The following is a 72,089-nucleotide window of genomic DNA, read 5'->3' as shown; positions in this document are numbered from 1 at the left end:
GAAGAAGCCACTGCTCCAAACCGCATAAAAAAGCCAGACTACGGTTTGCAACTGCCCATGAGGAGAAAGATCATACTTTTTGGAGAAATGTCCTCTGCTCTGATGAAACACAAATAGAACTGTTTGGCCGTAATGACCATCGTTATGTTTGGAGGAAAAAGGGGGAGGCTTGCAAGCCGAAAAACACCATCCCAACTGTGAAGCACGGGGGTGGCAGCATCATGCTGTGTGGGTGCTTTGCTGTAGGAGGGACTGGTGCACTTCACAAAATAGATGGCATCATGAGGCAAGGAAAATTATGTGGATATATTGGAGTAACATCAAGACATCAGTCAGGGAGTTAAAGCTTGGTTGCAAATGGGTCTTCCAAATGGACAATGACCCCAAGCATATTTCCAAAGTTGTGGCCAAATGGCTTAAGGACAGCAAAGTCAAGGTATTGGAGTGGCCATCACAAAGCCCTGACCTCAAGCCTATATAAAATGCGTGGGATGAACTGAAAAAGCATGTGCAAGCAAGGAGGCATAGAAATGGGCCAAAATTCACCCAACTTATTGTGGGAAGCTTGTGGAAGGCTACCTGAAACATTTGGCCCAAGTTAAACAATTTAAAGGCAATGCTACCAAATACTAATTGAGTGTATGTAAACTTCTGACCCACTGGGAATATGATGAAATAAATAAAAGCTGAAATAAATCATTATCTCTACTATTATTCTGACATTTCACATTCTTAAAAAAGTGGTGATCCTAATTTTTACTAGGATTAAATGTCAGGAATTGTGAAAATCTGAGTTTAAATGTAATTGGCTAAGGTGTATGTAAACTTCCGACTTCAACTGTATGTGTATGCTTGCACATGCTTCACCTATTACTTTGTGTAATGCTGATGGCCACCATTCATTCTTCCACATGGTAATCGAAATACATCAATACCTGGTGACACATACCATGCAGTACCCACCTGTCTATTTTTCATTATTTCAATTTATACAGTATGGAAGATCAATTTACAGTTTGAAAATACTTCACATGGACTCAACTTGTGTGTGTCAGAGAGAGAGAGAGAGAGAGAAAATTATTACTCCTCTCACAGTGGTGTCCAAACAAAACCCCTCAGATTCCTCCAGACTAACACCCCCCTGAGGAGAGAGGGGATCAGACAGTCTGCCAGAACCATGGATCACTGAGGGTGTGTGTGTGTGTGTTGGTGTGCCTGTGGTTGTTTCTAGTTGGTGGAGGAAGCTGTTTTCACACTTCTTTCTTCTTTCCAACTCATCCTGCTCTCTCTCTTCTCCTTCTTTCTTCTTTCCAACTCATCCTGCTCTCTCTCTTCTCCTTCTTTCTTCTTTCCAACTCTTCCGTCTTCTTCATCGACTTTCATCACTCCCTGTTTCCCTCCCCCTATTTTCTCCCTCCGTTAATGCAGTTAAAGTCGGAAGTTTACATACACCTTAACCAAATACATTTAAACTCAGTTTTTCATAATTCTTGACATTTTATCCTAGTAAGAATTCCCTGTCTTAGGTCAGTTAGGATCACCACTTTATTTTAAGAATGTGAAATGTCAGAATAATAGTAGCTTCCCACAATAAGCTTATAAGCTTCCCACAATACACCAGCTCCTGACAGAGCTGGTGTAACTGAGTCAGGTTTGTAGGCCTCCTTGCTCACACAAGCTTTTTAAGTTCTGCCCACAAATTATCTATAGGATTGAGGTCAGGGCTTTGTGATGGCCACTCCTGTCACGTCCTGACCGTAGTTCCTTTTTTATGTCTCTGTTTTAGTTTGGTCAGGGCGTGAGTTGGGGTGGGCATTCTATGTTTTGTAGTCTAGGTTTTGTATTTCTATGTGTTTGGCCTGGTATGGTTCCCAATCAGAGGCAGCTGGCAATCATTGTCTCTGATTGAGAACCATACTTAGGCAGCCTGTTTTCCCACTATGGGTGTGGGTAGTTGTTTCTGTCTTTGTGTGTCTGCACCAAACAGAACTGTTTTGTTTGTTCCGCTTTGTTGTTTTTTTGTTCTAGTGTTCAGTTTCTTTATTAAATCTACCATGAACACGTACCACGGTGCACCTTGGTCCTCTTCACCTTCTTCCACCTACGACAACCGTTACAACTCCAATACCTTGACTTTTTTGTCTTTAAGCCAGTTTGCCACAACTTTGGAAGTATGCTTGGGGTTATTGTCCATTTGGAAGAACCACTTTGCGACCAAGCTTGAACTTCCTAACTGATGTCTTGAGATGTTGCTTCAATATATCCACATCATTTTCCTTTCCTCATGATGCCATCTATTTTGTAAAGTGCACCAGTCCCTCCTGCAGCAAAGCACCCCCACAACATGATGCTGCCACCCCCGTGCTTCACGGTTGGGATGGTGTTCTTCGGCTTGCAAGCCTCCCCCTTTTTCCTCCAAACATAACGATTGTCATTACGGCCAAACAGTTCTATTTGTGTTTCATCAGACCAGAGGACATTTCTCCAAAATGTACAATATTTGTCCCCATGTGCAGTTGCAAACTGTAGTCTGTCTTTTTTATGGCGGTTTTGGAGCAATGGTTTCTTCTTTGCTGAGCTGCCTTTCAGATTATGTCGATATAGGACTCGTTTTACTGTGGATATAGATACTTTTGTACCTGTTTCCTCCAGCACAAGGTCCTTTGCTGTTGTTCTGGGATTGAATACGCGGATTCGGTGAGCGAGTTCATTAGAAAGTGCATTGAAGATGCCGTTCCCATAGCAACGATTAAAACATTGCCAAACCAGAAACCGTGGATTGATGGCAGCATTCGTGTGAAACTGAAAGCGCGAACCACTGCTTTTAACCAGGGCAAGGTGACCAGAAACCTGACCGAATACAAACAGTGTAGCTATTCCCTCCGCAAGGCAATCAAACAAGCTAAGCGTCAGTATAGAGACAAAGTAGAGTCGCAATTCAACGGCTCAGACACAAGAGATATGTGGCAGGGTCTACAGTCAATCACGGATTACAAAAAGAAAACCAGCCCCATCACGGATGGAGACCAGACCATGCAGACCAGCTGGCTGGTGTATTTACAGACATATTCAATCAATCCTTATCCCAGTCTGCTGTTCCAACATGCTTCAAGAGGGCCACCATTGTCCCTGTTCCCAAGAAAGCTAAGGTAACTGAGCTAAACGACTACCGCCCCGTAGCACTCACTTCCAACATCATGAAGTGCTTTGAGAGACTAGTCAAGGACCATATCACCTCCACCCTACCTGACACCCTAGACCCGCTCCAATTTGCTTACCGCCCAAATAGGTCCACAGATGATGAAATCTCAACCACACTGCACACTGCCCTAACCCATTTGGACAAGAGGAATACCTATGTGAGAATGCTGTTCATCACTACAGCTCAGCATTTAACACCATAGTACCCTCCAAACTCGTCATCAAGCTCGAGACCATGGGTCTCGACCCCGCCCTGTGCAACTGGGTACTGGACTTCCTGACGGGCCGCCCCCAGGTGGTGAGGGTAGGTAACAACATCTCCACCCCGCTGATCCTCACAACTGGGGCCCCACAAGGGTGCGTTCTGAGCCCTCTCCTGTACTCCCTGTTCACCCACGACTGCGTGGCCATGCACGCCTCCAACTCAATCATCAAGTTTGCGGACGACACTACTGTGGTAGGCTTTATTACCAACAACGACGAGACGGCCTACAGGGAGGAGGTGAGGGCCCTCGGAGTGTGGTGTTAGGAAAATAACTTCACACTCAACGTCAACAAAACTAAGGAGATGATTGTGGACTTCAGGAAACAGCAGAGGGAGCACCCCCCTATCCGCATCGATGGGACAGTAGTGGAGAGGGTAGTAAGGTTTAAGTTCCTCTGTGTACACGTCACAGACAAACTGAATTGGTCCACCCACACAGACAGCATTGTGAAGAAGGCGCAGCGGCGCCTCTTCAACCTCAGGAGGCTGAAGAAATTCAGCTTGTCACCAAAAGCACTCACAAACTTCTACAGATGCACAATCGAGAGCATCCTGTCGGGCTGTATCACCGCCTGGTACGGCAACTGCTCCGCCCACAACCGTAAGGCTCTCCAGAGGATAGTGAGGTCTGCACAACGTATCACCAGGGGCAAACTACCTGCCCTCCAGGACACCTACAACACCCGATGTCACAGGAAGGCCATAAAGATCATCAAGGACAACAACCACCCAAGCCACTGCCTGTTCCCCCCTGTTATCATCCAAAAGGCAAGGTCAGTACAGGTGCATCAAAGCAGGGACCGAGAGACTGAAAAACAGCTTCTATCTCAAGGCCATCAGACTGTTAAACATCCACCACTAACATTAAGTGGCTGCTGCCAACACACTGACTCAACTCCAGCCACTTTAATAATGGGAATTGATGGAAATTGATGTATAATATATCACTAGTCACTTTAAACAATGCTACTTAATATAATGTTTACATACCCTACATTACTCATCTCATATGTATATGTATATACTGTACTCTATATCATCTACTGCATCTTTATGTAATACATGTATCACTAGCCACTTTAAACTATGCCACTTTGTTTACATACCCTACATTACTCATCTCATATGTATATACTGTACTCGATACCATCTACTGCATCTTGCCTATGCCATTCTGTACCATCACTCATTCATATATCTTTATGTACATATTCTTTATCCCTTTACACCTGTGTGTTTAAGGTAGTAGTTTCGGAATTGTGAGGTTAGATTAGTTGTTGGTTATTACTGCATTGTCAGAACTAGAAGCACAAGCATTTCGCTACACTCGCATTAACATCTGCTAACCATGTGTATGTGACAAATACATTTGATTTGATTTTTGATTTTGATTTGCACTTTTCGCACCAAAGTATGTTAATTCTTAGGAGACGTGAGAACGTGTCTCCTTCCTGAGCGGTATGACTGCTGCGTGGTCCCATGGTGTTTATACTTGCTTACTATTGTTAATACAGATGAACGTGGTACCTTCAGGCGTTTTGAAATTGCTCTCAAGGATGAACCAGACTTGTGGAGGTCTACAATTTTTGAGGGCTGATTTCTTTTGATTTTCCCATGATGTCAAGCAAAGAGGCACTGAGTTTGAAGGTAGGCCTTGAAATACATCCACAGGTACACCTCCAATTGACTCAAATGATGTCAATTATTCTAACAGAAGCTTCTAAAGCCATGACATAATTTTCTGGAATTTTCCAAGCTGTTTAAAGGCACAGTCAACTTAGTGTATGTAAACTTCTGACCCACTGGAATTGTGAAACAGTGAATTATAAGTGAAATAGTCTGTTTGTAAACAATTGTTGGAAAAATGACTTGTCATGCACAAAGTAGATGTCCTAACCGATTTTCCGAAACTATAGGTTGTTAACAAGAAATTTGTGGAGTGGTTCAAAAACTAGTTTTAATGACTCCAACCTAAGTGTATGTAAACTTCCTACCTCAACTATAGGTCCTGTCATAAGCAACAATCCTCTCTCTCTGTCAGTTTATCATACTCTAGTTAAAGGTGAATGCTTTCAGGGATTTGCCTGTTGTCTATGTAGTCTTTTTTGACACTACCATCCCCACTGCTTCCTTCTTTTTCTCTCTTTATTAATTATCTTTACTCTCTCTACCTTCCTCTCTCTCTCATCCAGTCTTTCTGCCTGCCTTCCACATAGACTGGGACCAACCTCTGCAATCTTATTTGGAAAACAAACTGTATTTCTCCCTCCAGCCATTTAGCCTCTCTCTTTTCATGTCTCCTTTAATTTCTCTCCTTTTCCTCCCTCGTTCCTGTCCACCCTGAGAGAGGACGTGAGATGCATTTTGCCACTGGCCTGCTTAGTTGCTTATTTATTTGCGTTGCACAAAAGGTCTTACTGTGTTTTAGCATCCATCTCCCATGCTCAATCATTCTCTCTCTCCCTTCCTCTACTTCTCTCCTCTTCACTATCTGTCATGATTTGAGGTGTCTTTTCAAACTGTCTGTCACTTACAAAATCAAACTTTATTTGTTAAACCTGGCGAATACAACAAGTGTAGACTGATGGGGGTCACCTTGGGGTCATGATAGGCGCTGCACCAAATGATTGAAGTATGATAATAATTGATTATGCTTATGTTGTATTAATAGAAGGGGAAGGGCTATAAGACCCCTCCCCCACTACATTTATAGGGTCCTGAACTACAGATTAGCAATATATATATATGCATTATATGGTTTAATATTGTTCCACAGTTCTTTTCTAGTCTCTGCTTCTTATAAGAAACAGTCTGAGAGATGTGAGTTATTGCAGTCAAAACAGAGTGTCTGTGAGAAAGCACCTCAAGGCTAAAGAGATTCATAGACACAGAACCCTACAGGGGAGTGAAAGAGATAAGAGACAAGTCAGACATACCACTATAAAGCAACTTGGGGAGTGGAAAATAACTGCTGAGCCCTTAGAAAACACAAACTATTGTTCTCTCCTGTAAGTTTGTAGAGCTGTATATGCATGGGCTTGGTCTCATGAGTAGAAGGTGTTAATTTAGGCAGCTACATCACTAGGGGTTGACTGCAAGCATATTAAAGCAACTTGGACCTTTCCTATTTTTCAGAACTCAGGAGAGACATAAGTTGTATGTTTGATCTTTGACTTCTGTCTACAGCTGTATTCTAATTAAAATATCTTAAATTTTATATATGCACATTCAAAGTATCATTTTTTGTTAAGTAAATAACGGAGCCCAGTGTAATGGGTGCGTGCTGGTGGCAGGGAAGCCAGGCGCAGGAGAGTGAACTTGGTATAAAAGGAGCAGTTTAATAAATATTCAAAAACAACGGAAACCAACATATACAAAATAAAATAAGAGGGTGCAAAACCCATCGCACACCAGAACATAACTAGCACCAATACATACAACAAACAATCTCAGACAAGGACATGAGGGGAAACAGAGGGTTAAATACACAGCATGTAATTGATGAGATTGGAACCAGGTGTGATGGAAGACAAGACAAAACCAATGGAAAATGAAAAATGTATCAGTGATGGCTAGAAGGTTGGTGACGTCGACCGCCGAACACCGCCCGAACAAGGAGAGGACGTGACACCCAGAAAAAGAAACCCAACAAGACCTTACCCTGAAATGCGTACTTACAAGCCCTTAACCAACAGTGCAGTTCAAGAAGAGTTAAGAAAATATTTACCAAATAAACTAAAGTAAAAAATAATAAAAGGTAACACAATAACAAGGATATATACAGAGGGTACCTGTACCGAGTCAATGTGTGGGGGTACAGGTTAGTCGAGGTCATTTGCACATGTAGGTAGGGGTGAAACCAGGTTTTCATCCAACCCTTTTATGCCAGTAAAGTATGTCAGAGAAAAAAATGTAATGACAGGCATAATGGAAACGTTCCAAATGTCGACAAAACTAAATACGCTAGACAAGGTGGGATATTTTTGTTTGTGTTAAAATGAATTATGAGAGAAATGGTGGTGTAAACGGCTTTATGCGCAAATATTGATATAATAATGTCCAAGTAAACTTGCAGTCAATGATGATAGGGTGTGTGGTCCTCCCACTACAACTCGGGAAATCATGCAGTTTTTTAGGCTACAGATGAAATTAATTATGAACTTCACAGGGTGGTGGAAGTGCACTGTGCATTACGTGATGTTTTTTTCCCAATATATATCGAGGGGCTTATTCTGGTGACATGATAATCGATGCTTGGCTGCTGTTTGACAAATAAAAATGATCTCGCTCTTTTTCCATAATAATCTCATCATAGGCTATACATGCACTGTATCTACGAGTTCTTGGCTAGAGCCCACATGCCAAGACCAGAGTGGGCACATTCCCTTTATAAAGCAACATTTTACCATCATTAGAGTTAAAAATACAATGGAAACCCATTTAACTTGTATATTTTATTTGGGACATGGGAATTTAACCGCATATTATTATTTTTTTATGTGCACTACATCATCACACACAGCCTTTTATCCGCAACAAGCAAATTTGGTGAGAAAATGTGCATATTGTTTATTAATTACATGAAAATCTGTCCCAACTGGAAACCTAGCTACTGAAGCAAAACATATTTTTGGTGGGGGAAGGGGTGGCGGCGAATTTAACAGACACAATTAGGGTTAAGTGCCTTGCTCAAGGACACATCAACATATTTTTCACCTAGTTAGCTCTGGGATTTGAACTTTCTGGTTAATGGCCCAAAGCTCTTAACATCTAGGGTACCTGCCAGGCTAGGTTGAAGTGACATCCCGGACTCCCCTTCACCTTTGATTGTGTGTGGGTGTGTGTGTGTCTGTCACAATTGTGTTTTTGTTTGGTGCATCTCTGTATTTGTCTTTGTTGCATCTGACTATGTGTATTTGTCTTTGTTGCATCTTTCTGTTTGTATTAGTCTTTGTTGTGTCTGTCTCTGAGTGTTAGGCTCTGTCACAGCCTGGTGGAAGGAGGTGACCTGCTGGATACATGGTGGAGCCTGGAGGGCTTTTCCCTCTGTGCTCAACGCGATCCTCAGAAGAAAGTCTCTCCTCCAACCGCCCCCACTTAAACACACACTCACACAGAGCCACACAAACACACATACACACAGATGAGAGCTGAGTAGATCAGGTCAAATCAGATTGTGTCTATTCCTGTCTCGTCCCACCACCCCTCAGTATACCTCTACTCCACTGTCCTTCTTTGATGACACTGACGTCCCCGCTGGTGCATCGTCTGCCCCCCCCCCCCCCCCACTCTGGGCTTGTCAAATTGACTGACAGCTGTCAATCAAAGTCAAGCCTGAGGTGTAATGAGAAGGGCTGATGGATAGCCTGAACCCCCCTCCTGGTGTTTTTCTGTCTGAACTCTTGTTCTCATTGTTTCAATGTTCTTCTCTAGTTGTTTGTTAGGCTACTACTCATTCTATTGTGTGGCTCTGGTACATTTAACCCAAGAAAGCTGTATAATGTTAGAGTAATAAGGCATTCTATCATTTTACAGTATAGATGACCAATTTGTTATTTAGTCTGATGGACATTATTAACAGGTAAGTTGACAGTCACTTATTTAGCTGTTCCGTAACAATATTCTTGAGCAACAGTAAAACATATCGACATAATAGCTGTAAAATCAATTATTGTAAACCTTTACCCTCCTGAATACAGTACTGTTGCTTGTAACTATTATTATTTTAACCAGCATTTAATATTACCAGCTAACAAACATAAATATTGCATAACATCAATCTAAGCCTGATTGTGACATAAGGGATCTCATTCTTCTCATGACTGTCAGTGAACATCAAAGGTTCACTGCCAATGAACATTTTCATAAGCGTTGTAGGAAGTCATTAATTAGGCCTTAATTGGACCTGACTACCGTTAGTGTGTGGAGTGTGTTAACCACCTAGTCATTAACTATGGGAAACCCTGATTGGGATATTGTTGTGGTGTGTGCATATGCGTGTTTGTGTGTGTGTGTGTAATGTCAGATATGACACCAGGACCAGCACTGATCCACTGACTGGTTCTGCTTTGATCAATCAGGCCTGTGTGTGTGCATGTGTAGTTTGGTTGGAACCTCCTGCTGGTCCTGATGAAGACGAATGGGCTAACAAGACATGGCGGAATTGCTTTTTGGGAGGGGGGGGGGTGAGGGCATTGTGAAAGGAAGGGCCGATTTGTCATTGATTTATCGTTCTAGCTAGTGCATAGCCACCGTCATCTGTAATTATGAAGTGCTTTGAAAGGCTGGTCATGACACATATCAATACCATCATCCCAGATACCCTAGACCAACAAATTAGCATACCGCCCCAAAAGATCCATAGATGACTCAATCTCTATTGCACTTCACACTACACTCTCCCTCCTGCACAAGAGGGGAAATAACAATGTGAGAATGCTGTTCATAGACTACAGCTCAGCGTTCAACACCATACTCCCCTCCAAGTTTATCACCAAGTTAGGGACCCTGGGACTGAACCCCTCCCTCTGCAACTGGATCCTGGACATCCTGACGGGCCGGCCCCAGGTGATGAGGGTAGACAATAACACCTCCGCCATGCTGACCCTCAACACGGGGGCCCCTCGGGTGTGTGCTTAGTCCTCTCCTGTACACCCTGTTCACCCACGACTGCGTGGCCTTGCATGATTCCATCACCATCATCATAATTTTCTGATGACATGACGGTGGCGATGAGACAGCCTACAGGGAGGAGGTCAGAGACTTAGCAGTGTGGTGTCAAGACAACAACCTGTCCCTCAATGTCAGTAAGACCAAGGAGATGATCGTGGACTATAAGAGAAAGAGAGGAGAGCACGCCTCCATCCACATTGACAGGGCTGTTATGGAGCGGGTCGAGAGCTTCAAGTTCCTTGGCATCCACATCACTAAGGACTTAACATGGTCCACCCACACCGACACAGTTGTGAAGAGGGAACGGCAGCGCCTCTTCCCCCTCAGGAGGCTGATAAGATTTAGCATGGGAGCTCAGATCTCCAAGAAGTTCTACAGCTGTACCATCAAAAGCATCTTGAATTGCAGTGCCCTTGACCCGCAAAACGCTACAAAGGGTACGTCACTGGGGCCGAGCTCCCTGCCATCCAGGACCTCTATATCAGGTGGTGTTAGAGGAAGGCACGAAAAATTGGCAAAGACTCCAGCCACCCTAGCCATAGACTGTTCACTCTGCTACTGTAGCAGACTTTGCTACTGTAGCCGGAGCTTCGACTCTCGGACCAACAGGCTCCCGAGACAGCTTCTACCCCCATAAGACTGCTAAATAGCAAAAAAGTGAATTAATGGTACCTGAACTATCTGCACTGGCTATCTTGCACTTACCCTACAAACACTCACTAGACTTTATATACACAGCATATACAGTGCATTCGGAAAGTATTTAGACCCCTTGACTTTTTCCACATTTTCTTACGTTACAGCCTAACACGGAACCCAAACCGGCTGCGCGCGTGCACCATCGTGCACCACCGTGCATAAATGTATTTTGTTCCCCTACACCAAACGCGATCACAACACGCAGGTTAAAATATCAAAACAAACTGAACTAATTACATTAATTTGGGAACAGGTCGAAAAGCATTAAACATTTATGTAAATTTAGCTAGTTAGCTTGTACATGCTAGCTAATTTGTCCTATTTAGCTAGCTTGCTGTTGCTAGCTAATTTGTCCTGCGATATAAACATTAAGTGGTTATTTTACCTGAAATGCACAAGGTCCTCTACTCCGACAATTAATCCACACATAAAACGGTCAACCGAATCGTTTCTAGTCATCTCTCCTCCTTCCAGGCTTTTTAGTCTTTGAACTTATATGGTGATTGGCATCTAAACTTTCATAGTATTACTACACCGACCGGCAACACAGTTCGTCTTTCAATCACCCACGTGGGTATAACCAATGAGGAGATGGCACGTGGGTACCTGCTTCTATAAACCAATGAGGAGATGGGAGAGGCAGGACTTGCAGTGCAATCTGCATCAGAAATAGGAGTTCTATTTTAGCCCTTGGCAACCCAGACGCTCGTTGACGCGACGCGAGCGGTGTGGTCAGCCTATTATTCTAAAATGGATCCAGTTGTTTTTCCCCCTCATCAATCTACACACTACACATCATGATGAAAAGTTTTTCAGTAATTTTAGCAAATGTATTAAAAATAAAAAACCTACAAACAATTGATTAAGTATTCAGACCCTTTGCTATGAGACTCAAAATTGAGCTCAGGTGCATCTTGTTTCCATTGATCATCCTTGAGATGTTTCTACAACTTGAATGGAATCCACCTGTGGTAAATTCAATTGATTGGACATGATTTGGAAAGGCACACACCTGTCTATATAAGGTCCCACAGTTGAAGGTGCATGTCAGACAAAAAACCATGCCATGAGGTCGAAGGAATTGTCCGTAGAGCTCCGAGACAGGATTGTGTCGAGGCAAAGATCTGGGGAAATATACCAAAAAATGTATTCAGCATTGAAGGTCCCCAAGAACACAGTGGCCTCCAAAATTCTTAAATAAAGAAGTTTGCAACCACCAAAACTCTTCCTATAGCTGGCCGCACGGACAAACTGAGCAATCGGGAGAAGGGCCTTGGTGACCAAGAACCCGATGGTCACTCTGACAGAGCTCCAGAGTTCCTCTGTGGAGATGGGAGAACCTTCCAGAAGGACAACCATCTCTGCAGCACTCAACCAATGGCCAGACGGAAGCCACTCCTCAGTAAAAGGCACATGACAGCCCGCTTGAAGGTTGCCTAAAGGCACCTAAAGGAATCTCAGACCATAAGAAACAAGATTTTCTGGTCTGATGAAACCAAGTTTGAACTCTTTGGCCTGAATGCCAAGCGTCACCATCTGGAGGAAACATGGCACCATCCCTACAGTGAAGCATGGTGCTGGCAGCATCATGCTGTGGCGATGTTTTTTCAGCGGCAGGGACTGGGAGACTAGTCAGGATCGATGGAAATATGCACAGAGCAAAGTACAGAGAGGTCCTTGATGAAAACCTGCTCCAGAGGAACTCAGACTAGGGTGAAGGTTCACCTTCCAACAGGACAACGACCCTAAGCACACAGCCAAGACAATGCCCAGCCATGGCCCGGACTTGAACCCAATCGAACATCTCTGAAGATACCTGAAAATAGCTGTGCAGCGACGCACCCCATCCGATCTGATGGAGCTTGAGAGGATCTGCAGAGAATAATTGGAGAACCTCCCCAAATACAGGTTTGCCAAGCTTGTAGCGTCATACCCAAGAAGACTCAAGGCTTTAATTGCTGCCAAAGGTACTGAGTCAAGGGTCTCTGCAGGTCATTCACTAGGTCCCCCCGTGTGGTTCTGGGATTTTTGCTCTTGGGATCATTTTTTTGCTCTTGTGATCATGTGATCATTTTGACCCCACAGGGTGAGATCTTGCGTGGAGCCCCAGATCGAGGGAGATTATCAGTGGTCTTGTATGTCTTCCATTTCCTAATAATTGCTCCCACAGTTGATTTCTTCAAACCAAGCTGCTTACCTATTGCAGATTCAGTCTTCCCAGCCTGGTGCAGGTCTACAATTTTGTTTCTGGTGTCCTTTGACAGCTCGTTGGTCTTGGCCATAGTGGAGTTTGGAGTGTGACTGTTTGAGGTTGTGGACAGGTGTCTTTTATACTGATAACAAGTTCAAACAGGTGCCATTAATACAGGTAACGAGTGGAGGACAGAGGAGCCTCTTAAAGAAGAAGTTACAGGTCTGTGAGAGCCAGAAATCTTGCTTGTTTGTAGGTGACCAAATACTTATTTTCCACCATAATTTGCAAATAAATTCATAATAAATCCTACAATGTGATTTTCTGGATTTTTTTTCTAATTTTGTCTGTCATAGTTGTAGTGTACCTATGATGAAAATGTGATTTTCTGGATTTTTTTCTAATTTTGTCTGTCATAGTTGTAGTGTACCTATGATGAAAATTACAGGCCTCTCTCATCTTTTTAAGTGGGAGAACTTGCACAATTGGTGGCTGACTAAATACTTTTTTGCCCCACTGTACATACCGATACAACATAAACAAAAAGTACATGCACATACATACACACTTTTACACATTTGCTGCTGCTATTCAGTTCGTTATTTTACTCTTATTATCTATCTATCCGGATGCCTAGTTACTTTACCCTGCCTTTATGTACATATCTACCTCAAATACTTTGTACCTCTGCACATTGATCTGGTACTGATACTTCCTGTATATATGTATATTTTATTTTATTCCTCATGTTAGTTACTATTATTTTTGTATATATATTTTTTTAAACTGCATCGTTGGGAAAGGTTTGTAAGCAAGCATTTCATTATAAAGTCCACACCAGTTGAATTCGGCGCATGTGATAAATAAAATGTTATTTGATCTCCCTTCCCCAGTTCCTCCCAGGACCCTTGTTCTTTAATTACATCCCCCTACCACCCCCCACCCACCCCTTCACCCAAGTCCTTATTAGAATCGTCATGCCAACCATCATACATCATTGCTAATGGGGGGTGGGGGTGCAATGGTGGGGTCTAATGGGGGGAGGGGGAGGTGGGGGTCCCAAAATGTCACAGGAATGTTGATTTTTGCATTCTATTACTCCTTCACTCTGCCTGGGAGAGGGAGTATATGGGGGGGGGGGGGACAGACAAGGAGAGAGTGATGAAGAAGGGTGGGTGAAGGTCAGGAAAATTAGGAAAGAAAGCGGGTGACAGGGAGGAGAAGAGGGATAAGTAGGCGATTAAGGTGTGTAGATGATGGGAGCGAGGGATCAGGAATGTCAAATGGAGAAATGGAGAGATCCACAAAAACAGAGAGAAGGGGAGAGGGTAAAGAGACATTAAACGCTGTGGGAGACCCAGAGGTGGGGTGAGGTCCAGTGTTTAAACATGATGCAGGAGAAAGACTGGAGAAGAGCAGAGCAGACGAAGAAGAGAATACGAGAGGAGGGGAGAAAACGGTGACAAGAAAGGAGAAGGGACAAATGTATGTCTGCATGTCTGAGAATTAAGAAGGAGAAAATGATAAAGCTAAGGAGTGGAGTGTGAGAGAGGGATGACTGACTGTTATTATGCCGCAACATGTAGTTGGCCTGTTAACATTAAAAACACAATGACATTAAACCCCAGACCAGGTACACACATTAACTCTGAACTCTGCTCTGAGAGAAATAGAGACCAAGAGAAAAGGGGGCCACGCTCCTCTAACACGATTTATCACCACATTGCCATTCCCACTCTGAAATATTGGTCTATTAAAACATTAATTGAGCTGATTAAACTGCAATAAAATCTAACATAACTTGCACCGACAGTTTCAGCGCCTGATTTATTAGTACAGCGCTTTGCATCCTCAAGTATCCTCCTCCATCAGAGACCAGACAGACTGAGGATTGTAGTGGGGAAACAGCAGATGTTGCTGCCACCTATTGGTGGCTTTAGAGTGCTGCAGCTGCGTGCATTGGAACCCAAAAGAGAGCAATAGTTATGTTGTCTTCTTGTAGGCACTAACAGACTAATTGCGCCATGGCACGTTGGCCAAAGCCTATGGGGAATGTTTTAATGTTTTTTGGGATAATCGCCAAAAATAATATATATGGTAAACACAGGCTTATACATTTTGTTCTATAAGATCATCAGCAGCAGCTAACGTCACTTTTTGTGAATTTTGAAGCATTTATGTAAGCACATAAAAGCTTCATAATTCATGAAGGTCATGATAACTGACTGACTGATATTATCTCATAGAACCAAATGTAAGGTATCCTAAACCTGTGTTAACGTCAGACCTTATTTTTGTTGTTTTTCCTTTTAAAAAAAATAATAAAAAATCCCCCATAAATAAAGGTTAAATAAAAAAGAAAAATGAATGGCTGAACGAACCAGAGATTTCATTTCCGTTTTTTAGGACTACAAACTGGCGAACTCTATAGTTTGTATCATAAGCAACAGACATGCTAAATTCTGAAAACAACAATCTCTCATTGGAAAGGCGTACGTAATATAACTGGTATCGTAACGTCTGTCAACAGACTAGGATGCAACGACTCAAAAGGAATTTTTTGCCGGTGCGCAGATTTTCGTCACGGATTATTTGGACAAATCCCGATTTCGCAGGTGTCTTTCAAATTTCGGAAGGGGAGGAGACATTTGTACCATAGTCTTGCCCCTAACCAAAGATTGTCTATTATATTGACAAGATAGTCAAGTGACTGCTTTATCAATGGAAATCAAATCAAATACATGTCCTCATAGATGGAAGGCAGGCAGGAGGAGGCAAGACCAGGTGGGAACATTCTAGCCAATGAGATGGCAGATATGCATGTGGACAACAGCCATTGAGATGGATAAATGACTCATCTTTGTATCTATGCCATTATAGCATCTGTGACTGCATTTTATAGTACATTTTTTTTCTTCATTGGCTGGTTGCGCCTAACTCAGGAATCCCCACAATCAATCAATCATAATGTATTTATGAAGCCCTTTTCACATCAGCCCAATGTCACAAAGTGCTGTACAGAAACCCAGCCTAAACCCTAAACAGCAAGAAATGCAGATGTAGAAGCACAGTGGCTAGGAAAAACTCCCTAGAAAGGCCGGAACCTAGGAAGAAACCTAGAGAGGAACCAGGCTCTGAGCGGTGGCCAGTCCTCTTCCACACAGTTGACTACTTAAAATGGCGCAACAGTACCTTTTCAACCTCAGGAGGCTGTAGAAATTAGTCTTGACCCCTAAGACCCTCACAAACTTCTACAGATGCACCATTGAGAGCATCCCGTCAGACTTTATCAGCGCCTGGTATGGGAATTGCACTGTCCGCAACTACAAGGCTCTCCAGAGAGTGGTACGGTCAGCCCAACGCACCAACGGGGGCACACTGCCTCTGCCCTCCAGGATATCTACAGCTCTGTCAGAGACAGTACAGGTGCATCAAAGCTGGCACAGAGAGACTTAGCAGGCCACCAGACTGTTAAACTGTCACCACTAGCCGGCCTCTGTCCAGTACCCTGCCCTGAACCTTAGTTACTGTTACTAGCTGGCTACCACCCGGTACTCTACACTGCACCTTAGAGACTGCTGCCCTATGTACATAGTCATTGAACAATGGTCACTTTAATAGTGTTTACATACTGTTTTACACACTTTATAAGTATATACTGTATTCTAGTCAAGGCTCATCCTATATACAGTTGAAGTCGGAAGTTTACATACACCTTAGCCAACTACATTTAAACTCTGTTTTTCACAATTCCTGACATTTAATCCTAGTAAGTCCCTGTCAGTTAGGATCACCACTTTATTTTAAGAATGTGAAATGTCAGAATAATAGTAGACAGAATGATTTATTTAAGCTTTTATTCTTGGGGTCATTGTCCATTTGGAAGACCCACGTCTATTTTATGAAATGCACCAGTCCCTCCTGCAGCAAAGCACCCCCACAACATGATGCTGCCACCCCTGTGCTTCACGGTTGGGATGGTGTTCTTCGGCTTGCAAGCATCCCCCTTTTTCCTCCAAACATAACGATTGTCATTATGGCCAAACAGTTCTATTTTTGTTTCATCAGACCAGAGGACATTTCTCCAAAAAGTACGATCTTTGTCCCCATGTACAGTTGCAAACCGTAGTCTGGCTTTTTTAATGGCGGTTTTGGAGCAGTGGTTTCTTCCTTGCTGAGCAGCCTTTCAGGGTATGTCGATATAGGACTCGTTTTACTGTGGATCTAGATACTTTTGTACCTGTTTCCTCCAGAGTTTGAAGGTAGGCCTGGAAATGAGAGATTGAGATTGTGTGGCCTACCGCTTTGCGGCTGAGCCGTTGTTGCTCCAAGATGTTTCCACTTCACAATAACAGCACTTACAGTTGACCGGGGCAGCTCTAGCAGGGCAGAAATTTGACAAACTGACTTGTTGGAAAGGTGGCATCCTATGACGGTGCTATGTTGAAAGTCACTGAGCTCTTAAGTAAGACCATTCAACTGCCAATGTTTGTCTATGGAGATTGCATGGCGGTGTGCTCGATTTTACACACCTGTCATCAATGGGTGTTGCTGAAATAGCTGAATCCAGTCTTATGAAGGGGTGTTCACATACCTTTGTATATATATTGTATTTAAATATATTTATATTCCGGCCTCTGACATTGCTCGTTACGAAAGTTTGGACACACCTACTCATTCAAGGGGTTTTCTTAATGTTTGACTATTTTCTGCATTGTAGAATAATAAGGAAGACATCAAAACTATGAAATAACACATATGGAATCATGTAGTAACCAAAAGTGTTAAACAAATCTAAATGTGTTTTTAAATTTACGTCGTTTAGCAGATGCTCTTATCTAGAGCAATTAGGGTTAAGTGCCTTGTTCAATGGCACATCTACACATTTTTCACCTAATCTGCTTGGGGATTCGAACCAGAGACTTTCCAGTTACTGGCCAAATGCTCTTAAACCGCTAGGCCACCTGCTGCCATCATTGACCTATTCTCTATTCAGACACCATGATGTGATCTATTGGCTAATTAGTTGCCATAACAAGTGCCTCTGTGCCAATTACCGTAAGTCAAATGGCCTGTTTTATCATGGCATGTCTTGACATATTGTCATACATTTTGTAGTTAAGTTAGGGCCTGTATATTTCACATGGTGAAGTAATACCTGACAGCAGGGGCGCAACTTTCACCAGGGAAGGGGGGGACATGTCCTCCCCACATTCTGAAATTGCATTTTTGTTCCCCTTAGTTTATTCATGGGAATGTGATACAATCCTCCTGTGCGTTAGGACCATGTGGACGCCTCCAGTCAGTCGGGTTGGCTGTTTGGAGTGTTTATCCGACTGGATTCAAATGTGGTTTCCCCCATTTCTAAAACAAAAGTTGCGCCCCTGCCTGACAGCATGCAAAACATAGAAAAGCGCAAACAAAATCAGCATGCTGTATAACAAATCAAGACAGAATGTCACAGATGTGCAACATGATCCTTCTAACATGGTGTGGCGCTTGTAGAGGGTCAATTAAAACAAACTGAAGAAATGGACCGAAACAGGGAGGGATTACATAGACTTGTTCAATAGGAAGCAATTTAAAATATTTTAAAACCTGTTCTGTTCTGTGCCCTAGTGAATATGACCCCGTTTCTGTGGGGTCATGTGTGGAGGTTGGAAACCCTTGTAGACTGACAGCCTGGTTGACTGGCTGGCTGTTGTTATACTGCACTCTGCTGGGGGTGAGAGGACTAAACAATGTGAATTCTGTCTTAGTCTGCTCAACATAAATACATACACTATAGAATACTACAGTACTTACTATAGAATTATATAGTAAACTGTAGTATACTATACTCTGTAGAATCCCTTGATCATGTGTAGTACATACAATAGAACGTTGTAGAATAGTACATAAAATTAAATTAAATATGTATTATTATTCAATATTATAGTAAGTATTATCCTCCCAAAAACCACAAAGTAGTTGATGCAGGGTTTAATCTGTCACAAGGTAAGTCACACCTTGTGATTTCTGAGGTGGGCATGTCTGGGGTTATTATGTTTTATAATAGGTACATTTCACCTCGTGATTTTGGTGTTTTATAAAATGTTATAACTGTGGGATCGCCTTGATCTGGAAGGAGTGGTGTGTGTGTGTGTGTGGGTTGTTAATCTTTGATTAGTTTAGGCAAACAAGGCTGAGAGGATGTATCCATTTGAAAGAGTGTCCTGCTCTTGGTCAGGATTGATGGTTGTAACAGTAGCAAGGCAATTTGGTGCCCCAGAGTCTGGAGTGGAACTGTGGGGTGGGCATGTTGATTAGAATATTTTTTCCTATTTCCACAATATGTCATTTCCTAGACAAAGACGGGAATTTAAAATTATGACAATCATGTTTTATTTACAGCTCTGGAAAAAATGAAGAGACCACTGCAAAATGATCAGTTTCTCTGGTTTGACTGATTTATAGGTATGAGTTTGGATAAAATTTACATTTTTGTTTTATTCTATAAACTACTGACAAAATTTCTCCCAAATAAAAATGTAATTTAGAGCATTTATTTGCAGAAAATGACAACTGGTCAAAATAACAAAAAAAGATGCAGTGTTGTCAGACCTCAAATAATGCAAAGAAAATAAGTTCATATTCATTTTTAAACACTTTAAGAGTTCGGAAATATTTGGTGGAATAACCCTGATTTTCAATCACAGCTTTCATGCGCCTTGGTATGCCCTCCACCAGTCTTTCACATTGATGTTGGGTGACTTTATGTCACTCCTGGTGCAGAAATTCAAGCAGCTCGGCTTTGTTTGATGGCTTGTGACCATCCGTCTTCCTCTTGATCACATTCCAGAGGTTTTCAATGGGGTTCAGGTCTGGAGATTGGAATGGCCATGACAGGGTCTTGATCTGGTGGTCCTCCATCCACACCTTGATTGACCTGGCTGTGTGGCATGGAGCATTGTCCTGCTGGGAAAAAAAACAATCCTCAGAGTTGGGGAACATTGTCAGAGCAGAAGGAAGCAAGTTTTCTTCCAGGACAATCTTACACGTGGCTTGATTCATGCGTCCTTCACAAAGACAAATCGTCCCGATTCCAGCCTTGCTGAAGCACTCCCAGATCACCAATCCTCCACCAAATTTCACAGTGGGTGCGAGACCTGGAGAGGCCTACAAGCCACAGTGTCTCACTCCCACTATGAAATTTGGGGTGTATGTGTGTGGAGGCTTCCGTCACCCATGATGGAACATCTCATCCTACATCCAGGACAACACTCCTTGGTATCAGACACATGCAGCCACTGCAACACTGGAATGGCCTGAGACTGCAGGGGAAACCCACTGCTCTGAACTGTGCTGACCAGTCTCCCATTCCATGTAACAGAATTCTGCCATTGGCAAGGACATTCTCACCTTTACTGTGAAGGCACAGCTGCAACATAATCTAGCACTCTGCTACCTTGCAAACCATGACCCATTTTGTATTCTACATGAATCAAATGTAATGGAGTCCGTTGCCCATGTTGTGAATGGGATGCTGTTCATTAATAGACATGGCCACCTTGATGACCTGATAGCAAGTGGTCTCACCAACAGCACACATGTATAAACATTCTTGTATAAGGGGAAGCTGGTTTGATGTGTTTTCCGGTGTGCCAAATACACCAGATATTGATGTGGGGAGAAGCCAGGGTGAGGAGCTCATTTTGGAAGTGGGCTACTCATTGGACGGCTACATGGAGCAGGCCTTTGCCTAGAAGCCGCTTAAGTACCAGCCCCTTATGGCACGCTGGGACATCCTCGGGTGTAGGTGCAAGCTGGTAGCGCTGATATTCGGCAGTCTCGGCCACGTACATAGGCTTGCAGTGTGTGACCTCCAGATTGTGGGCCTGACAAAAATTAGGGCAAAGCAATTGGCTATACTGCTCTGTTTCTGCTGTCGTGGGCAGCCTAGCTGTTTGGAGGGAGGTGCTTTCTGATCCCTTGAGTGCCATGCATACAGAGCCTTTGAAATGTTGGGATGTTTTTTTTGTAAATTTGATTGGTGGATTCAAATAGTATTTGAAATGTGTGTGGGTGTCTGCACCTAGGTGTGAGGGGTTTGTGATCTTGGGGATAGTGCATTGAGCTATATGTGAGACAATAGACTTGGTCAATTATGGGACAAAGTTGTATTACACCCTTGATCAATGGTAGTGTATTAGGTTATTTGGGGAGCCAAAATTATTACTTGAGCAAGTTAATGGAGTTGAGAGGGGGGTAGTTGGGCATGTTAAAACAGTTTGTGTTGAGGGTAGGGTGTGTGTTTGGGGTGTGTGTTTGGGGGTCTGGGAGGAAATCCAACATTGTATTCAGACTAGTGAGGGGTAGCCTTAGGCGTCCCAGAGGACTCCAAACGGGCCCAGTGGGGAATCAACAAGCAGTTGTCTGGACTTCAGAGCCTTGAAAATACATTTATTTTTCAATCACTTTGGGGACATTTTTACAAATACTATATGTGGAACATTTTCCAATCTATATGCATAAAGATCAAATCAGATCATTATCGCTTATGTTGTTTCAAAGCTCTAAGCTTTTTCAATTGAATACAGCAAATTGTCACTTGTTCACTGCAACAAATCACTCTTTCAATGTGGATACATATTCCATCTAAGTATCTGTTTTTCAAAATGCAACATTCACTTTACATCTAATAACAGTACAACTAACTATCAATTATTAAAAGTCTAAGCCATTGGGGGTGGGGGGGTACTGGGTTTATTGGAGACTGAAAATAGGTCCTTCGTGGTCGAATTGCTGCAAAGAAACCACTACTAAAGGACACCAGTAACAAGAGACTTGCTTGGGCCAAGAAACACGATCAATGGACATTAGACCGGTGGAAATCTGTCCTTTGGTCTGGTGAGTCCAACCACCGTGTCTTTGTGAAATGCAGAGTAGGTGAACGGATGATCTCCACATGTGTGGTTCGCACCGTGAAGCATGGAGGTGGTGTGATGGTGCTTTGCTGGGGACACTGTCAGTGATTTATTTAGAATTTAAGGCACACTTAACCAGCATGGCTACCACAGCATTCTGCAATGATACACCATCCCATTTGGTGGGACTATCATGTTTTTCAACAGGACAATGGCACAAAACACCTCCAGGCTGTGTAAGGGCTATTTGATCAAGAAGGAGAGTGATGGAGTGCTGCATCAGATGACCTGGCCTCCAATATCAGCCAACCTCAACCCAATTGAGATGGTTTGGGAGGAGTTGGGACTGCAGTGAGAAGGAAAAGCAGCCAACAAGTGCTCAGTGTGACAATAGTGCTAGAACAAACTTGAACCCAGATGCAGAGAAACAGCAGGCAGAGGTAAGGGTAAATCCAGAATATTTACCTAAGGTCTTCATAGCAAAACAAAGCAAGGGAACACTGAACAAAACATGAGACCTGAGCAACTGGCCCAGTCCACAGAGGAACCTAAATAGTCATCCAGCAGGTGATCCCAAAAAGCCCAATCAGGGTCACCTGGATACTAGAGGAAACCCAAGGGTGCTCTCCAGTGGCAATGACAGGTAGTACACTCCAGGAAGAAACCCTGGCCTGTGACACTCAGTATATGTGGGAACTCCTTCAAGACTGTTGGAAAAGCATTCCAAGTGACCCTGGTTGAGAGAATGCCAAGAGTATACAAGGCTGTCATCAAGGCGGTTACTTTGAAGAATCTCAAATATATTATGATTTGTTAACTTTTTTGGTTACTACATGATTCCATGTGTTATTTCATAGTTTTGACGTCTTAACTATTCTACAAAATATTTTTTATTTATAAAGAACAACCCTTGAATGATTAGGTGTCCAAATTTTTGATTGGTAATTATATATAATTACATGCACACAACCCCTTTTTGTGTAGGCACAAAACTACCTTCAAACTTCCATTAATTAAAAAAAAACAGTACCGGTTACCTTCAGATAATTCTGTGACGTGTGTGTGTGTGTGTGTGTGTGTGTGTTCCTGAGTTTGTAGGTCAAACCGTTCAGATGTTTGTGAGAAAACAGATTTTCTAGATGTCTCATGGTCTCTTTCACCATAGATGCGGAAGTGCGACGTCGGCAGATATGTACCATTATATGGGCACAGGGCGAGACCCAGTTGCAGACAGGAGGGCGAGACCCAGTTGCAGACAGGAGGCAGATGTTAGTCTAATATTTATTATAATCCAAGGAGCAGGCAAGAGAATGGTCATGGACAAGAAAAATATCATAAATAAGGTCCGAGTCCAGGAGGTACTGAGTGCCAGGCAGGCTCGAAGACAGGGACAGCAGTATGGCCAGGCAGGTGGGTTCAGAGTCAAGGTAGGCAAGGATCAAAACTGGGAGAACTAGCAAAATAGAGATAAGAAAAAGCACAGAAAAACACACAGGTTGACTTGGCACAGACAAACAGGGAACAGAATAAATACCCAGGGACTAATGGGGAAAACGGTTGACACCTGGAGGTGGGTGGAGACAATCACAAAGACAGGTGAAACAGATCAGGGCGTGACAACCATATACTGTTCTTCGAAAATAACCGTTTTGAAATGTGTATCTTGTATTTTTGTTATTGGATTAAATGGTAGTTAAAAATACTAATTCGTGAGCCTATCATTAGAGATTGCCCTCGCTAGAATTGTGATTCAGACATAAGGAAGTGGATGGCTGCAAACTTTCTACTTTTAAACTCGGACAAAACAGAGATGCTTGTTCTAGGTCCCAAGAAACAGAGAGATCTTCTGTTGAATCTGACAATTAATCTTAGTGGTTGTACAGTCGTCTCAAATAAAACTGTGAAGGACCTCGGCGTTACTCTGGACCCTGATCTCTCTTTTGAAGAACATATCAAGACTGTTTTAAGGACAGCTTTTTTCCATCTACGTAACATTGCAAAAATCAGAAACTTTCTGTCCAAAAATGATGCAGGACAATTAATCCATACTTTTGTCACTTCTAGGTTAGACTACTGCAATGCTCTACTTTCCAGCTACCTGGATAAAGCACTAAATAAACTTCAGTTAGTGCTAAATACGGCTGCTAGAATCCTGACTAGAACCAAAACATTTGATCATATTACTCCAGTGCTAGCCTCCCTACACTGGCTTCCTGTCAAGGCAATGGCTGATTTCAAGGTTTTACTGCTAACCTACAAAGCATTACATGGGCTTGCTCCTACCTATCTCTCTGATTTGGTCTTGCCGTACATAGCTACACGTACGCTACGGTCACAAGACGCAGGCCTCCTAATTGTCCATAGAATTTCTAAGCAAACAGCTGGAGGCAGGGCTTTCTCCAATGGAGCTCCATTTTTATGGAATGGTCTGCCTACCCATGTGAGAGCCGCAAACTCGGTCTCAACCTTTAAGTCTTTACTGAAGACGCATCTCTTCAGTGTGTCATATGATTGAGTGTAGTCTGGCCCAGGAGCGTGAAGGTGAACGGAAAGGCTCTGGAGCAACGAACCGCCCTTGCTGTCTCTGCCTGGCCGGTTCCCCTCTTTCCACTGGGATTCTCTGCCTCTAACCCTATTACAGGGGCTGAGTCACTGGCTTACTAGGGCTCTTTCATACCGTCCCTAGGAGGGGTGCGTCACTTGAGTGGGTTGAGTCACTGATGTGATCTTCCTGTCTGGGTTGGCGCCCCCCCCTTGGGTTGTGCCATGGCGGAGATCTTTGTGGGCTATACTCAGCCTTGTCTCAGGATGGTAAGTTGGTGGTTGAAGATATCCCTCTAATGGTGTGGGGGCTGTGCTTTGGCAAAGTGGGTGGGGTTATATCCTTCCTGTTTGGCCCTGTCCAGGGGTGTTATCGGATGGGGCCACAGTGTCTCCTGACCCCTCCTGTCTCAGCCTCCAGTATTTATGCTGCAATAGTTTATGTGTCGGGGGGCTAGGGTCAGTTTGTTATATCTTGAGTACTTCTCCTGTCCTATCCGGTGTCCTGTGTGAATTTAAGTATCCTCTCTCTAATTCTCTCTTTCTTTCTCTCTCTCGGAGGACCTGAGCCCTAGGACCATGCCTCAGGACTACCTGGCATGATGACTCCTTGCTGTCCCCAGTCCACCTAGCCGTGCTGCTGCTCCAGTTTCAACTGTTCTGCCTGTGATTATTATTATTTGACCATGCTGGTCATTTATGAACATTTGAACATCTTGGCCATGTTCTGTTATAATCTCCACCCGGCACAGCCAGAAGAGGACTGGCCACCCCACATAGCCTGGTTCCTCTCTAGGTTTCTTCTTAGGTTTTGGCCTTTCTAGGGAGTTTTTCCTAGCCACCGTGTTTCTACACCTGCATTGCTTGCTGTTTGGGGTTTTAGGCTGGGTTTCTGTACAGCACTTTGAGATATCAGCTGATGTACGAAGGGCTATTTAAATATATTTGATTTGATTTGATCATTATCAGATGTATTGGGTGGATTTTCCATATCCGTCCCCCATCACTAGTAAATATTGATGTTCCTACAAACATTATAAAACTATCTAGTAAGTTTTTTCAGGACCTTTACCACACTGCTGAATTCCTTATTTAATACTGAACCATCGTTCAGATGAAACACAGACGTTGTAATACAATCTGTTGTCACACCCTGGTCTTAGTATTTTGTGTTTTCTTTATTATTTTGGTCAGGCCAGGGTGTGACATGGGTTATTTTATGTGGTGTGGTATTTATTTATTTATCTTGCTCCTTTGCAACCCAGTTTCTCTACTTGCACATTCTACCATTCCAGTGTTTAATTGCTATATTGTAATTACTTCGCCACCATGGCCTATTTATTGCCTTACGTCTCTTATCCTACCTCATTTGCACATGCTGTAATAGATTTTTCTACTGTATTATTGATTATATGTCTGTTAATTCCATGTGTAACTCTGTGTTGTTGTATGTGTCGAACTGCTTTGCTTTATCTTGGCCAGGTCGCAGTTGCAAATGAGAACTTGTTCTCCACTAGCCTACCTGGTGAAATAAAAAATGTAAAAAATAAAAATGTCATCTTGGTAAGCATTACCAGTGTATATTTGGCCTTTGTGTTTTAGGTTATTGTCCTGCTGAAAGGTGAGTTTTTCTCCCAGTGTCTGTTGGAAAGCAGACTGAACCAGCTTTTCCTCTAGGATTTTGCCTGTGCTTAGCTCCAATCCTTTTCTTTTTGTCGTAAAAAAGAACTCCCTCGTCCTTACCGATGATAAACATACCCATAAAATCATGCAGCCACCACCATGCTTGAAAATATGAGGAGTGGTACTCAGTGATGTGTTGTGTTGGATTTGCCCCAAACATAACGCTTTGTATTCAGGACACAAGTTTCTTTTTTTGCCACATTTTTCTTCAGTTTTGCTTTAGTCCCTTATTGCAAACAGGATGAATACTTTGGTTGATGATTTATACTCTTACATTTAAAACCAAATACTTTTAGATTTTTACTCAAGTAGTATTTTACTGGGTGACTTTTACTTTTACTTGAGTAATTTTCTTTTAAGGTATCTTTGCTTTTACTTAAGTATGAAAATTGGGTACTTTTCCCACCCCTGGCTGTGTGTCAACATTACAGGCTGGTGGTGGTGGTGGTGTGAATGTGTGGGGTGTGTTTTCATGGCACACATTGGGCCCCTTGATAAATGTGGAGCAACATTTGAATGCCACAGGATATCTGAACATCATTGTCAATCAGGTGCATCTTTTCATGGCAGCAGTGTATGTACAGTACCCTGCCTATGTACCCTGATTATGTCACGCCCTGACCTTAGAGATCATTTTATGTCTCTATTTTGGTTTGGTCAGGGCGTAAGTTGGGGTGGGCATTCTATGTTGTGGGTTCTATGTTTTTTATTTCTGTGTGTTTGGCCGGGTGTGGTTCTCAATCAGAGGCAGCTGTCTATCGTTGTCTCTGATTGAGAACCATACTTAGGTAGCCTTTTCCCACCTGTGTGTTGTGGGTAGTTGTTTTTCTGTTTTGTGTCTTTCTGCACTAGACAGAACTGTTTCGGTTTTGTTCGTTCTCTTCGTTGTTTTTTTGTTAATCAGTGTTCAGTTCAAATAATAAAGATGAACACGTACCACGCTGCACCTTGGTTCTCCACTCCTTCCAACAGCCGTTACAGATTAGCTGTGTTCGTTTCAACTGAGCTATCATGTCAACACATTTAGACATTGATCAGCTTCCATAATTATTTGCATAGACTACCTAAATAATATTGAAGAGTTGAAAACAGTGGAAGCTGGTGGGAGGAGCTATAGGAGGAAAGGCTTATTTTAATGGCTGGAATGGAATTAATGGAACTGTATCAAACATATGGAAACCACATGTTTGACTTTGTCCATTTATTCAATTCCAGCTTTTACAATGAGCTTATCCTCCTTTAGTTTATCCCACCACCTTCCTAATTGAAAGTAACTCTAACGTTTCTTACACAAGCTGTATGTGAAAGTAAAAGTGAGGTTGGGTTTATGTAGGCTAAATTGACATCTGATTTGCCCAAATGCCTATGAGCATGGTGAAATGATTAATTACACTTTGGATGGTGTATCAGTACACCCAGTCCCTACAAAGATACAGGTGTGCTTCCTAACTCAGTTGCTGGAGAGGAAGGAAACCGCTCAGGGATTTCACCATTAAGCCAATGGTGACTTTAAGGCACCAATGTTGTACTGGACTGTCATTCAGTCTGTTGCACTGCACAATTTGTGTCAGCCTACTTCTTCCTCTTGTTTTTGACCACTGACCTGCCGTTGGCTGGATGTTCTTTGGGTGGTGGACCATTCTTGATCCACATGTAAAACTGTTGAGTGTTAAAAAAACAGCAGTATTGCAGTTCTTGACACACTCAAACCGGTGTGCCTAGCACCTACTACCATACCCTGTTCAAGGGCACTTAAATATTTTGTCTTGCCCATTCACCCTCTGAATGGCACATATACAATATCCATGTCTCAATTGTCTCAAGGCTTTAACATCCTTCTTTAACCTGTCTCCTCCCCTTCATCTACACTGATTGAAGGTGACATCAATAAATGGTCATAGCTTTCACCTGGATTCACCTGGTCAGTGTATGTCATGGAAAGAGCAGGTGTTCCTGGTGTTTTGTACACTCAGGATGAATATAGGATGAAAATATATCAGCAGGATGCAATTTCAACATATACATAGTTCTGATGATTATTGGATTGATGTAACAACCTGTTACATCAATCCAAGTCATTGCATTTAAGTTTAAGTTTTACCCTAATTTCAATGTTTACAACGCGGATTGAAATTAGATGAAAACTGTACTGGTTGATGACTTTTTGCTAATCCAAATGTGTAATCCACATAGATTCCACGTCACAATAGGTTGACTAATGACGTTGAAACTATTCAACCAGTGTGTGCCCAGTGGGTTTATTCTTCCGGGGGATTGCAACATTCAGCAGGCTATCTGATTCAAAGCATTAGCCATGTCATTAGCTAGTTAGTTAACAATTAGGGAAAATAGATAACTTAATTATGACTATTATTGGAGATGTATATTTATACATGCATTTAGAACATTTAAATTATTTTATTTTTGCTTTAATGTTTTAATCACGTATTATAAAAGTCGATTTTACAATCATGGATCAGAGATAGAACATTTGAAAAAGTCAGACAGATCAACATCAGAGTGGTACTGCTGGTTATCTGTTGTTCTTAATCACTGCAGGTGGAAATAAGTGTTCATGTTCTGATGGAACAGCAGATGAGGTGTCCACTAACCATGGCCTGCTATCAACACAGGAGGATTGTCAGTTCAACATTTATCAAAGACATTCATTTATGCTTCAATTGATAGTCGTTTGATATGAGGGTACCCATACACTTTCAATACAGTACACTCAAGTTCATTCTCAATGAAGATCTTTGTTCCAACAAACTCACTCTATCTTCCCAAACCACTGTTGTCCATGGTATGTTGTTGATAGGCTCAGTGTAGTCTTGGAGAACCTATTATGTGATTGCTGCTTACCAAGCTTTTTTGATTGTACACTATGCATGAAGGCACATGCTGTGACGGTGGTTGGTTTTATATTTAGTTTAGAGTCGAGAGTGGTGTGTGTTGCATGTGTGTATATGTATTTGCTTGTATGAGTACTACCACTGCTCTGTGTGTGTTTTTGGTTTTACCATCCTTGTAGGGACCAGAAGTCCTCACAAGGATAGTAAAACAAGGAAAATTGCCTTAGGGGTTAGGGCTCGCACACATCACACCAAATGTGGATCCAGTGTTCATCTCCCTATCATTCAGCGCACTGTGTTTTCATTAGATTCTACTTGTAAAATTGGTGCTCACTCGGTTTCGCAAGTTATGTTCAGAGGTGCTAACGCTATTGTGTGTCTGAGCCCTTAAGGTTAGGAGTTAGGGTTAGGGGTTTGGGATTAGGGTTAAGGTTAAGGTTAGATTTAGGGTTAGGGGAAAATAGGATTTTGAATAGAAATCAATTGCTTGGTCCCCACAAGGATAGTAAAAAAAAACATGTTTTTGTATGTGTGTGTGTGCGCGCAAGTGTATGTGTGTGTGGTGTGGGAATGCACAAGTGGGCGTGAGAGGTTGTGTGTGTTCACACTCTCTCATCAGTGGTGGAAAAAGTACCCAACCGTCATACTTGAGTAAAAGTAAAGATACCTTAATAGAAAATGACTCAAGTAAAAGTGAGTCACCCAGGTTTAAAATACATTTAAGTATCAAAAGTAAAAGTATAAATCACTTCAAATTCCTTATATTGATTTACCTAAAGCCAGGGGCAGACTCCAAAATTCAGACATAATTTACAAACGAAGCATGCGTGTTTAGTGAGTCTTCCAAATCAGAGGCGGTAGGGATGACCAGGGATGTTTGGTTGATAAGTGTGTGAATTTGACTATTTTACAGACCTCAAAATGTAACAAGTACCTGAGCGCCAAGTCTAGATCTAAAAGGCTCCTTAATAGCTTCGGCCCCAAGCCGTAAGACTGCTGAACAATTAATCAAATGGCCACCAGGACTATTTACATTTACATTGCACTTTACTTTAGTTTATTTAGTAAATATTCTGTTTTCTTTACTGCATTGTTGGTTAAGCACTTGTAAGTTAGCATTTCACGGTAAGGTAAGGAACACCTGTTGTGTTTGGCGCATGTGACAAATAAAATTTGATTTTAAGTACTTTTGGGTGTCAATGAAAATGTATGGAGTAAAAAGTATAATATTTTCTTAAGGAATGTAGCGAAGTAAAAGGTGTCAAATAGAAATAGTCAAGTACAGAAGCCCCCAAAAACATTGTAAGTATTTTTACAACACTGGCTCTCATCACGCACGTGCCTCAGATTCCTGTCAAGCAGAGGGGGGGTTAAACTGCGCCCCCACTGTCCCATTCAGTCACTTTCCTAGTCAGGCAGGCAGAGAGAGTGAGAGGAGAGAAAGAGGTGAGAGGAGAGAGACACTCTACTGCATTAAACCACACACTATAGGCTAGGCTAATCCTTCTCTGCCATCTTGTCTTTCTTTCCCTTCTCCATTCACAGGCAGATCCAGGACCATGGCACATCATGAAGCACCCCATAAAGACCCCAGAAAGATGGGCATCGGCCGCTCCATCGCCGTGCTGACCTCCGGAGGCGATGCCCAGGGTGAGTGGGGCGGTCGAGGGCAGGGGGGTTCCAGGGGACTGGTAGGGGGAAGCTACAGCTCCAAGGGCATGGGAAATATGAGGGAGGACAGACAGCCCAGAGGCTTGTTGGTAATCTGCAGGTGGCTGAGTCGGGCCAGAGTAATATCAGTATTTGGGAACAGTTCACATTCGCATGTGGCAGCAGCAAACTGTGAGACGTTTTACTTCAAGTCAACAATTCCCATAATTCACGCTCAGAGCTCTCAGAGGCTCTCATGGAATTTGGAGTAGGAAAACAATAGATTATAGGGAGTAAAGTAAGAAGTGATTTGTAAATATAATTTGTGCTGTTCAAAGTCATGGCTGTACTTCAGGGGGATGCATAGACTGACTGTACTACAGAAATGCATTGATTTTTGTTCAAAGTGAAATGTGTCACAGCACATATGTACTGTATCAACTAATAGAAAGCATGCCTCTTGTTCTTGTGGTTTGAAGTCCAACTGTTGACAGGGTGGTTCAGTCACAGTTACAGTCCCACAGTTTGCCACGCCCACTACTAAAGAAACTGTAATGATTGTAGAATGAGGAGTTCTGATATTAAAAGGATATGTTGTCACACTGTTGAACATATGATATGTATTACATGTATGACATGGCACGTAAAGACCCCTCCTCTTGGTTGTCACCAAGATATCTTATCACATGGAAAGGGCAACGTGAAATCTTCCATCCAAGGTTTCCAGGGTCAGCGGAGCATTCACACTTGTTCACTACTCCCCACAAATTAAAAATCATTGGATTGGTGTAGGCATGGCTAGAGGGAGTTTCCATAAACCAGTCATTTTGTTTTAAATCAATCAATGGAAGAGAACAAGTACACACTTCGGGAGAAAGGAAAGATTATTAGGACATCCCAGAAGCCTTCCCCCTGACCTTTAGCTGGATGATAAATACCTCCCCTTGGAACTTTGGGATGTCTGCCGCTGACCACATATGACCATATGTCAGGGAGCTGTCTGTCTGTCTGAACTTTACATCATTATGGAGCTGGGTGGCTCTTGTCGGCTAGACGTTAATCCAAGGTTCTCTCTCTCTTTCTGTTGTTTATTCTATTTCTAAACACCCTGGCTGCTCGGTTCTTTAAATATTCACCCATATCTTTATCTTTCCTCTATTTCCCTCTCTTTCCCTCTCAATCTCTCAGTGTCTGTTGGAGGGGGTAATTTTAGAGGGGTGACCTTTCTGTCATATGACATGGAGAGGTGGAGGAATAGTGAAGTGTGCCACCCTATCCCTCCTCTATCCTCTCCCTCCTCTTCCACCTATTTTTTTACTCCATGCATGTTGAAAGGGGAGACACTCTTGCCACCTCAACAGACACACTATCCACATGTGTTGCCCTTTAGCCTGGAGCTGGTGTATTGAGACAATGAGCTAGTGTATTGAGACAATGAGCTGGTGTATTGAGACAATGAGCTGGTTTATTGAGACAATGAGCTGGTGAAATGCACCTCTCTCCCCTGTCTGTCCTGTCTCTCCTGTCTGCCCTGTCTGTCCTGTCTCTCCTGTCTGTCCTGTCTGCATTTCTTTCACTGTCTGCCTTGTCTGCCCTGTCTGTCCTGTCTCTCCTGTCTGTCCTGTCTGTCCTGTCTGCCTTACTCTCCCCGTCTCTCCTGTCTCTCCTGTCTGTCCTGTCTGCATTGTCTGCCCTGTCTCTCCTGTCTCTACTGGCTGTCCTGTCTGCCCTGTCTCTCCTGTCTCTCCTGTCTGTCCTGTCTGTCCTGTCTGTCCTGTCTGCCCTGTCTCTCCTGTCTGCCCTGTCTCTCCTGTCTGTCCTGTCTGCCTTGTCTGCCCTGTCTGTCCTGTCTGTCCTGTCTCTCCTGTCTGTCCTGTCTGCCCTGTCTCTCCCGTCTCTCCTGTCTGTCCTGTCTGCCTTACTCTCCCTGTCTGTCCTGTCTGCCTTGTCTGCCCTGTCTCTCCTGTCTGTCCTGTCTGCCTTACTCTCCCTGTCTGCCTTGTCTCTCCTGTCTCTCCTGTCTGTCCTGTCTGCCTTACTCTCCCTGCCTGCCTTGTCTGCCATGTCTCTCCTGTCTCTCCTGTCTGTCCTGTCTGCCTTACTCTCCCTGTCTGCCTTGTCTGCCCTGTCTCTCCTGTCTCTCCTGTCTGTCCTGTCTGCCTTACTCTCCCTGTCTGCCTTGTCTCTCCTGTCTCTCCTGTCTGTCCTGTCTGCCTTACTCTCCCTGTCTGCCTTGTCTGCCCTGTCTCTCCTGTCTCTCCTGTCTGTCCTGTCTGCCTTACTCTCCCTGTCTGCCTTGTCTGCCCTGTCTCTCCTGTCTCTCCTGTCTGTCCTGTCTGCCTTACTCTCCCTGTCTGCCTTGTCTCTCCTGTCTCTCCTGTCTGTCCTGTCTGCCTTACTCTCCCTGTCTGTCCTGTCTGCCCTGTCTCTCCTGTCTGTCCTGTCTGCCTTACTCTCCCTGTCTGCCTTGTCTGCCCTGTCTCTCCTGTCTGTCCTGTCTGCCCTGTCTCTCTTGTCTGTCCTGTCTGCCTTGTCTCTCCCTGTCTGCCTTACTCTCCCTGTCTGCCTTGTCTGCCCTGTCTCTCCTGTCTGTCCTGTCTGTCCTGTCTAACTTGTCTGCCCTGTCTCTCCTGTCTGTCCTGTCTGCCCTGTCACTCCTGTCTCTCCTGTCTGCCTTACTCTCCCTGTCTGTCCTGTCTGTCCTGTCTGCCTTGTCTCTCCTGTCTGTTCTGTCTGCCCTGTCTCTCCTGTCTGTCCTGTCTGCCTTGTCTGCCCTGTCTCTCCTGTCTCTCCTGTCTGTCCTGTCTGCCTTACCCTCCCTGTCTGCCTTGTCTGCCCTGTCTCTTCTGTCTCTCCTGTCTGTCCTGTCTGCCTTACTCTCCCTGTCTGCCTTGTCTCTCCTGTCTCTCCTGTCTGTCCTGTCTGCCGTACTCTCCCTGTCTGTCCTGTCTGCCCTGTCTCTCCTGTCTGTCCTGTCTGCCTTACTCTCCCTGTCTGCCTTACTCTCCCTGTCTGCCTTGTCTGCCCTGTCTCTCCTGTCTGTCCTGTCTGCCCTGTCTCTCCTGTCTGTCCTGTCTGTCCTGTCTAACTTTTCTGCCTTGTCTCTCCTGTCTGTCCTGTCTGCCCTGTCACTCCTGTCTCTCCTGTCTGCCTTACTCTCCCTGTCTGTCCTGTCTGTCCTGTCTGCCTTGTCTCTCCTGTCTGTCCTGTCTGCCCTGTCTCTCCTGTCTGTCCTGTCTGCCTTGTCTGCCCTGTCTCTCCTGTCTCTCCTGTCTGCCTTACTCTCCCTGTCTGCCTTGTCTGTCCTGCCAGTTCAGTGACACATATACATAGGCAGTTACATTCCAACTACATGCCCAGGAGAGCTTAAAAGTGCATTGTCATTCCAATTGTGTGAATGTGACAGGAGAACTCTTCAGTGTTCCACTATGCTATGGTTCCTCTCAGCCATATATGACGATCAGGGGCCCAAGTTATTCCTGAACATGTGAACTCACAGTCAAGCCCTACAAGGGCATGCATTTTAAGCCTGAACCCTACCCTCTTGACCCTAGTACATGATTATCATCATGATCGGGTACATGTACATGCTTATTTGATGTTCAGTAAAATCACAAAAATTAGACAAGTCTGTTAAGAATGAAGTGATAGAGTAAAGAGATACCAGCTGTTATGATGGTTTAACCTTGTCTGGGGTCCTGAACTGTTATTTAGCCCATAGTACCAGTCACTCTGGTACTAACGTGGCTGGCCCCTGGTGTTTCCTATATACACTGAACAAAAATAGAAACACAACATGTAAAGTGTTGGTCCTATGTTTCATGAGCTGAAATAAAAAAATCCCAGAAATTGTCTCTACGCACAAAAATAGTATTTCTCTCAAATGTTGTGCACATCCCTGTTGGTGAGCATTTCTCCTTTGCAAAGATAATCCATCCATCTGACAGGTGTGGCACATCAATAAGCTGGGGCGGCAGGGTAGCCTAGTGGTTAGAGCATTGGTTGAGCGGAAGGTTGCAAGTTCAAATCCCCAAGCTGACAAGGTACAAATCTGTCGTTCTGCCCCTGAACAGGCAGTTAACCCACTGTTCCTAGGCTGTCATTGAAAATAAGAATTTGTTCTTGACTTGACTAGTTAACTAAAGGTAAAAAAAAAAAAAGCTGATTAACATCATGATCATTACACAGGTGCATCTTGTGCTGGGGACAATGAAAGGCCACTCTAAAATGTGCAGTTTAGTCACACAACACAATGCCACAGATCTCTTGAGGGAGCATGCAAGTGGCATGCTGACTGCAGGAATGTCCACCAGAGCTGTTGCCAAATAACTCAATGTTCATTTCTCTACCATAAGCTGTTTTAGAGAATTTGGTAGTACGTTGAACCGGCCACACAACCACAGACCACGTGTATGGCGTTGTGTGGGCGATGATTTTCTAATGTCAACGTTGTGAACTGAGTGCCCCATGTTGGTGTTGGGGTTACAGTATGGTATGGACAGGCATAGCAAGGGACAATGAATACAATTGCATTTTATCAATGGCAATTTGAATGCACAGAGATACTGTACCATGACAAGATCCTGAGGCCCAAGGATCTGTACACAATTCCTGGAAGCTGAAAATGTCCCAATTCCTCTATGGCCCGCATACTCACCAGACATGTCACCCATTGAACATGGTTGGGATGCTCTGGCTTGACGTATACAACAGTGTATTCCAGTTCCCGCCAATATCCAGCAACATCGCACAGTCATTGAAGAGGAAAGGGACAACATTCCACAGGCCACAATCAAACAGCCTGATCAATTATATGCAAAGCAGACGTGTGACGCTGCATGAGGCAAATGGTGGTCACACCAGATACTGACTGGTTTTCTGATTCATGCCCCTACCTTTATAGTAAGGTAACTTTGACCAACATATGCATATCTGTATTCCCAGTCATGTGAAGTCCATAGATTAGAATTTATTTCAATTGACCAATTTTCTGTAACTCAGTAAAATCTTTGAAATTGTTGCATGTTGCGTTTATATTTTTGTTCAGTATAATTATGCATATGTCAAATTTGTAGCACACAGCATGAAAGCTTAATCACACTGTGTTGTGCGTCATAGTTCAAAACCACCTGTGCAGGTGGGACTGTGTCAGTGATGTTTAAACAACCATTCTGTGCTACAGGTATGAATGCTGCTGTGAGGGCCACAGTCAGAATGGGCATCTACACTGGGGCCAAGGTCTACTTCGTTCATGAGGTTAGTACCTGACTTGTATCCACCCCATCTCATCTACTTTTTCATGTTACCCTTACTCTATTATTGTCTATAACTGTTAAAGGTCCAATGCAACCTCACTGTGACTGTTTTCAATTAAAATTGTGAAAATAAACAAAAATAACTTTTTAGCAAAGAGCAATTTCTCAAGCAAGAATTTTGCTAGGACTGTCTGGGAGTGGTCTGAGTGGGGAGGGGAAAACTGAAAACTAGCTGTTATTGGCAGAAAGTTTTGGACCTCTCTTTCTTATTGGTCTATTAACTAATTAACCACCTGGTGATGTCACCAGGCAGGCCAAACTCCATCCCACCACAACAGGCTGAAATTTCAGGCAGTCTTCACAAAAAGCTCATACAATAAAAGTACATTATCATAATTTTCACAATTTCACATTATTATTGCAACCTCGTAGTGTGGAAAATGAAATATAGAGTACCGGTCAAAAGTTTGGACACACATACTCATTCAAAGGTTTTTCTTTATTTGTACTATTTTCTACATTGTATAATAATAGTGAAGACATCAACACTATGAAATACCACATATGGAATCATGTAGTAACCAAAAAAGTGTTAAATCAAAATATATTTTATATTTGAGATTCTTCAAAGTAGCCACCCTTTGCCTTGATGACAGTTTTGCACACTCTTGGCATTCTCTCAACCAGCTTCATGAGTCACATGGAATGTCACCTGGAATGCATTTCAATTAACAGGTGTGCCTTGTTAAAAGTTAATTGGTGGATATTCTTTCCTTCATAATGTGTTTGAGCCGATCAGTTGTGTTGTGACAAGGTAGGGGTGGTTTACAGAAGATAGCCCTATTTGGTAAAATACCAAGTCCATATTATAGCAAGAACAGCTCAAATAAGCAAAGAGAAATGTCAGACCATCATTACTTTAATACATGATGGTCAGTCAATCTGGAAAATGTCAAGTTTCTTCAAGTGCAGTCGCAAAAACCATCAAGCGCTATGATGAAACTGGCTCTTATGAGGACCGCCACAGGAAAGGAAGACCCAGAGTTATCTCTGCTGCAGAGGATAAGTTCATTAGAGTTAACAGCCTCAGAAATCGTCAATTAACTGCACCTCAGATTGTAGCCCAAATAAATGCTTCACAGAGTTAAATTAACAAACACATCTCAACATCAACTGTTCAGAGGAGACTGCGTGAATCAGGCCTCCATGGTCAAATTGCTACAAAGAAACCACTACTAAAGGACACCAAGAAGAAGAGCAGACCTGCTTGGGACAAGAAACATGAGCAATGGACATTAGACAGGTGGAAATCTGTCCTTTGGTCTCATGAGTCCAGATTTGAGATTTTTGCATCCAACCACAATGTCTTTGTGAGACGCAGAGTAGGTGACCGGATGATCTCTGCATGTGTGGTTCCCACAGTGAAGCATAAAGGAGGACGTGTGATGGTGTAGGGGTGCTTTGCTGGTGACACTGTCAATGATTTATTTAGAATTCAAGGCACACTTAACCAGCATGGCTACCACAGCATTCTGCAGCGATACACCATCCCATCTGGTTTGCGCTTAGTGGGCCGATGACCCAACACACCTCCAGACTGTGTAAGGGCTGTTTGACCAAGAAGGAGAGTGATGGAGTGTTGCATCAGATGACCTGACCTCCACAATCACCCGACCTCAACCCAATTTAGATGTTTTCGGATGAGTTGGACCACAGAGTGAAGAGAAAGCAGCCAACAAGTGCTCAGCATATGTGTGAACTCCTTCAAGACTGTTGGAAAAGCATTCCAGGTGACTACCTCATGAAGCTGCTTGAGAGAATACCAAGAGTATGCAATCATCAAGGCAAAAGGTGGCTACTTTGAAGAATCTATAATATAAAATATATTTTGATTTGTTTAACACTTTTTTGGCTACTACATGATTCATTGTGTGCTATTTCATATTTTTGATGTAGAAAATTGTAGAAAAATTGAAAAAATAAAGAAAGATCCTTGAATGAATAGGTGTGTCCAAACCTTTGACTGGTACTGTATATAAAACATTGGAAAATCCCATTTTGACTGCACTGGGCCTTTAAATAATACAGATTACAATGGGGGTACTTCAACCTGCGCCTCAAACTCCACAGCACTATAGGATTTACTACTCCATGGTACTTAATTGACTGAGTAATGTTATTGCCCAGAGATTCCACCTACCTGGTGTCTCAAGTTTCAATCAATCCCTGATTAGAGGGAATAGGATGTAAACCAGCAGTGCTAAGGCCCCCAAGAACTGGATTTGAGAAAGGGCGATGTTACTTTCAATTTTCCATGCCCGTTACCTTAACGTAAAGGTCTGTCAGATAAGCCACCTCAGTTACCCTGGGTTTCACCTTAGATACTCCCACGACTGCGAGTGACAGGTTTGTGTCTTCGTCTCCAGGGTTACCAGGGTCTGGTGGATGGAGGTGACAACATCAAACTTTCCACCTGGGAGAGTGTGTCTATGATGCTGCATCTGGTGAGCACACATATTGTATACAGTATGCACACACACACTCACCCACACAAAATCACATGCATAGACAAAAAGCATGCTTGCACACACTCACACACATTCACCACATGCATTCATAGACACACATGTATATAGACACACAGACACTCCCAAAAACACGCAAGCACATGCATGACACATACATAAGCATGTGCACACACACACACACACACACACACACACACACACACACACACACACACACACACACACACACACACTCACACTCACTCACTCTCCAATTACCTCCACCCTCACACTGTCTTGAGCTCTCCTTAGTTCCTGACCAAATGTAACCTTTCAGTGAAGGACGTGGAATCTGTCCTCTGTAACTCAAGCTGGTCCTAGACCAGTGACCCTCTGGCCAGGAGGAACTAATCAAATGTCAGAGTTCACTGGATTTAATGGGCTTCAGAAGGATAGGTTGGGGTTTAATCTTCCTCCTTTCCTTTCTCTCTCTCCATTCTCTCTCTTCTCTCTCTCTCACTCTCTCTCTATTTCTCTCTCTCCTTCCTTCTCTCTCTCTCCTTCCTTCGCTCTCATTCCCTCTCTCTCTCTCTCTCTCTCTCTCGCTCTCTCTCTCTATCGCTCTCTCTCCCTCTCTTTTTGTGGTGTTTTTAGTGTAGAGGATGGCTCATTAAAGTAAGACAAAAAGTATCTCCCTCTCTCTCACACATACACACACTATATTCATAACCACAAACTATCTCATCCCCCTCTATAACCCACATCCTTTCCTTCTGTACTTCCTCCTCCATCTCTCCCTCTTTTTTAGCCCAACTGAATGTGTTCTGTTGGCAGACTATGTGGGTTCTGTTTGTGTCATTCAGTGATCCCACCCCGTCTACTGTCTCTTCTCAGGGTGGAACTGTGATTGGCAGTGCCCGCTGTATGGACTTCAAAGAGAAGTGGGGACGTCTGAAGGCCGCCTGCAACTTGGTCAAACTGGGCATCACCAACCTGTGTGTGATCGGCGGTGATGGTAGCTTGACTGGTGCCAACCAGTTCCGTACAGAGTGGAGCGAGCTGCTGGCTGACCTGACAAAAGGGGGTGAGATACCTGGGTCACCAAAAAGACTACATTACCCAGCAACCTTCACTCAAAAGCACCCAACTACTATACAACTTCAAGTAACACACTACTACAACCAGTCACGTTTTAGATTATCAAATCAAATTTCAAATCAAATCGATTTATATACAGTGCCTTGCGAAAGTATTCGGCCCCCTTGAACTTTGCGACCTTTTGCCACATTTCAGGCTTCAAACATAAAGATATAAAACTGTATTTTTTTGTGAAGAATCAACAACAAGTGGGACACAATCGTGAAGTGGAACAACATTTATTGGATATTTCAAACTTTTTTAACAAATCAAAAACTGAAAAATTGGGCGTGCAAAATTATTCAGCCCCTTTACTTTCAGTGCAGCAACTCTCTCCAGAAGAGTTTGATCATAAATGACCAGCATGGTCAAGTAATAATAATCACAGTAGTTGTCGAGGGTGCAACAGGTCAGCACCTCAGGAGTAAATTCCATAGCCGCAGGCAGAACAGTTGAAACTGGAGCAGCAGCACGGCCAGGTGGATTGGGGACAGCCAGGAGTTATCATGCCAGGTAGTCCTGAGGCATGGTCCTAGGGCTCAGACTACACTCAATCATAGGACCTACTGAAGACATGAGTCTTAAATAAAGACTTAAAGGTTGAGACCGAGTCTGCGTCTCTCACATGGGTAGGCAGACCATTCCATAAAAATGGAGCTCTATAGGAAAAAGCCCTGCCTACAGCTGTTCTAGTCAGGATTCTAGCAGCCGTATTTAACACTAACTGAAGTTTATTTAGTTCTTTATCCGGGTAGCCAGAAAGTAGAGCATTGCAGTAGTCTAACCTAGAAGTAACAAATGCATGGATTAATTGTCCTGCATCATTTTTGGACAGAACATTTCTGATTTTTATGGAGATGGAAAAAAGCTGTCCTTGAAACTGTCTTGATATGTTCGTCAAAAGAGAGATCAGGGTCCAGAGTAACGCCGAGTCCACAGTTTTATTTGATATGACTGTACAACCATCAAGATTAATTTTCAGATCCAACAGAAGATCTCTTTGTTTCTTGGGACTTAGAACAAGCATCTCTGTTTTGTCCGAGTTTAAAAGTAAAACGTTTGCAGCCATCCACTTCCTTATGTCTGAAACACAGGCTTCCAGCGAGGGCAATTTTGGGGCTTCACCATGTGTCATTGAAATGTACAGCTGTGTGTTATCCGCATAGCAGTGAAAGTTAACATTATGCTTTCGAATGACATCCCCAAGAGGTAAAATATATAGTGAAAACAATAGTGGTCCTAAAACAGAACCTTGAGGAACACCGAAATTTACAGTTGATTTGTCAGAGGACAAACCATCCACAGAGACAAACTGATATCTTTCCGACAGATAAGATCTAAACCAGGTCAGAACTTGTCCGTGTAGACCAATTTGGGTTTCCAATCTCTCCAAAAGAATGTGGTGATCGATGGTATCAAAAGCAGCACTAAGGTCTAGGAGCACGAGGACAGATGCAGAGCCTCAGTCTGACACCATTAAAATGTCCTTTACCATCTTCAAAAGTGCCGTCTCAGTGCTATGATGGGGTCTAAACCAGACTGAAGCATTTTGTATACATTGTTTGTCTTCAGGAAGGCAGTGAGTTGCTGCTCGACAGTTTTTTCGAACATTTTTGAGAGGAATGGGAGATTCGATATAGGCCGATAGTTCTTTATATTTTCTGGGTCAAGATTTGGCTTTTTCAAGAGAAGCTTTATTACTGCCACTTTTAGTGAGTTTGGTACACATCCGGTGGATAATCCTAAAAGGAGGGGATTAGGTTATCATTCCTTATGATCTAAAAGCCTAAACTGATCCATATGTGGCTCCTTATAGTGTACTTTAATGCCTCCTTGTGGACCCAAGTAATTTATCCAAAGTGACTTACAGTAGTGCTTGCATTTATTTTCAAATGGGTGGCCCCAGCTGGCATCAAGCCCACGACCTGGGTGTTGCAAGGGCTATGTTCTACCAACTGAGCCACACAGGCTGTAGTGTATTAAATGTGAGAGTTGTCTTCTAGTTTGTGTTTCTACCACCAGGAAAGATCTCAGCGGAGGAGGCTAATCGTTCTTCTCATCTCAACATCGTGGGCATGGTGGGCTCTATCGACAACGACTTCTGTGGCACTGACATGACCATCGGCACCGACTCCGCCCTGCACCGCATCATAGAGGTGGTGGATGCCATCACGACTACTGCACAGAGGTACACACATAACACACACACACACACCAATATTAAGGCATTTGTGGACATGAGTAAATCTCTTTCACTTTTTTCTGTTGACAGTCACCAGAGGACCTTTATCCTGGAGGTGATGGGCAGACACTGCGGGTGCGTGCCTGACTGTGTGTGTGTGTGTGTGTGTGTGTGTGTGTGTGTGTGTGTGTGTGTGTGTGTGTGTGTGTGTGTGTGTGTGTGTGTGTGTGTGTGTGTGTGTATGTGCTTACGTACGTGACTGTGCGTGCCTATGTGTGCGTGCATGCGTGTGTGCATCTGTGCGTGCCTGTGTGTGTATTAACATTTCTCTCTGTCTCAACAGCTACCTGGCCCTTGTGACTGCTCTGGCCTGTGGTGCTGACTGGGTGTTCATCCCAGAAATGCCCCCAGAGGAAAACTGGGAGGAACATTTGTGCAAAAGATTGATTGCGGTACCACACCTCCTGTCCTTCTCCCTTTATCCCTCTATTCTTCTATCCCTCAATCCTTTCTCCACCTCTTCTGATTGAGCATCTCTTTATCTCTTTGACCCTCTCTCTTCCTCATATACTAACACACAAAACAACGCTCTCTCTCCGTCTCTCTCTCAGCAAAGGGGGCGTGGTTCTCGTCTGAACGTCATCATTCTGGCAGAGGGAGCCCAGGACCGTAACCAGAAACCCATCACCTGTGACCAAGTCAAAAATGTGAGATATGACATCCCCCAGTCAGTAGAAGCTGGCCCTAACCTCTGAAACAGGCTGAGATGGCGGTGATGAAGAGGGCTCGTGTATTGCTAGTTCCTGCTCTACTCTTCTTTTTTATGGCCCAATTTTTGTATTATTACTTTGCTTGCTATACTTATGCAAAAACATTAATTATATTCTACCGAGCCATTTACTTTATGTTTGTATTCTTTTATTATTTATTATTGTTGTTGCATTGTCCAGAAGGAACCTGCAAGTAAGCATTTGGTTGGATACCATATTCATTCCGTATATACAGTATGACTAATACAACTTGAAACGTGGCCCAAATGGCATTTTATTCCCAATATAGAGAATGGGATGCAGGCACAGATCCCCTAATGGTTAAGGTTATAACGGGCTAGCGTAATGTGATCTGACAGAGGACTGATGCTGTAATCTCTCTGTGTCACTCTATACAGCTGGTATCCAAGAAACTTGGCTTCGACACCCGTTCCACAATCCTGGGACACGTACAGAGAGGTGGCACCCCCTCTGCTTTTGACAGAATCCTGGTAATCCATCTGTCTGTCACCACTTTGTGTCTGTCAATCAGTCTGTCTGTGCCTGTATTATTTTCACTCTGTTGTCTAATCTTTCTTGACCTTCAGGGTCATCATATAGTGCCTGTAATGTTCCTGTAATGATAATCAATCCTTTATTCATGAATTAATGAATTAATCCTCTCTCTCTCTCTCTCTCTCTCTCACTCTCTCTCTCTCTCTCTCTCTCTCTCTCTCTCTCTCTCTCTCTCTCTCTCTCTCTCTCTCTCTCTCTCTCTTTCTGTCCCCCAGGGTAGCAGGATGGGTGTGGAGGCTGTGATGGCTCTTCTGGAGGCCACCCCAGAAACCCCAGCCTGTGTCGTCAGTCTTTCTGGGAACATGGCCGTCAGGCTGCCTCTCATGGAGTGTGTCCAAGTGGTGAGCTATACACCTACGCCACATCAAACTGTTATATTTCCTCTCTTATTGTTGATAAATCACCTTTATTATCCACAGAGAGTTCTATTTCCTATCTAACATTTTCATTCTCTCCTCACTCCATTACCCCCTTCCTGCCTCTCTCTCTTTCTCTCAGACTAAAGATGTGACCGTAGCCATGACGGAGGGGAGATTTGAAGATGCTGTAAAGCTCAGGGGAAAGTGAGCCTTTTACTTGGCTTCTTTTATTCCTTCTTTATTTGCGCTTTGAGATAAAAACCGTTGGTCATTTTCTTTTCACTGTCTGTTTGTAGGAGCTTTCAGAATAACTGGGACACATACAAAATGCTGGCTCACGTGACCCCCCCAGAAATGAAGGTGAGCAGCATTTTCTTTTTCTTGCTGTCATGGTCACGTGTTTGGGCAACTGGTTGCACATTTGAAGGCGTTATAGGACTTTTTTCCCACAGTGTAGTTCTTATAATCATGTTGCGCCCAAAATACATCCTCTCTCTCCTGTTCTCCCACTCTCAGAGCAACATCAACATTGCCATTATAAATGTTGGCGCACCCTGTGCTGGGATGAATGCAGCAGTGCGTGCAGCTGTCAGGGTCGGTATCATCCAGGGACATCAGATGCTAGCTGTACATGACGGCTTTGACGGCCTGGCTAACGGACAGGTGGGTCATTCCACCTGAGGATTTCCTGTAGTGGACAACTTGTTCAAGCTGTTAGGAGTCACTGGGTGCATCCCAATAATATCTCCTATCTCTTGAAGGGTGCACTCCTTCACTACCTACTTCCTACACCTTTGGTGTTATTTATATTGTAAAAAATGAAGTAGATGCTTTTTCCACTTGGAACCGGTAGGTTCACTAGACCTTATTCATGGTTTTCTGGCACATAAAGGGGGTGGAATTATTAGGGAATTAAGTCAAGGTCAGAATATGGTGTGTCTGTACACACACCTCCACCACATCTTCATTTATTTGATCCCAACCAAAATGAATAGCAGGTGAATAGCACACTATTCTCATGCTTAAGTTCAAGGTCAGAAAAGGCATAGAGAGAAAAGTGCATAAAAAGGGAATTCCATTCCATTTACGCACTCTAAACTCGGGTCAGAATCGGGGCCCATTGGATTGGTGGAGGCCTGGGCTAGTGGAGGTTTCCACCATTTTCTTAAACTAATCATTTCCTTTAAATTCAGCAAAGGGAAGTGAACAAGTGACATCCTCAGGAACATCAGTTCATTGCCAAGTTGTTGGACAGCTCAACACAAATGACACACACGCATGTGCACACGCACAAACATATCATACTCATCTCTCTTTCCTCTTCTCCAGATTGAGCCTATCATCTGGGCTCAAGTGGGTGGATGGACTGGGAAGGGAGGGTCCAATCTCGGTACCAAGAGGTAAGACATCTCCACAGAGCACACACACCACTATGTAGTGCCTCGAGGTCTTCCTGACCATGTGACCTGTCCAGGAAAAGCTCAAAGTCACATGTTTAGGATGAACACAAGGCCCTAATTATAGGAATAGAAGCTTCTGTTGACAGATTAACCAGATGGTCACATTTAACTCTCTGTTTATCCTCTCTGGTGTGAAGACACCTGCCAGGCAAAAACATTGAGCAAATCAGCCTGAACATTACCAAGTTCAACATCCATTCTCTGATCATCATCGGAGGCTTTGAGGTGAGGATCAAGGGGTTGGATTAGAGAGAGTGTTATGATGGTTCACTGGCCCACCATCATGACACTTCATAGAATCGGTCCTTAAAGTATAAGTGTACAAATATTCTTGATTGAACATATTCATTAAGCATAAGCACTATAGTTGACAAACTATTAGTATCATGAATATTGTCATGTCTGTTGATGCCTAATCCAGATGTTGATGCCGTTGTCTCCTTGTCAGGCGTATCTGGGTGGTCTGGAGCTGGTGACAGCCAGGGAGATGTACGAGGAGCTGTGTATCCCCATGGTGGTCATTCCCGCCACCGTCTCTAACAATGTTCCTGGATCGGACTTCAGCATTGGAGCTGACACCGCCCTTAACACCATCACCATGGTCAGACATATCCTGATGCTTCGTCACTTTACCCTGCCTTTATGTGCATATCTAACTCAAATACTTCGTACCTCTGCACATTGATCTGGTACTTATACTCCCTGTATATAGATTCATTCTGTGTATTTTATTCCTCTTGTGTTACAATGTATTTTATTTACTCTGCACCGTTGGGAAGGACTCCCAACAAGCATTTCACGGTAAAGTCTACACCCATTTAATTCAGCGCATCTGACAAATAACATTTGATTTGACGCACACACACGATGTACCCCAGATACACACATGCAGGCAAACACACACACACACACACACACACACACACACACACACACACACACACTGTACCCCAGATACACACATGCAGACAAAACACACACTCTCACACACACACACACACACACACACACACACACACACACACACACACACACACACACACACACACACACTGTACCCCAAATACACACATGCAGGCAAACACACACACACACACACACACACACTGTACCCCAGATACTCACATGCAGACAAACTCACACAAACACACTGTACCCCATACACACAAAGGTTTAAATTCACATATGACAATACCCAGACACACATCCCTCCTCATACTTGCCCCTCTCTTTCTTTCTCTTCTTTCCTCTGTCAGACTTGCGACAGGATAAAGCAGTCTGCTGCTGGCACTAAGAGGAGAGTGTTCATCATTGAGACCATGGGGGGATACTGCGGTTACTTAGCAACCATGGCTGGCTTGTCATCTGGGGCTGATGATGCCTACATCTATGAAGAGCCTTTCCATATCCGTGACCTAGAGGTCAGAGGCCATATTCAGAACAACACAGATGGATGGATAGATTATGTGGTATATTTCAGACATATCCCAAAAAATGGGGACCTTGGGCTGTTGAATCATGGTTTTACTGTTGTATTGTTTTATTGTAGCTGAACGTGGAGCATCTGATAGAAAAGATGAAGACCTCAGTGAAGAGAGGCCTCATTCTCAGGTGGGTATGCTCTCCTCAAAAACACATCCTTGCCTGATATCCCTCAGACATGATCATTCTCTTGTTACTACAACTAACAAATTATGGATTGTCTTATAATAATACCGCCCTCCTCCTGCCCACAGAAACTCTAATGCCAATGAGAACTACACCACACAGTTCCTCTACAACCTGTACTCAGAGGAGGGAAAGGGCACGTTCGACTGCAGGATGAATGTCTTAGGACACATGCAGCAGGTCTGATGGATGCTTCTTCTAGCTGTTTCATGGACTCAACTCTAAACCTGTAGATAATATTTCTGAAGTAATATAAGGATTCCAGGGTTTTTTTGGATCATAAAGGGGCTTAGGTGGTGGGTGTGGCAGGGGGCGTGGCAGGGAGTCTGGCAAGGGGCGAGGCAGAGGGCATGGCAGGGGGTGAGGCAGGGGGTGAGGCAGGGGGCGTGGCAGGGGGTGTGGCAGGGGGTGAGGCAGGGGGTGAGGCAGGGGGCGTGGCAGGGGGCGTGGCAGGGGGTGTGGCAGGGGGTGAGGCAGGGGGTGAGGCAGGGGGCATGGCAGGGGGTGTGGCAGGGGGTGAGGCAGGGGGTGAGGCAGGGGGCATGGCAGGGGGTGTGGCAGGGGGTGTGGCAGGGGGTGAGGCAGGGGGCGTGGCAGGGGGTGTGGCAGGGGGTGTGGCAGGGGGTACTGTTGGCCCTTGGTTGCATTTTAGAGATCAAAATATATGCTGTTAAATGTATTTTTTTATTATATTTTCCCTGACTGTCAAATTTTTATTTGGTGATTGTTAGTTCTTAAAGATATATATATATATATATATATATATATATATATATAGGTCCAATATCTTTTCCACATACTTTATATCTGGTTTTAGTTGTTTTAGTTAATACCGAAAGCGTTTTTCCCATCCCTAAAATGTTTTGTACACTGAGTTCCTAATATTGAGTTGCCTTTTGCCCTCAGAACAGCTTCCTTTCGTCTGGCATAGACTACACAAGGTGTCGAAAGCCTTCCACAGGGATGCTGGCCCATGTTGATTCCAGTGCTTCCCACAGTTATGTCAAGTTGGCTGGATGTCCTTTGTTTGGTGGACCATTCTTGATACACACATAAACTGTTGAAATCCCAGGCAACGTTGTAGTTCACTCAAACTGGTGTGCCTGGCCCCTACTACCATACCCTGTTCAAAGGCACTTAAATCTCTTGTCTTGCCCCTTCACTCTTTGGTGCTCTTTGGTGCATTCAACTGTGTCAAGGCTTAAAAAATCTTATTTAACCTTTCTCCTCCCCTTCATATACACTAATTGAAATGACATCAATAAGGGATCATAGCTTTCACCTGGATTCACCTGGTCAGTCTATGTCATGGAAAGAGCAGGTGTTCTTGTGTTTTGTACACTCAGTGTATATATATATATATTATATTTTTTCCCTGGAATCAATTTATGTATATGCTCATATGGGAATACCTCTCTCTCTCTCTCTCTCTCTCTCTCTCTCTCTCTCTCTCTCTCTCACAATCTATCTATCTTTCTCCCTCCCCCTCTCTCTCTATCTCTCTCTCTCTTGCTCTCTTGCTCTCTCTCTCTCAATGTCTCTCTATCTTTCTCTGTGTCTCACCACCAGGGTGGAACCCCCAGCCCCTTTGACAGGAATTTTGGTACCAAGATGGGATCCAAGTCTGTCCTGTGGCTGACTAACAAGCTGAAGGAGTGCTACAGACACGGTGAGGATCATTGACACGCTGGACCAAATGTCTTCAAGCATATGGAATTGACTTAATTTCTTCGATCACCTCAATACTTTTTCCATCAAGAAGCACAATGTCTTCATAACTTGCTCCTCTGACTACTATTGTCCTGCCATGAGAGAGGAGCTGGATAAATCCCATACAAACAGGCCTGGGATCAGCCAGGCTACTGCCCTCCTATACTGATGCTGGCCCTCTTTGTGTCCCCAGGTCGTATCTTTGCCAACATGCCAGACTCAGCCTGTGTGCTGGGCATGAAGAAGAGATCCCTGGTCTTCCAGCCCCTGGCTTCCCTCAAGGACGACACTGACTTTGAGTAAGTCCTAGTCATCCCTCTGTTTCCACACTTCCTTTCTCTCCTCCTTCTCCCTCCTGTTTGTGACTATTCTTTATGCGTTCCACATTGAGTTCAATTGGGTTTTACTGACGACCAATGGTAGTTAAGTTGAAAGTGCTGTTGTCTGGAAGTCTATGCCAATCCATTTAGAACCATCAAATGTTTCTTTGAACAGATTGCTCACAGAAAGCCAGCCCAGGTTCCTTCTAGCATTTCCCTTGTTTTTTTCCCTCTATTTCCTGTTTTCTTCCTCTGATCCCTTTGTCCTCCTCCTCACTCCCCTCTTCCACCACCCTGTCTTCTCTCTCCTCCCCCTCTTCTCCCTCACTCCACCCTTCCCTCCTCCCTCCATAGGCACCGTATCCCAAAGACAGAGTGGTGGCTGAGGCTAAGGCCCATCCTGAAAATCCTGGCCAAATATGACACTGTGGAAATGGACACCTCTGAGGTGACTGCCATGGAGCACGTCATCAAGAAGACAGGCCTAGTCAAGGGGGGCAAAATGTAAACAAAGAAATAAACACACACATATAAACACAACCTCACATAAACACATACATACCGACCCTTGGTATTGCATCTCGGCCCACCCACTCCTATGAAGAGAAAGGGATGGTAACAGTCAACCATTCAGTAAACAGATGTGTGTAGCATCTCAGTGTAGTCCTATTGGTTATGAGGAAGAGACTGTACATACAGTTTGTTGTGTGGAGCTTTGAACTGTTCTACATCACAGAAGTCACTCTACACCATTCTGCAGAAACCCTGCAACAATACTGTGCAGATCTCTCAGTGGAGTCAGTCTAACACTTTTATCTCAAAGCCACAAAAACACTCTCGGTGTGCTGTTTCCTGTGTCTGGCTCACTGCTTTCTCCCCTATTTGTATGGCAGAACAGTTTACAAAATGAAGACTTCTTTCTTGCATTGAAACTGAACTAGGATATGTAATTAAACTCTGCTTAATTTCTGGAGGTTTTATTTGTTTTTTTGCTACACACATGACGTGATAAAAGATCATGTCAAATGTACTATCTTTAATGAATATCGAATATTTAGTGATAAAATAGTAACAATGTATTGCATAGAAAATGTGACAAATGTTGTGGGGCTTTTTATCACAATAACTTACATAGTCTTTTATTAAATTATGCCTAATAGGCTGACTAAGTACAGCCAACCCAAATAATAAAATTGTTATGAATTTAGTAATTGAACAAATAAAAAATGTAAGGTATGGGTTCAAAAATGCTGAAAAGGCTAAATGTTCTTAGGCTGATTGGTAACAATGATGATGATGATGACTGACAGAAGAGATGAAGACCGTGGCACCTGCAAGTGCAAGGTCTCCTGGTTTCTATGAGTCATGAAGCTTAACCATTACCATTTCCCTCTTTACTCTTTCTCCTTCAGTTACAAATGTTATAAAGTGTACCAAACGTGTGTGTACACAATATGATGACCTCTATCTAACTACAGGTAGTCTCACAGCCAGTCAGAAAGGTTGCACTAAGTAATCTGTAGTCTGTGGTTTGTGCTAGACAACGTCTGCTCCATTTCAGAGCCAGACAGGTCAACTTCCTTCCCAGAACATCTGCTGTGTGTGTATGTATGAGAGAGAGAGCGCGAGAGAGAGAGAGAGAAAGAGAGCATATCTTGGATGAGGCCCATAGATATGGGTCTGTAATGCCCAAAAGCCAAGTTCAAAGCAGGCCTTGAAATGTATGAGTGTAATGTATGTAAAGTAGGTGGATGAGCAGATTTTTTTTAAACATTGGGTATAGTTGTGGATGAGTAAGAACTGAAAAAAATATAAATGCAACATGCAACATGCAACAATTTCAAAGATTTTACTGAGTTATATAAGGAAATCAGTCAATTTAAATAAATTAATTAGGCCCTAATCTATGGATTTCACATGACTGGGAATACAGATATGCAATTGTTTGGTCAAAGATACCTTACAAAAAAAATGCAAGGGGGCCTCCCGAGTGGCACAGCATTCTAAGGCACTGCATCTCAGTGCTAGAGGCGTCACTACAGACCTGGGTTTGATCCCAGGCTGTATCACAATTGGCCCAGGGTTGTCCGGATTAGGGGATGGTTTGGCTGTGGGGTTTTACTTGGCTCATTACGCACTAGCGACTCCTTGTGGCGGGCCGGGAGCCTGTAGGCTGACCTCGGTTGTCAGTTAAACAATGTTTCCTCCGACACATTGGTGCGGCTGGCTTCCGGGTTAAACGGGCGGATGTGAAGAAATGCGGTTTGGCGGGTCATGTTTCAGAGGATGGATGATTCGACCTTCACCTCCCAAGCCCGTTGAGGATTTGCAGCGATGATACAAGATCGACATTGGGGAGAATATACAACAACAACAAAAATATAATAAATACAAATAAGTAGGGATGTGGATCAGAAAACCAGTCAGTGTCTGGTGTGACCACCATTTGCCTCATGCAACGCGACACTTCAAATCAAATCAAAGTTTATTTGTCACGTGCGCTGAGACCTTACAGTGAAATGCTTACTTACAGGCCCCTACCAATAGTGCAAAAAAGGTATTAGGTGAACAATAGGTAGGTAAAGAAATAAAACAACAGTAAAAAGACAGGTTATATACAGTAGCGCGGCTATAAAAGTAGTGAGGCTACATACAGACACTGGTTAATCAGACTGATTGAGGTAGTATGTACATGTAGATATGGTTAAAGTGACAATGCATATATGATGAACAGAGAGTAGCAGTAGCGTAAAAGAGGGGTTGGCGGGTGGTGGGTGGGACACAATGCAGATAGCCCGGTTAGCCAATGTGCGGTTGGTTGGTCGGCCCAATTGAGGTAGTATGCACATTAATGTATAGTTAAAGTGACTATGCATACATGATAAACAGAGAGTAGCAGCAGTGTAAAAAGAGGGGTTGGGGGAGGCACACAATGCAAATAGTCCGGGTAGCCATTTGATTACCTGTTCAGGAGTCTTATGGCTTGGGGGTAAAAACAGTTGAGAAGCCTTTTTGTCCTAGACTTGTCACTCGGTACCGCTTGCCATGCGGTAGTAGAGAGGACAGTCTATGACTGGGGTGGCTGGGGTCTTTGACAATTTTTAGGGCCTTCCTCTGACACTGCCTGGTGTAGAGGTCCTGGATGGCAGTGATGTACTGGGCCGTAAGCACTACCCTCTGTAGTGCCTTGCAGTCGGAGGCCGAGCAATTGCCGTATCAGGCAGTGATGCTCTCGATGTTGCAGCTATAGAACCTTTTGAGGATCTCAGAACCCATGCCAAATCTTTTTAGTTTCCTGAGGGAGAATAGACTTTGTCGTGCCCTCTTCACGACTGTCTTGGTGTGTTTGGACCATTCTAGTTTGTTGTTGATGTGGACACCAAGGAACTTGAAGCTCTCAACCTGCTCCACTACATCCCCGTCGATGAGAATGGGGGCATGCTTGGTCCTCCTTTTCTTGTAGTCCACAATAATCTCCTTAGTCTTGGATACGTTGAGGGATAGGTTGTTATTCTGGCACCACCCGGCCAGGTCTCTGACTTCCTCACTATAGGCTGTCTCGTCGTTGTTGGTGATCAGGCATACCACTGTTGTGTCATCTGCAAACTTAATGATGGTGTTGGAGTCATGCCTGGCCATGCAGTCGTGGGTGAACAGGTTGTACAGGAGGGGACTGAGCACGCACCCCTGGGGAGCTCCAGTGTTGAGGATCAGCGTGGCAGATGTGTTGCTGCCTACCCTCAAGCACCTGGATGTGGCCTGCCAGGAAGTCCAGGATCCAGTTGCAGAAGGAGTCCCATGATCCTTAGCTTAGTGATGAGCTTTGATGGCACTATGGTGTTGAACGCTGAGCTGTAGTCAATGAATAGCATTCTCACGTAAGTGTTCATTTTGTCCAGGTAGGAAAGGGCAGTGTGGAGTGCAATAGAGATTGCATCATCTGTGGATCTGTTTGGGCAGTATGCAAATTGGAGTGGGTCTAGGGTTTCTGGGATAATGGTGTTGATGTGAGCCATTAACAACCTTTCAAAGCACTTCATGGCTACGGACGTGAGTGCTACGGGTCTGTAGTCATTTAGGCAGGTTGCATGTCCTTTGCATAGAGTTGATCAGGATGTTGATTGTGGCCTGTGGAATGTTGTCCCACTCCTCTTCAAAGGCTGTGCGAAGTTCCTGGATATTTGTGGGAACTGAAACACGCTGTCATACACGTCAATCTAGAGAATCCCAAACATGTTCAATGGGTGACATGTCTGGTGAGTATGCAGGCTATGGAAGAAATGGGACATTTTCAGCTTCCAGGAATTGTGTACAGATCTTTTCGACATGGGGCCATGCATTATCATGCTTAACTATGACATGATGGCGGTGGATGAATGGCACAACAATGGGCCTCAGGATCTCATTACGGTATCTCTGTGCATTCAAATTTCCATCAATAAATATAATTGTGTTCGTTGTCCGTAGCTTATGCCTGCCCCTACCATAACCCCACCCCCACTATGGGGCACTCTGTTCCCAACGTTGACATCAGCAAACCGCTCGCCCACACGCCATACCTGCTGTCTGCCATTTGCCCAGTACAGTTGAAACTGGGATTCATCCACGAAGAGCACAGTTCTCCAGCGTGCCAGTTGCCATCGAAGGTGAGCATTTTCCCATTGAAGTTGTTTCCGATGCCGAACTGCAGTCAGGTCAAAACCCTGGGGAGGACAATGGGCACGCAGATGAGCTTCCCTGAGACGGTTTCTGACAGTTTGTGCAGAAGTTCTTCGGTTGTGCAAACCCACAGTTTCATCAGCTGTCCGGGTCGCTGGTCTCAGACGATCCCACAGGTGAAGAAGATGGATGTAGAGGTCCTGGGTTGGCATGGTTACACGTGGTCTGCGGTTGTGAGACCAGTTGAACGTACTGCCAAATTCTCTAAAATGACATTGGAGGCGTTTTATGGTAGAGAAATTAACATTATTTATCTGGCAACAGCTTTGGTGGACATTCCTGCAGTCGGCATGGCAATTGCATGCTCCCTCAGACATCTGTGGCATTGTGTTGTGTGACAAAACTGTACATTTTAGAGTGGCCTTTTATTGCCCCCAGCACAAGGTGCACCTGTGTAATGATCATGCTGTTTAATCAGCTTCTTGATATACCACCCCTGTCAGGTGGATGGATTATCTTGGAAAAGGATAAATGCTCACTAACAGGAATGTAAACACATTTGTGCAACAAATTTGAGATAAATAAGCTTTTTGTGCATATGGAAAATATCTGCAGACTTTTATTTCAGCTCATGAAACATGAGACTAACACTTTACATGTTGCATTTATATTTTTCTTCAGTATGTGTTTGTAAATGTAAGAGTGATATTCAAATCATTATAATTCTTTGATCCTATCATGTGAGATCATACCAATATAGGAACTTCAGGGGAACGTTTCTGAAGTAGAAATAAGGTTTGGTTTAGCTTTGAGTTTCATTTCTCACATGAAGGAGATTGGAGAAAGCCTCTGGTTTCAAACTAGTGACTCAGAATTGGTTGTGTGTTATTTTTCTTATTTCCAAGAGCACCGACTACAGAAACTTCCGAAAATGAAGTATGTAGGTGGTAGGTGGTTGACAATTTGTGAGAACTCAAGGGGAAATGGCTTGTCTGCTGAGTTCTGTCTGCCTCCTGCTTCCGTCTTCTCACAACTCACTTGATTTTTTCTATCCAGGAGAAGTCCCTAATCCTCTCTGTCTGTCTATTTCTCATTCCATCGCTATCCTCAGGCAATGGTTGGCTTCTTTTTATTAGGAACCTTTATTTTGTACTGTGTGGGACAGATCCAAATTCAAGGTAAGTCTCATCTACAACTACTAGTCAGGGTTGGGGGTATCCCATTTAAATTGAATTGAAGTGTAATTTAAAGTGTAATTTAAAATGTAAAATTTGAAGTGTAATTAGGATTTTGCAATTGTTGAATTAGAATTCACTTTCTGAATTGACAAGGCAGACATGGGTAATGGCAGCTCCGTTATGAGAGCCAACACAATCTCCTCAATCTCTGCTGTGTGTCTGAAAGAGTCAGGGGTAATTAAATATTTCACTGTTTTGTTTGGTGTGTCAGGGATCCCCCAAATATGTGTGTCCCAGCCCTCATGTTCAGCCTGCCTGAGGAGCCCTGGATGTGCTTGGTGCAAACACAAGGTCAGCGTTATCATGTATCAACTAGCTTGCTGCTGCTGCCTGTATTTGTTTAAAACTGTATCATGTTTTATCCTTGAGTTTTGCTATACTTTCTCTACTCTTAATTCTTGAACTCAATGGCCTTTGAATGCTTTGTGAGTTGACTTACAACATGTAGGGACAATGACATTAGGGCCACTGTAGGAGCTACTTACAATAGGAGCCGACATACTATAGGTCTTCATTGCGGTCTGAATGGTAATATCCTTGTGCATATTTGGTGAGATCTTAGACAATGATGTCCCATCAAGCTCATGTAAGATAATATATATCTTATTTTTTCAACATGTTCAACAGCTTCTACAGTTTGGCAGACATTTTGCTAACAGTTCCGGGTTGAATTATACAGGACCTTTTATATTTAGCGGTGGAAGAGGTCACGTAACGTGTCAAAATAACAACTCTTTACCTCCTGATGATAAGAGGTGTGAGAGGTTGACTGAAAGACAGTTAGGTCAAGTGAATGTTTCAATTCCTCCTTCACATTGTTATACATTGAAAGATAAAGGCTATAGGTATCCTCAGCCATTTATACTAGTATCAAATGACTGAAGTATTTATTTTTATTTTATTTTTTATTTCACCTTTATTTAACCAGGTAGGCTAGTTGAGAACAAGTTCTCATTTGCAACTGTGACCTGGCCAAGATAAATCATAGCAGTGTGAACAGACAACACAGAGTTATACATGGAGTAAACAATTAACAAGTCAATAACACAGTAGAAAAAAAGAGAGTCTATATATACATTTTGTGCAAAAGGCATGAGGAGGTAGGCAAATAATTAAAATTTTGCAGATTAACACTGGAGTGATAAATGATCAGATGGTCATGTACAGGTAGAGATATTGGTGTGCAAAAGAGCAGAAAAGTAAATAAATATAAACAGTATGGGGATGAGGTAGGTAAAATTGGGTGGGCTATTTACCGATAGACTATATACAGCTGCAGCGATCGGTTAGCTGCTCAGATAGCAGATGTTTGAAGTTGGTGAGGGAGATAAAAGTCTCCAACTTCAGCGATTTTTGCAATTCGTTCCAGTCACAGGCAGCAGAGAACTGGAACGAAAGGCGGCCAAATGAGGTGTTGGCTTTAGGGATGATCAGTGAGATACACCTGCTGGAGCGCGTGCTACGGGTGGGTGTTGCTATCGTGACCAGTGAACTGAGATAAGGCGGAGCTTTACCTAGCATGGACTTGTAGATGACCTGGAGCCAGTGGGTCTGGTGACGAATATGTAGTGATGGCCAGCCGACTAGAGCGTACAGGTCGCAGTGGTGGGTTGTATAAGGTGCTTTAGTAACAAAACGGATGGCACTGTGATAAACTGCATCCAGTTTGCTGAGTAGAGTATTGAAAGCTATTTTGTAGATGACATCACCGAAGTCGAGGATCGGTAGGATAGTCAGTTTTACTAGGGTAAGTTTGGCGGCGTGAGTGAAGGAGGCTTTGTTGCGGAATAGAAAGCCGACTCTAGATTTGATTTTAGATTGGAGATGTTTGATATGAGTCTGGAAGGAGAGTTTACAGTCTAGTCAGACACCTAGGTACTTATAGATGTCCACATATTCTAGGTCGGAACCATCCAGGGTGGTGATGCTAGTCGGGCGTGCGGGTGCAGGCAGTGAATGGTTGAAAAGCATGCATTTGGTTTTACTAGTGTTTAAGAGCAGTTGGAGGCAACGGAAGGAGTGTTGTATGGCATTGAAGCTCGTTTGGAGGTTAGATAGCACAGTGTCCAAGGACGGGCCGGAGCTGTTGGCCGAGGTTGGGGTAGCCAGGAGGAAGGCATGGCCAGCCATTGAGAAATGCTTGTTGAAGTTTTCGATCATCATGGATTTATCGGTGGTGACCATGATACCTAGCCTCAGTGCAGTGGGCAGCTGGGAGGAGGTGCTCTTGTTCTCCATGGACTTCACAGTGTCCCAGAACTTTTTGGAGTTAGAGCTACAGGATGCAAATTTCTGCCTGAAGAAGCTGGCCTTTGCTTTCCTGACTGACTGCGTGTATTGGTTCCTGACTTCCCTGAACAGTTGCATATCGCGGGGACTATTCGATGCTATTGCAGTCCGCCACAGGATGTTTTTGTGCTGGTCGAGGGCAGTCAGGTCTGGAGTGAACCAAGGGCTATATCTGTTCTTAGTTCTGCATTTTTTGAACGGAGCATGCTTATCTAAAATGGTGAGGAAGTTACTTTTAAAGAATGACCAGGCATCCTCAACTGACAGGATGAGGTCAATATCCTTCCAGGATACCCGGGCCAGGTCGATTAGAAAGGCCTGCTCACAGAAGTGTTTTAGGGAGCGTTTGACAGTGATGAGGGGTGGTCGTTTGACTGCGGATCCGTAGCGGATACATTATCCCACTGGGCACAGACGTCAGTTCAACATATTGTTTTGATTTACATTTGGTTGAGTTGTCAGCTAACGTGAATGCAATGTGAAATCAACGAAACATTTTACCATGTCATTGGATTTAGGTTCAAAGTTGGGTGAAAAAAAAGATTAAATGCAGTTACGCTGATGACTATGCAAATCCAATTAGTTTTCCACGTTGATTCAACGTCATCACATAGATTTTTGGGGTTGAAATGACATGGAACAATGTTCATTCAACCAGTTTTTGACCAGTGGGATGGGACTGTATAACCCTTTTGGATCCAGGTAAAAAAAAACTTTGGGTTCTGTTTAGAACTGTTTGCACGTAGGGTTCTACATGGAACACAAAATAGTTTTACCTGGAACCAAAAAGGGTCGATATTTTAATTGTGTATTGTGCTGCTGCAGCTCTCTGTGATTTCTTATGACAGCGTCATGCTACTGGTGTCAGACTCACTTCCGTCTTTCTATTTCCACGTTCATCTCCTGCACATTTTACTTTCAATACTTTAAATTAGCTGTATTTTTTTCTCTGTGTCATTTTGTTGTTGACTGCTTTTTTTCTACATGAATCAAGATATTCAAATGTTTGTTGGCTTTTGACTTCTTCTCTGTCATTTCTCCTTGCAATCTAACCCTTTCTCGGTCTAATCTATAGGTCCTATGTATCATAATCACGTCCCATATATGTTTAAAAATAAAAACAATGTTTTTGTGTAAGAATTCTAAGCCTAAAACAGAGATGTAACCCCATCTGTTTAACTGACAAGAGGCAGGCCCACATGATAACCTGGCACCCCACTGGTATGAGTCAGTGTTTTATTGTCTATATCATTAGTCCAACACACTGAACTAAGACCATAATACCTATCCTCCTGACAGGATTTCCTGAAGTCTGGGGAGTCCACTGAGCGGAGGTGTGACACTGCTGAGTCTCTGAGGACCAGAGGCTGTGAGCAGACAGACATCATCAACCCCCAATCAGAACTGGTCTTCCTAAAGAACAATGAGCTCAGCAGCGACCCAGACAATGTGGTCCAGCTTAAGCCACAAAACCTCCTCTTCAAACTCAGAGTCGGTGAGAATTATATGACTCGTACACAGCAGCTGCTCAGTATTTCTCAGTGAACAAGCAAGGACAGGTCCAAATCTGAAATTCTTTGTGGTGCTTTATTGATCCTTTATTAAGGAGTGTGAAGTACTAGACATAACAGTACTAGTCTCCTATTGATGCATGCTTTGCCACAACTGTACTAACTGACCCGTCTGGTTTCAGGAGTCCCTCAGACCTTCAGTGTGTCATTCAAGAGAGCCGAGGGCTACCCCATAGACCTGTACTACCTAATGGACCTGTCCTTCTCCATGAGGGACGACCTGGACACCATCAAGAATCTGGGCCAGGAAATCCTCTCTACGCTAAAAAACGTCACCAATAAGGTCCGCATAGGTGAGTGCTGAGGAGACAGACTTTTGCAGAAGTAAGGATTTCAAGTTAGGATTTAATCAACTGTGTGTAGTCATCTGACTATGCCACCTATCCTCATTTTGTCCATCTCCATCCCTCGCCTCTCTCCCTATCAGGCTTTGGCTCATTTGTGGACAAGGTGGCTCTGCCGTATGTCAGCCAGGTTAAGGACAAGAAGAACAACCCCTGCCCCAGCCGCCTGTACACCTGTCAACCTGCGTTCAGCTTCCAGAACATTCTGGGACTAACCCAAGACGTGGCTGAGTTCAAGACCAGGGTCAGCAACCAGATCATCTCTGGAAACCTGGACTCCCCCGAGTCTGGCTTTGACGCCATCATGCAGGCAGCTGTCTGCCAGGTAGGACTGTCATACATGACCAAACACAGTTACCTCTGTATAGAGGCTAGGATGTCTACAACCAATGCGGTCTCAGAGCATTTAGTAGTAAATCCGAGACATTCCATTTTGTATGATATGTTACGAATTGCAATTCAAATGATATGTTACGAATTGCAATTCATACGATATCTTACGAATTTGCAAAGTGTACGATATGCTACGAATTTTCAAAACGTATCATATGTTACAAATTCCATTTTGTTGTGGCTAATGTTAGCTAGGGATGGCTAGCTAGGTGGCTAACGTTAGCTAGGTTAGGGGTTGGGGGTTAAGGTTAGGGTTAGGATTTAGCTAAAATGATTAGGGGAAGGGTTAGCTAACATGCTAAGTAGTTGCAAAGTCTAAAAAGTAGGAAGTAGTTGCAAAGTTACTAAAATGCTGAAATTGTCCGTAATGAGATTCATATATACGCCCACCCATCCACTCCGACCAACCACCCTCCTTTCGTTTTTGCCTTAAGTAACCTTCCGTCTTGCGAAATCATACCAAACGTTACATATCATATTAATGTGAATGCCCCGGATTTACATTTACTATGTTACGTTTAGTCGAGGAGACCAGTCTGCTACAACGTATGTCTACAATGTCCATTTATATTTCTCTCCCTTTCTCTCTCTCCCTCTCTCCCTCCCTCCCTCCCTCCAGGGTGTGATTGGTTGGAACAATGTCACCCGGATCCTGGTTTACACGTCAGATGACACCTTCCACATTGCCGGGGACGGCAGGCTGGCTGGGATATTCGAACCTAATGATGGGAAGTGTCATCTCAATGGCAGCGGCTTCTACGATGGCACTAAATATGTGAGTTATCAACAGAGGGGTGGGATGATCAACACTTAGAAGAAGTGAGCTTGTTTCAGTGACATTTGTTGTGGAAGAGCTGGGCAACTACGACACCTTTCTGTGGTTATTTAATCCACTTCCTATGTGTCTAAGGACTACCCATCGGTTGGCCAGCTCGCCAGGGTCCTGGCAGCCAATAACATCCAGCTCATCTTTGCTGTCACCGAGGAAAGTGTTGCTGCCTACAAGGTCAGGACTGATAGGAGAGATAGTTTGTTAAAGCAAATTTCAAAAGTTCACAAAATGTTTAACCTCTGTATTTCTACCTTCACCCCGTCTCTCTCTATTGTGCCCATACCTAAACAAACACACATATACACACACACACACACTTTTCTAGGCATTGAGTAAACTAATCCCTCAGTCAGTGCTGGGAGTCCTGAAGAATGACTCCAGCAACGTGGTCCAGCTCATCTTAGAGGCCTACAGTGTGAGTATCTCAACGGTCTCAAGCCTAGAACACAGTTGACAATAATTAGTGCCAAGCTACTGCAAAATGGTGAAATACTTCAATGGCAAAAGGCTGCAATGACCAATAAAATGCATATTCAAAAGAGGACATAAAATCATGTCTGTGGTTATGGCCATGACTCATACAGCAGACTAAAATAGTGGAACCAGCTCCCATACGTATATTCACTGGAATCCCTGGCCTCATGGTTAGCTAGTGACGGATATAGTGTGTGCTATGCTCTCACAAGTAGAAAAATATACTGGCAAATTATGTGTCAATCTTCCTAGTGGTAAAGTTAAGGTTTCATACATGATAGACCTACATTTCTCTAGGAATTTAAGACATTTAGGCCTAGAGAAATATAAACTACTTTTGAAATGTATTACTTACAAACAAACGTATCACTGTGGCTTTGCAATGAAATTCCATTCATTGGACACATAGACAAACATGTAAAATCATCAACTCTCCTATCTATAGTAATGCATATCTGTTCACAGAACCTGTCCTCCACTATCTTATTGGAGCACCATGGAGCCCCCTCAGGTCTGGACGTGACCTACAGATCCCACTGCACCCCTGCAGAAGGGGACAACACCCCGTGGCAGAGGAGGGGCGAGTGCATGAACGTCAAGCTCAACCAGCAGGTCTGGCACAAAGCAGGGGTTGAGGGCAAAAACAAGATGTGAACAAGGAAAGCAAGGCTCATGTCTTTAATGGATTTAGTCATGTAATATATGTAGTTATGTAATAGTTGTTCACTTGAAATCAATGGCAGAAAACAACAAAACCAGCATACACTGGGTTTATTTAATGGCATACTGTATAGGACTTGTGTTACAGACCAATTTATTGTGTATTATCCTCTCCATTGCACCCAGGTTGACTTCACAGTGAGTCTGAATATTTCAATGTCTGAAGGAGAATGTCTGAAGGAGAAGAAGCAGTTTTTCCTCAAACTGCAGGGCATCAGCGAGACCCTGAAGGTCTCCGTGGAAACCCTGTGTGACTGTGACTGCCATGACAGAGAACAGCAGTCTACACACTGCAATGAAAAGGGAACGCTCAACTGTGGAATCTGCAGGCAAGTCCTCAAATTATGACGAGAACTCACAGCACCTCCTGGTTGGTGAGATAGAGAACTGTGCTTACAAATTGCACACAGTAAAGGAAACAGCTGCAGACTGCAGTTTGACTGTTACCACATAGCAGTAAACAAGTTTCTATAGAAATGTATCAAATATAAAAGTTCTCAGAATCAAAACTTGAGGGGATTCAAGTTAATAGTTTTCCATTGTTACAGTGTTTTTGAGGTACTGATGAGTAGGGCTAGAAGTCTTCCCTGATTACGTGACCTGACCAGAAAAAAACTCTACCCAATTTTTTTCATTGTTTTTGTAAAATGCTGTGCCCTTTAGCTGTGACGAGGATCACCTGGGTCAAAGGTGTGAGTGTGAGCAGCCTAAGGACATGATCTCTGCCGACTCTATGGACACAACATGTCGCCAAGACAGCTCCCCGCTGCTATGCAGCGGGCACGGGAGCTGTGAGTGTGGCATATGTGTGTGCCAGGGCACCCACCGTGGTGATTTCTGCCAATGTGATGACAACAGCTGTGACCGCCACAACAACATGCTCTGCAGTGGTGAGTAAACTAAAACAGTTAGTTCAGGCCATGCATTTTGATTGGTTAAGAATGTGTTCCTTATAGCTGCACCTTATTGGAGCCCATTTTTCAGCTGTGTTTGACAACGTTTGCCGCCTGTCTCCTGCAGGTAATGGGCAATGTGACTGTGGAACATGTAAGTGTCATGCCAACTACACAGGCTCTGCGTGTGACTGTTCCACCCTCACCGACCAGTGCAGGACTGCTGGGAAGCTGTGCAATGGCCAGGGAACATGCCAGTGTAACCAGTGCCAGTGCAACAATGACTTCTTTGGCATGAGCTGCTCAAAGATTGCTAATGCATGCGCAAAATTCCTGTGAGTACAAGAAAATAACTTAGTTATTTTGGATTGAGTTTCCAGGTTGCCAAAGTTTAGTACTTCAATTGTGACCTTACAGGAACACTTTACATTACAATAATGCAGTGTCTGTGTGTGTGCCTGTGTACCTTCAGTATGTCTGTTAACCTGTCTTTGTGTAACATTTCCAGGGCCTGTGTGACGTGTGAATTGGCCAATAAGGAAAGTGACGGACTAAAGAGTAACTGTAGCCGACCATGTGGCTCAGTCAAGCCCACTTGGGTTGAGGGACCCCAGGAGTTCCCCTGCAGAGAAGACACCATCTCCTACAAAGTGGAGCTGGTCCCTGACGGCAACATCCTGGTCCTCTACGCAGATCTGCCCCGTGATTATCCTTTATTTTCAAGATTTTAACATGGCTATGTATCCAACTGGCTTACTGTTTTTACCATTTCTATTCTCACTGCTCATTGGAGCAATTCATAATATTGCTAGCTCTTAGGCACACCTAAAAAAGATCACTCCTATGACATCCTTATTCTGCGTATATGGACCTATTCTGCTATAGTTGTTTGATCAAAGATGCTTTGCGTTAGACAAAAAGTCAGGACTCATGTTCTACTACAAACTCTTCCTCTTCACATCCCTGGCAGGCTCTGTTGACAAGACTTATGTGATCATTGGCAGCTCGGTGTCCAGCATCATCTTCATTGGGATCGCAGTGATCCTCATCAGCTGGCTGATGCTGGAGTTCCACTACCGGAGAGAGTACGCCAGCTTCCTCAAAGCAACGGAGACTGTAGTCTGGAAAAATGTGAGAGAAAGAACAGTATACACATGACAACGAATCACCATGATATGTCAAATAGGCTAGATGTCTCTGCGTTAACTGGTCGTTTCTCATAACCAAATATCTGTCCATTGTTCTCAGTCTCATAGTTTATTGTATGAATAGAATAGTGGATTTCTTTATTATTTGTGAATGTGTTTGTGCTTCTTATTGTTGTTTTCTCATGTTTTTAAAGCAAATCATCAACTTAAGGAGTCTTTAATGCAAGATTTATAATGTTAAGTGTTGGTTGTTGATAACATGATGCTCGCTCTGTACTAAACTTATCTCTTGTTGGTCCTTTGTGTTTCAGATCGAAAATCCTTTGTTCCAGGACGCCACAACCATAGTTATGAACCCCATACACATTCAAGAGGACTGATCCAAACCCATTCAACTCTGAAGCCAACCAACACTTTACTTCAGGAAAATCTGTTACATACAGTAATAAGCGAAAGCGGGACCATATACTGATCCTAACTTCTAGAAGAGGAACCGCTTGTTCCTTTATCCACATTAATTGGAAAAATTCAATGAGCCGATTTGTATAATAAATATAAATTTGAAGGGCTAAAATTATAAAATATTAGAATATTGAATCTCCCTAAAGGCTTAAGTCACATAAAAGTTATACTTAAATCGGAACTGGTTCTCTAGCAGATTAGTAAGAATGTCTCACCCCTTGTTCAAAAATTGCCTTTTTCCCTTTGTCCAGATTATAACCTCTCACTTTCGGTTATTTTAAAATGAAAACCTCTCCAAAATATCCCTATTTTTGAAACAAGCCGTAGAAAGATGGTTACAATTTCAGTTTCATTTTTCCTACCGAACCACATGACCTTTGGAGGTGTTCAGAACCAGGTTAAGGGCAGAGAAAGCTTGTTGGACACTAAGAAAGCTTTGTTGAGCTTTTAACACATAATCCAAGGAGGGGCCAGTTTAGAATAAAACTGCTTCCTACTGCTTGACCTATGTTGTTGATGTAAATTGATGTAGCTCTACAGTTTTTGCTGCGAAGAGACAGAATCATTAGATAAATTGTTTTGATACTGCTCATATGTATGTAGTTTGTTTTTGGTTACAAGTTCAGGAATCGCTGAAAAATCACACCATAGTCAATCAATCAATAATATAATACAAATTTTAATCTTTAATTTACCATCTGTAGATACCAATTGCGGTCGGTGCCGTTTAAGATTAGGGAGGACAATATTTTTTTATGAGCATGGTCTTATTTCTAGCCTACGAATGAAAGTTTACAACAGGTCAAGAGAAAAATGTGAGTAATCAAGGTGACAGACAGTGACATAATCAATACCGCCTTGCACACTCTTGCCTGCTTCTAGCTGATCTAGAGTGTAATTATTAGTCCAAAAAGTTGCAAACAAAAGTTTCTATTGGACAAATCCAAGTATGTTTATCCCCAGGTGAAAAAACCTTTCCAAGTCAAACCTTCATATCAGAACTGCTAACCGCTACACACATCCTACGTCGTTGTCACCATATTAGCTAATGTCATAGTCAACATGGCTACTAGAACTAATGATTTAGTAAACACGCTACAATCATGCAGTGCAGTGAACAGCAAGCAGTTTAGCAGTTACACTGGGGGGGCCCAGTGGCAATAAATTCATAAAACCGAAAACGTACGTTGCGTTGGAAGAGTTCCCGTGTTGGATATCCTGAACCAGCTAGCTAACATAGCATCCATCACTGTTTGAGCCAGGTGTTTGAATAGGCTAAATTAGCTAGCTGCCTTAGCTAACTAAGTAAGTGAAAGTGAATATAATACAACTAAATAGAATTCTCTCTCTCTCTCTCTCTTGCTTCTCCTTCATTTTTTGAGAAATGAATTTGTTCAAAACTGTTCAGGTTTTGTATTGAATTCAATGTACCCAGAGGAGGACGGACACTAGCTATAAAATGTACCATGTCCGTAAAATGTTTATAGTATGTTTAAGCTGGAAGTAGAAGTCTAAGTATTGTTATCCATTAGTTTATTCCAATTATGGGTGTGGTGGTAGGGTTAGGGGAGAATAATACATAAGGGCTTTTTATTTATTTATTATTATGCAGCAAACATCAGATACAGCCAGCTCTTTGCATTCCGGCGGAAGTAATTCATTGTCAATGGAGCAGTCCGCAATGCTATGTTGGGGGTGCTGCACTAAGCTGCGGTGAGTTCGGTGTACCATATGCTTTCAGTATTTTAAACATGTGCATTGCTTTACTGTATGGTGATACAAACAGAAGTAGGTCTAAACACACAGACTCCAACTAGCAAGCTTTTAGCTAGTTGAAAAGCGAAGCACTTGCGTCAAGTACGGAAAAACCAAACGAATATGCCTCTGGTGGACATCAGGCTTAGAGGAACAAATGACATTGTCATGAGAACATTACAAAATGCTTAGATAGATCAAATGTTCTGAAGCTTGGTATGAAATCTTGTGAAGTGTCATTCCTTTCCAGTTTGTGCACATGGTATTGCATTACATTCAGTTTTTCTTAATGAATTATTTTTGTGTTTTGGTCTGAATTAAGAAATATAGCTGTGATGTGGGATAATGTTCAATATTATTACATAAAGTATTCTCTGTACAGTGTATTCATTATATAGGCCTATGTGGCCATTGTCTGTGTCATTGAAATCAAATAGTACCGTTTTTAATAATAAATGCCTGGATTGTACCGTATTTGCCCATTATTCTTTTCAAAATTCTTCAAGCTCCATCAAATTACTTGTTGAGTATTGCTAGACGAACATTTTCAAGTCTTGCCACAGATTTTCAAGCAGGTTTAAGTCAAAACTGTAACTCGGCCTCTCAGAAACATTCATGGTCTTCTTGGTAAGCAAGTCCAGTGTAGATTTGGCCTTGTGTTTTCCAATCAGATTAAATGAAATTATCATCAAATGTATTTATAAAGCCCTATTTACATCAGCAGATGTTGCAAAGTGCTTATTGTCCTGCTGAAAGGTGACTTCATTTCCCAGTGTCTGGTGGAAAGCAGACTGGTTTAGCTCTAGGATTTTGCCTGTGCTTAACTCCATTACACTTATTTTTTATCCTGAAAATCTCCCCAGTCCTTAACAATTACAAGCATACCCATAACATACCCACTATGCTTGAAAATATAGAGAGTGGTACTCAGTAACGTGTTATATTGTATTTGCCCAAAACACAACTTTTTGTATTCAGGACAAAATGTTAATTGCTTTGCCAATTTTCTTTGCAGCATTACTTAGGTGGAACTTTGCAAACTGTTGGAATATTTTTTCTGTCCTTCTTTTCACTCTGTCAATTAGGTTAGTATTGTGGGGTAACTACAATGTTGTTGATCCATTCCAATCAACAAGGCAGTCCTACAGGCCCTAATTTTGTCGCACCTTGACTACTGTGGTCAGGTGACACAAAAAAGGACTTAGGAAAATTGCAATTGGCAGGGCAGAACAGGGCAGCACGGCTGGCCCTTGGATGTACACAGAGAGCTAATATTAATAATATGCATGTTAATCTCTCCTGGCTAAAAGTGGAGGAGAGATTGACTTCATCACTACTTGTATTTATGAAAGGTATTGACATGTTGAATGCACCGAGCTGTCTGTCTGAACTACTGGCACACAACTCTAGGATTTTGCCTAGACATGTCACAAGAGGTCTCTTCACAGTCCCCAAGTCCAGAACAGACTATGGGAGGCGCACAGTACTACATAGAGCCATGACTACATGGAACTCTATTCCACATCAAGTAACTGACGCAAGCAGTAAAATTTGAAAAATAAAAAAAAACACCTTATGGAACAGCGGGGACTGTGAAGCAACACAAACATAGGCACAGACACATGCATACGCACACACGATAACATACGCACTATACACATATACACATAGATTCAGTACTGTAGATATGTGGTAGTGGTGGAGTAGGGTCCTTACAATACATCTGTGAATGTTTTGTAATGTTTTTAAAATTGTATAAACTGCCTTAATTTCGTTGGACCCCAGGAAGAGTAGCTGAGCTAATGGGGATCCATAATAAATACAAATACACACAAAGCCCTGAGACTGCTGGAGGAGGAGCCAGAGACTCCATCTCCAGGTAGTTTTTGCCATTCTCTGTAACATTACCAATCCTGTTCTGGTTCTCCTATGGACTACTAATGGGTAGCAGAAGGTGGAGGTGAAGTTCAAACCAAGGAAAGGCCGTCCGACACCGAAGCCAATGTCTCCCCTCCCCAATGGTGAGGAAGACTGTCAGGCCTTCCTGAGCACCCGCTGGTTCCCCAAGGAGCCCATCGAGAGGGACCGTTCCAGCTCCCCACCCCTCAAAGCCGGCCCCAGCATTGGCTCTCTCCTCCCTGGGCCATGGGGAAGACTGCCACTGTCCCTGCTGCTCCGAGCCCAGCCTGACTGCTCGCTGGGCCACCACACAGGCTCCAGCTAAGCCCCACTGACGACTGAGCCAGCCGTCAGTTCCAAATGGCCGCCCTGGCCCGCTGCAAGAGCATTATTGCCAAGATGGCCGCCAAACTGGCTAGCTCGTCCCCCTCAAGACCCTCTCGCCCAAACCCTGTAGCTCCAGGACCTGATGGCACTGGTGCTCCTGCGCATGGTCCTGTCAGGTTTGGAGCTAAGGCTAGGGAAGGTTGCAGGTACCTGGAAAGTCCTGGAAGCTGGTTTGGCGTTCGTGGCCTCCAAGTCCTCTCTGGATCTGGGGACCCTGAGGGCCAGGTTTCTGGGGGCTAAAGCTCTGGCCTCCTGTCTGGCCTCCTCTGCGTCCTCCTCCTCCCAGTCTGCAACGGCCAGGAGAGGCAGGCCAGAAGACAGCAGCCTGGACAGGGACAGGACACAGTGAGGAGCCAGAGCGGATGAAGATCATTCAAGAGGAGGTGGATGCTGTTGGACGGCCCAGACATATACTTTGAGGTCCTGAGGAGGGACCTGTGTGGTGATAGAGAGCAAAACTGTCTGTCTAAGCTGAGGAGTGGGGGGCACACAGGGAGGGTCCTGCAAGCCCAAGCCCACCTCTCTCGCTCTAACACTGGACCAGGCAAGGCTGACGGAAGCACCCTGCTACAGCGCTAATGAACATGGTTTTAGGGTGAATAGCAGTCCTCAGTTTAAACCGAACACTTTTCCCCTCGTCCCCCTTTCTCTGTTCTCTCCATATAGATGTGGAGGCAGTGCAGTCTCTGCTTCACTCCGCCTGGTTGGCTCTGCAGCATTTCCCCCCACCCAACCTCTACCCCCGCCTCTGTGGTCTACTGGCCCTGTCACTGGGGCAAAGGGATCCCGTCCCAATGGCAAACCTCATTGCCTAATCCCTGGGCATAACCACCCGCCCACACATGACACGATACCTGGCCAATCGCCTCATGTAAGTGGGTGCTGAGTGGATGCTGAGAGAATTTCTCCCCGCGCTGCTGATGGTCATTTTTTTGTCCACTCATCACTGGTGGAAAAAGTACCCAATTTTCATACTTGAGTAAAAATAAATATACCTTAATAGTAAAAGTCACCTAGTAAAATCCTACTTGAGTAAAAGTTAAATATACTTAAGTATCAAAAGTAAAAGTATAAATAATTTCAAATTCCTTATATTGAGCAAACCAGTCAGCAGGATTTTCTTGTTTTTATTTTATTTACGGATAGCCATGGGCACACTGCGACACTCAGGCATAATTTACAAACAAACCATGTGTTTAGTAAGTCCACCAGATCAGATTCAGTAGGGATGACCAGGAATTTTATCTTTTAAGTGTGTGAAGTAGACAATTTTCAGGTCCTGCTAAGCATTCAAAACGTAGTGAGTACTTTTGGGTGTCAGGGAAAATGTATGGAGTAGAAAGTACATTATTTTCTTTAGGATTAAAAGTAGTCAAAATATAAATAGTAAAGGACAAATTCTCCAATTACTACTTAAGTAGTACTTTAAATTATTTAAAGTATAAATAAGCATTCTCCATTAAAAAAAAAATTAACCAGGAATAGATATAGCCCTTGGTTCACTCCAGACTTGTCTGCCCTTGACCAGCACAAAAACATCCTGTGGCGTTCTGCATTAGCATCGAATAGCCCGCGTGATATGCAACTTTTTAGGAAGTTAGGAACCAATATACACAGACCGTTAGGAAAGCTAAGGCTAGCTTTTTCAAACAGAAATTTGCATCTTGTAGTACAAACTCAAAGTTCTGGGACACTAAAGTCTATGGAGAATAAGAGCACCTCCTCCCAGCTGCCCACTGCACTGAGGCTAGGAAACACTGTCACCACCGATAAATCCACTATAACTGAGAATTTCAAGAAGCATTTCTCTACGGCTGGCCATGTTTTCCACCTGGCTACCCTTACCCCGGTCAACTGCCCAGCACCCTCCACAGCAACCCGCCCAAGCCCCCACCATTTCTCGTTCACCCAAATCCAGATAGCTGATGTTCTGAAAGAGCAGCAAAATCTGGACCCCTACAAATCAGCCAGGCGAGACAATTTGGACCCTCTCTTTCTAAAATTATCTGCCGAAATTGTTGCAACCCCTATCACTAGCCTGTTCAACCTCTTTTTCGTATCGTCTGAGATTCCCAAAGATTTGAAAGCTGCCGCGGTCATCCCCCTCTTCAAAGGAGGAGACACTCTAGACCCAAACTGCTACGATATCTATCCTACCCTGCCTTTCTAAAGTCTTCGAAAGCCAAGTTAACAAACAGATTACCGACCATTTCGAATCCCACCGTACCTTCTCCGCTATGCAATTTGGTTTCAGAGCAGGTCATGGGTGCACCTCAGCCACTCTCAAGGTCCTAAACGTTATCATAACTGCCATTGATAAAAGACAGTACTGTGCAGCCATTTTCATCGACCTGGCCAAGGCTTTCGACTCTGTCAATCACCACATTTTATCGGCAGACTAAACAGCCTTGGTTTCTCCAATGACTGCCTCACCTTGTTCACCAACTACTTCTCTGACAGAGTTCAGTGTGTCAAATCGGAGGGCCTGTTGTCTGGACCTCTGGCAGTCTCTATGGGGGTGCCACAGGCTTCTATTCTCGGGCCGACTCTCTTCTCTGTATACATCAATGATGTCGCTCTTGCTGCTGGGGATTCCTTGATCCACCTCTACGCAGACGACACCATTCTGTACCTAGGTGTCTGGTTAGACTGTAAACTCTCCTTACAGACTCACATTAAGCATCTCCAATCCAAAATTAAATCTAGAATCGGCTTCCTATTTCGCAACAAAGCATCCTTCACTCATGCTGCCAAACATACTCTCTTAAAACTGACTATCCTACCGATCCTCGACTTTGGCGATGTCATTTACAAAATAGCCCCCAACACTCTACTCAACAAATTTGATGCAGTCTATCACAGTGCCATCTGCTTTGTCACCAAAGCCCCATATACTACCCACCACTGCGACCTGTACGCGCTCGTTGGCTGGCCCTCGCTTCATATTCGTCGCCAAACCCACTGGCTTCAGGTCATCTACAAGTCTCTGATAGGTAAGGCCCCGCCTTATTTCAGCTCACTGGTCACCATAGCAGCACCTACCCATAGCACGTGCTCCAGCAGGTGTATCTCTCTAGTCACCCCCAAAGCCAATTCCTCCTTTGGCTGCCTTTCCTTCCAGTTCTCTGCTGCCAGTGACTGGAATGAATTGCAAAAATCACTGAAGCTGGAGACTCATATCTCCCTTACTAGCTTTAAGCACCAGCTGTCTGAGCAGCTCACAGATCACTGCACCTGTACATAGCCCATCTGTAAATTGCCCAACCAACTACCTCATCCCCATACTGTATTTATTTATTTATCTTGCTCCTTTGCACCCCTGTATCTCTACTTGCACATTCATCTTCTGCACATCAATCATTCTAGTGTCTAATTGGTATATCGTAATTACTTCGCCACCATGGCCTATTTATTGCCTTACCTCCCTTTTCTTACCTCATTTGCACACACTGTATATAGCTGTATTATTGACTGTATGTTTTGTTTATTCCATGTGTAACCATCTCAATTGGGTTGAGGTTGGCTGATATTGGAGGCCAGGTCATCTGATGCAGCACTCCATCACTCTCCTCCTTGGACAAATAGCCCTTACACAGCCTGGAGGTGTTTTTGGTCATTGTCCTGTTGAAAAACAAATGATAGTCCCACTAAACCCAAACCAGATGGGATGGCGTTTCACTGCAGAATGTTGTGGTAGCCATGCTGGTTAAGTGTGCCTTGAATTCTAAATAAATCACAGACAGTGTCACCAGCAAAGCACCCCCACACCATAACACTTCCTCCATTCTTTACGGTGGGAAATACACATGCGGAGATCATCCATTCACCAACACGGTGTCTCACAAAGACAGGTCGCAACCAAAAATCTGCAAATTAATTACTTAAAAATCATGCAATGTGATTTTCTGGATTGTTGTTTTAGATTTCATCTCTCACAGTTGAAGTGTACCTATGATACAAATTACAGACTTCTACATGCTTTGTAAGTAGGAAAATATGCAAAATCGGCAGTGTATCAAATACTTGTTCTCCCCACTGTATATATATTAGTATTGAGTCGAGTCATGCGTCCTCCAAAACATGACCCGCCAAACCGCGCTTATTAACACCTGCCCGCTTATCCGTAAGCCAGCTGCACCAATGTGTTGGAGGAAACACCTTTCAACTGATGACCGAAGCCTGCAGGCGCCTGGCCCGCCACAAGGAGTCGCTAGAGCGCGATTAGTCAAGTAAAGCTACAATTTCGTAGCTAAATGCTAAGATGTTTTTGAATGCTGTCTAGTGTCCAATCATGCTCAGTGTATTTCTTACATGATCTCATGTAGCTAGCTTCTCCATTTTCAAGTTTTATTAGTCGTATGTACGGAATACGCATGTTATACTGTACATCGTCCAACAAAATGCTTGTTATTTGTAGGTTACTTCTCGACACTGCATCAACA

The 72,089-nt window shown here is 43.5% G+C and overlaps 2 protein-coding genes across 3 annotated transcripts; both read left to right on the top strand.

The window, feature by feature from the left end:
* The first annotated feature begins 30,388 nt into the window (after positions 1-30,388).
* Positions 30,389-49,552, top strand: LOC139413520 (ATP-dependent 6-phosphofructokinase, muscle type-like). 2 transcript variants are annotated; one of them, XM_071161009.1, is made up of 23 exons: positions 30,389-30,456; positions 30,556-30,660; positions 35,843-35,916; positions 38,342-38,419; positions 39,317-39,506; positions 41,582-41,747; positions 41,832-41,876; positions 42,085-42,193; positions 42,353-42,448; positions 42,910-43,002; positions 43,282-43,407; positions 43,565-43,629; positions 43,722-43,785; positions 43,942-44,088; positions 44,755-44,825; positions 45,023-45,110; positions 45,334-45,486; positions 46,142-46,306; positions 46,435-46,496; positions 46,622-46,733; positions 48,123-48,222; positions 48,457-48,562; positions 48,938-49,552. In XM_071161009.1, the coding sequence occupies exons 2-23, from the start codon at positions 30,570-30,572 to the stop codon at positions 49,089-49,091; spliced, it is 2,355 nt and encodes a 784-aa protein (XP_071017110.1). In that variant the 5' UTR covers positions 30,389-30,456; positions 30,556-30,569; the 3' UTR covers positions 49,092-49,552. The 2 variants fall into 2 exon arrangements, with proteins under 2 accessions (XP_071017110.1, XP_071017111.1); XM_071161010.1 differs by lacking the exons at positions 30,389-30,456; positions 30,556-30,660; positions 35,843-35,916; positions 38,342-38,419 and adding an exon at positions 38,896-39,097.
* A 4,516-nt stretch (positions 49,553-54,068) lies between these two features.
* On the top strand, positions 54,069-66,082 carry LOC139413519 (integrin beta-7-like). Its single transcript, XM_071161008.1, has 15 exons — positions 54,069-54,420; positions 54,692-54,771; positions 58,069-58,264; positions 58,463-58,633; positions 58,768-59,009; positions 59,697-59,852; positions 59,988-60,083; positions 60,235-60,324; positions 60,849-60,995; positions 61,230-61,432; positions 61,767-61,993; positions 62,124-62,331; positions 62,505-62,698; positions 62,967-63,127; positions 63,456-66,082. Exons 1-15 carry the CDS (start codon positions 54,357-54,359, stop codon positions 63,522-63,524), a joined length of 2,304 nt encoding a protein of 767 aa, XP_071017109.1. The 5' UTR covers positions 54,069-54,356; the 3' UTR covers positions 63,525-66,082.
* Positions 66,083-72,089: the final 6,007 nt, after the last annotated feature.

This window comes from Oncorhynchus clarkii, chromosome 7, assembly GCF_045791955.1.
Source record: "Oncorhynchus clarkii lewisi isolate Uvic-CL-2024 chromosome 7, UVic_Ocla_1.0, whole genome shotgun sequence".
Classification (NCBI taxonomy): domain Eukaryota; kingdom Metazoa; phylum Chordata; class Actinopteri; order Salmoniformes; family Salmonidae; genus Oncorhynchus; species Oncorhynchus clarkii.
Note: the sequence above shows the minus strand (reverse complement) of the source record. Positions and strands in the feature narration are given on the sequence as shown.

What these genes read in the sequence shown, in the direction of transcription:
- LOC139413519 (XM_071161008.1), top strand. Translation starts at nt 54,357, where the DNA reads ATGGTTGGCTTCTTTTTATTAGGAACCTTTATTTTGTACTGTGTGGGA. An exon ending in TCATCTTAGAGGCCTACAGT is followed by an intron (nt 60,325 to 60,848) that starts GTGAGTATCTCA and finishes ATCTGTTCACAG; the next exon opens with AACCTGTCCTCCACTATCTT. An exon ending in AATGCATGCGCAAAATTCCT is followed by an intron (nt 62,332 to 62,504) that starts GTGAGTACAAGA and finishes TAACATTTCCAG; the next exon opens with GGCCTGTGTGACGTGTGAAT.
- LOC139413520 (XM_071161009.1), top strand. Translation starts at nt 30,570, where the DNA reads ATGGCACATCATGAAGCACCCCATAAAGACCCCAGAAAGATGGGCATC. An exon ending in ACGGCCTGGCTAACGGACAG is followed by an intron (nt 44,089 to 44,754) that starts GTGGGTCATTCC and finishes CCTCTTCTCCAG; the next exon opens with ATTGAGCCTATCATCTGGGC. An exon ending in GAAGGAGTGCTACAGACACG is followed by an intron (nt 48,223 to 48,456) that starts GTGAGGATCATT and finishes TTGTGTCCCCAG; the next exon opens with GTCGTATCTTTGCCAACATG.